This window comes from Populus alba, chromosome 16 (genome assembly GCF_005239225.2).
Source record: "Populus alba chromosome 16, ASM523922v2, whole genome shotgun sequence".
NCBI classification, from domain to species: domain Eukaryota; kingdom Viridiplantae; phylum Streptophyta; class Magnoliopsida; order Malpighiales; family Salicaceae; genus Populus; species Populus alba.
Window position 1 is genome coordinate 5,297,520 of NC_133299.1, and position 72,089 is coordinate 5,369,608.

At 31.6% G+C, this 72,089-nt stretch overlaps 5 protein-coding genes across 5 annotated transcripts; all 5 read right to left on the reverse strand.

Annotated features, from left to right (window-relative positions):
* Positions 1-5,250: 5,250 nt before the first annotated feature.
* Positions 5,251-7,233, reverse strand: LOC118051597 (heat stress transcription factor B-3). The gene is made up of 2 exons (XM_035062274.2): positions 6,758-7,233; positions 5,251-6,012 (listed from the first exon to the last, which is right to left on the reverse strand). The coding sequence occupies exons 1-2, from the start codon at positions 6,986-6,988 to the stop codon at positions 5,557-5,559; spliced, it is 687 nt and encodes a 228-aa protein (XP_034918165.1). The 5' UTR covers positions 6,989-7,233; the 3' UTR covers positions 5,251-5,556.
* Positions 7,234-15,760: 8,527 nt separating this feature from the next.
* Positions 15,761-20,191, reverse strand: LOC118051588 (ABC transporter G family member 15). Its single transcript, XM_035062262.2, has 8 exons — positions 19,772-20,191; positions 18,989-19,068; positions 18,219-18,680; positions 18,008-18,130; positions 17,776-17,910; positions 17,022-17,576; positions 16,817-16,924; positions 15,761-16,283 (listed from the first exon to the last, which is right to left on the reverse strand). The coding sequence occupies exons 1-8, from the start codon at positions 20,013-20,015 to the stop codon at positions 15,927-15,929; spliced, it is 2,064 nt and encodes a 687-aa protein (XP_034918153.1). The 5' UTR covers positions 20,016-20,191; the 3' UTR covers positions 15,761-15,926.
* A 24,573-nt stretch (positions 20,192-44,764) lies between these two features.
* On the reverse strand, positions 44,765-47,923 carry LOC118051580 (ABC transporter G family member 15). The gene is made up of 7 exons (XM_035062252.2): positions 47,259-47,923; positions 47,054-47,176; positions 46,830-46,955; positions 45,905-46,189; positions 45,541-45,813; positions 45,338-45,445; positions 44,765-45,258 (listed from the first exon to the last, which is right to left on the reverse strand). Exons 1-7 carry the CDS (start codon positions 47,586-47,588, stop codon positions 44,902-44,904), a joined length of 1,602 nt encoding a protein of 533 aa, XP_034918143.1. The 5' UTR covers positions 47,589-47,923; the 3' UTR covers positions 44,765-44,901.
* A 7,377-nt stretch (positions 47,924-55,300) lies between these two features.
* On the reverse strand, positions 55,301-56,492 carry LOC118051460 (protein MIZU-KUSSEI 1). The gene has a single exon (XM_035062119.2). The coding sequence runs from the start codon at positions 56,197-56,199 to the stop codon at positions 55,405-55,407; it is 795 nt and encodes a 264-aa protein (XP_034918010.1). The 5' UTR covers positions 56,200-56,492; the 3' UTR covers positions 55,301-55,404.
* An 11,629-nt stretch (positions 56,493-68,121) lies between these two features.
* Positions 68,122-70,866, reverse strand: LOC118051452 (xylan glycosyltransferase MUCI21). Its single transcript, XM_035062108.2, has 3 exons — positions 70,233-70,866; positions 70,052-70,129; positions 68,122-69,606 (listed from the first exon to the last, which is right to left on the reverse strand). Exons 1-3 carry the CDS (start codon positions 70,441-70,443, stop codon positions 68,312-68,314), a joined length of 1,584 nt encoding a protein of 527 aa, XP_034917999.1. The 5' UTR covers positions 70,444-70,866; the 3' UTR covers positions 68,122-68,311.
* Positions 70,867-72,089: the final 1,223 nt, after the last annotated feature.

Sequence of the window (72,089 nt, forward strand, 5' to 3'; positions counted from 1 at the left end):
TTTTTCTTTTCCCGTTTTTTCTTTAACCCGGTCCGGTTCCAACTCCGAGTCGACTCGCTGGGCCGGATTTCAAAACTATGATTCAAAATAAAGATAGTTTAGGTTAGACTCTAGATCATTAAATCAAAATAAAGATAGTTTAGGTTAGACTCTAGATCTTTCACTCTAGTGGGGGAGACAAACGCACTTGAATAAACAAAGATCCAGGAACTAATTGTTGCAGTTCTCTGACTGATCTAATTTTAAACTCTGTTCGCTTCTCTCAGGTTAAGCCTCCCGATGCCAAGCGCTGTAGATATGGAAAACCTGTGCCAAACCATTCAAAGCAGGCCTTTCGACATTCCTTCACATCCAAGAAGTTTACTTGATGACCTTGAAGTTGGCATTGGGAGAAATAACTCCGTTACATCTGACAATGTATCGATAACGGAGATCAGCTTGCACGAGAAATGATAATTTGGATTGGACGCTGGCTTGGAAATGAAGAAACAGGGAAGACACTTGTGTCTTCAACACCCATTTCTGATGGGGTCTATGGTGAACAGTTATCGGAGCAGTGAGTCCGAGATGGTAATAATCTTTGGTGAACAGTTATCGGAGCAGTGGTCTGGGTCAAAATTGCCAGCTTGGGCTTGGCAAAAGGTTGAAAAACTTCCAGCCCCTTGAGCGTAGCCCAAGTGGCTGGAACTCCAGCCGCTTGGTCCGAGTCCAGTCGCGCCTAAGTTGGCAATTATGATATAAACTAGTAACCGGGTCCGCCCGATTTTTTTTTTTTGTTTTTTTCAGTGGTTTTTTGCTCTTTTTCTACACAATGGCACACGAAATAATACATACCTGTTAAAATATTATCACGTTATCTTCACTCATTGGTTGATAGCATGACCAACTTAAGCGTTGGTTTTCACAACCACTGAACACAAGGAAGGACTCTTTAATCAAATCATTTAACTTCCAGTTTCAGCTGGATGGCGAGCAGCGCCACTCTACGGTAACAGCTAGGCTGCGTCCTCACAAGGAAGTCGTTATTCTTAAACGGAGAAGACAGGTAAAAAACAGATGAAGGTTTTTTTAACAGTCATCTATTGTATTATTCTACACAAGCATGAAAAACTAGCTCAGAGGGGATTTTGTTTTGCAGGTGCACCGGAGGAGCAATCCAGTCCATTATCAGCTGTGGAGGCTCAAAATCCATGAGGGTTTTTCTATGACTTCATCATATGTTTTGTAATATTATTTTATTTAACCTACAACATCATTTTACTGATACTAAATTTCTGATGCAGTTTTATCTTAAAGTTGGAGACACTCAATAGGTGGCTTCATCAAACTGACAAGCAAAACTATATAAAGCAAAACACAGATGGGGAAATTTTTTTTCTTTTTCTTCTATGTTAATTATATGAGGTGTATATTACGCGTTCTGAGGACATGGAGAGGCAAAGGACTCATATTAATTAACAAAACACTAAAGTAGCCAAACCTACATAACACTATTAATTATAATAATTTCAATTAGTTATGGGAATTCTGTTTTATAGTTTTTTTAGTGTTTGGTTATATACTATTTTTATAGATTTATTTTTTTTCTCGATTTTATCTTTTAATATTAAATATGTTGGAAGTACATTTTCTTAATTTTTTTTTATATGTATTTATCTTGATCTCATAATTTAAATCATAAATTTAACAAGGTAACATAGATTAACTTGAGTTTTTTTTTCTAAAGTTGTTTGTTCTAATTGATTTTTTTTTTTATTTCATCATTAACATTAGGTTAGTTGGAAATTTGAATTCATAATTTTTCTCAATTTATTTTCTATGAGATTATCAAGATATCATGACCCTAGTTACGGGTTTGGTAGGTTAATATAAGTTGATTTTATTTAATTTTTTAGATCATTTTTTAATTGAATATTTTTTTTTAATTGGGCTTCGTAATTTGTTTTATTAGCTTTCATGGAGTTATCCCTGATTTCATAACTAAGGTTATATGTTTGATAAGTTAACCGGAGTTGACTTTATTCTTTTTTTTAATTAAATATTTTTTTTTTCAATTTCACCCTTCAACAACTTAATTTTCTTTTATTATTTAGTTTTTTTCTTTTCAATTTCTTCTTTTAATCTTAGATTGTTTGGAAATTGAGTTTCATAAATTTTTTTTAATTTTTTTTTGAGGAGTTATCCCGGTCTTAAAGATTATTTTTTTTTCTCGATTTCAACCTTAAATATTGAATCTATTGAAAATAGAGCTTCGTAATTCATAATTGATTTTTAAAGTTATCTCGGTCTCATGACCTAGGTAATGTGTTCAATATGTTAGCCATGTTGACTTATGTTGTTTTTTTTGTCCATTTTTAATTGATTTTATTATTTTACCCTTTAACATTGAGATAATTAGTTGGAAACTAAGTTTCATATTTTTTTTATTTGTTTTATGTGTGGTTATCACAATCTCATTACTTGAATTTTGGGTTTGGTGGGTTGATATTGGTTGACTCAAGTAGTTTTGTTTTGTCCTTTTTAACTTTCATTTTTTTCTTTTTAATTTTATCTTTCAACATTAGGATTGATTAGAAACTGACTTTTATAATTTATTTTTTATTTGATTTTTATAGAGTTATCACGGTCTCAAGATAAAATTCATAGATTTGATAGATTAACCTTAATTGATTCAATATATCGTAGTCTCAATATTTAAAAAAAATATATAATCAAATATTTTACCGCATCAATATTTTTAAAAAATATCAGTCAATATACATCATATTTTGAGTTTATGATTAAATATATTTTTTATTAGAAAATACATTATCATGAATGCTTGAACAATTTTTTTATATTAAAAAGAATTTGATTTGACTAGCAGCAAAATATTAGCTAAAGATATGTTCTTCATCGAAAGTGAGAGCACCTTGAATTCACTGTGTGAAAGCAAGAAGCCACTGAATTGGAACTTGGAAATTATTTTGACATTGTTTTCTGCTTGGTTCATGATCTAGAATCAGTGGAGAAAGTTCATGGAGGGGAAAGGGACAAATACCACAAGTAATATATTCTTTTACAGACCCCACATACAAGTAAAGAGAGCGATGTATACCACTTTGTTGAGCAGAACTTCCATAGCTAATTCATAAAATGTACAAGTTTTATATAGGCGACTAGTTAATTCTGTGTTTTTTTTGGCCAGTTGAAATCTCTTAGCCAACTTTAATGTTAATTTGGTGTATTACAATTACTACAGCAATATTTAATATTTCCGATTAGTTTTGGTGACTTATTTGAATGTCGGGTTAGGTCTTTCTTGACAAATTCCATCAGTAATGGAACTGTAATTAGGTAGAATGCAATTGAATTGGCCAACCGCCTAGCTAGGGCTTTCCTAGAAAATATTTTTATCTCTTACTAATGTCCATTTCGTTTTATTTTGTAATTAATTCATTGTCAATGTGCAGCATTTTTCAGGACCAGAAATTAAAATGCTGTAACATTCATGGTTCAAAGTTTGAAGTTGTTGCCGACAAACCATGCCGACAATATCAATTTTTCAAACCATTGCGAGATTTTCTTCCGAAAATTAATTAGCTAATAAGTTTTGTCAAGTTAGTGCTTTGTCCTGTGTCCCTTGTCCCTTGTGGAATCTCCAGTATTGATAGATGTGTTTATTTGAGAGTTTACTACAATTACGTTGTTTTCAGTGAGCGTCAGTTGAAACATTAAATCCGTTTGAATTAGAAAATCTAATAGAAAAAGATTTCTTTCTTTTCAAAACTTTAAATTAAAAAAAAAAAATTGAATGAAAAAGCTAAATTGATTGGTTTAATTTGTTAAAATTGAAGAAGTTTAATTTGAATTAATGGGTCTTAATTATATATATTGGGTTATTTTTAACAAGTTTTCATTTCATGAGTTTTTAATCAATAATAGGTTTTTTTATTTATTTATTTGATTCGGGTTAGTTTCTCTAATTTTTTAAATTTTAATCCGGGATCAAAACTGAAATTTTTTTAATAAATTTGAGAACGCATTCAATTTAGTTAATTTTAAATCAAGTTTTATGAATATTTTAAATAATTTGGTTACTTGATTAGAAATTCTTTTAGTTGATTTTTCAATTACAATACAACGATAAAAGGGAAGGACACTTGTTGAACATTTTTTTTCCCCTCCTGTTTAATATAAGACTTGTATTTTATTAATTTGGTGATGAGAAAAATTTTATCGGCCGTGAACGTTTCTGACCTTCCTTTTCATTTTTTTTTTTGGGAGGTTGTAGTTTTTCAATCTCCCAATAAGACATGTCAAATCAGATGGTAAGACCCACGCAAGTTGCAGCTTTCCTAATTGATTTAATTGGGACGCAATGACATCAATGGAAAATGATTTGTAATCAAACTTTGATCTCTAAGTTTCAGATCATGATAAGCAGCATACAGTCTCAGTTCAGACTGACCTCCGACCATAAAGCTTGCATCTAATTCCAGTTTGCTTATAATGTCGTGAAACTAATCATAATGAGTTGTATAAAATATGAATTTACAGTGAAAAGGAAACATTGCCGGTCTAAATGTCTCGTTCTTATGATGACCAGACCTGGATCCAATTAATAATTTCCTTTCAAGTCAAACATGGATGAAGAATGTGATGAGCTAGCCTCCATTAACAGCTTGTAAGCATATAGCTTCATTCATAGAAAAACATACCACTTCAATTGTATGGCTTTCGGTGAATAGATGAAACTAGATAGGATAAAGTAAAAATGCATGTGCGCTCGCTGAAGAATAGGAGTGTAATCCAATCATATTTTTCAAAAATCTTGAATTATTTTTATGTATTTTTAAATTATTTTGATGTGTTGATATAAAAAAATACAATCCTTACTATTATCCCCAACACCTCTTAAATAAAATAGAGAAAAATGATTTATATGAAGTTGATCGTAACTGGTATGACATTGAAGTTTAATTTAGTGTTTTGGAGCATGATCCAATTATGTTTTTAAAAAAATTTGAATATTTTTGTGTAGTTTTATATTGTTTTGATATATTAATATATAAAAAATATTATTTTGATATATTTTTAAATGAAAAATATTTTTTGAAAAACAATCTTTACTACTATATCCCAAACATCTTTTAAATAAAATAGAGAAGAATGGTTTATACGTTGTTGATGTTAACTGGTTTGGCATTGAAGTTTAATTTAATTGAGTTGAAGATAATTAAGTCGTGTAAGCAAGATAAATGCAGCTAATTAAGAACACCAAATAACAACTGCTTTACCATAGCAAACCATATACTGTATATATTTTACATTTTCAACCAGAAGAGAAACATAAGTATAACTTGAGCCAGTCACGTAGCTAACATAAGGGGGGCTTGAGCCCATTCTAACACCCTTTGAAGTACATGACAATGCACAGATCTTGTTCCTTACTGCTGCCGCAGCAGCAAAATATGTAACTTAAAGCTTTGTCGTATCTAAGCTATCTACTTCGTTTTTTGTGAAGTAGCTGATGACTTTTAGCTATCCTTGATTATTCTACAATACGCACGCGTTTTATATGCACGATTGAGATGGTAAAATGCTTGCACTTTCACTAATCTCTGCTCTCTTTCTCTTCCTCTCCCTGTCTCCCTCGACTTCCAATCTCACACCAAACAACTTCGGCCTCTCATCTTCCTCTTCTTTCTCCAAATGCGCATATTTAGACACTAAATCAAGAAGCTCCTTGCACTTCCTCTTCATGCTAGTGAGCTCAGTGCTCAAGACCCCATTTTCTTTCTTTAGTCGTTTGTTTTCATCAACTAGAGTAGTGTATTCGGATGATGATGAAGTGGATGATGATCTTTGATCTTCTTCAAACTCTTGTGTTGTGACTTGAATTGGTGCAATAGGTTGTTGCTTGCTAGACCATGTTTTTCTTCTACGAATTTGGCATAGTAGCTCTCTTTCACCCTTCCGAAACATGTCATTGCAAAACTCCCACCGGCTTGTTGCAACTTTTCGGAAACCCTATTCATAAAAAATAAAAAAAAATAAAAAACACGAAAGAAACATAGGGAATCTGTTCCTCGACATAAGGAAGGAAAAACAAAACGTGCATAAACAAAATGACAAGCCTTGAAAATCATCTTATTAATTAGGAGATGATGAGTTCCTTTGCTTTAGATCTTTAGAGATTTCTTTTAAGAAAAAAACAAAGAAGAAATTCGAATACGAAAATTAGATGGGAGAAGGTGTTAGTTAATATCATTAAAGTTTAAATAAATTAATAGAAAATTTTCTAGCTCAATCATACTCATGATGGTGCTGTATAACTTTTACTCTATATATATTTTAATCTACCTTTCCTTAACCTCCATCTCTCTATGTCCTACATTTATTCCTTGTTAACCAGTTTGAATATTTGGGCAGCCTAATATGTGTGTGTGTGTGTGTGTGTATAATATATTAAAATATAAATAAGTAAGAACAAGCCATGAAACTTCTGACTAACTCACCGTACTTGGAATTACCAAGCTCTAAAGTCCAAATTTACGAAATTAATTACTTAATTAAAGACCAAGTCACTACAGAGCAGGTTAGGTCAGACAGGACCATTTACCTAGAAAAATATTAAGGAAAAAAAAAAAAAACAAGATGATTCATTAAGAACTAACTAAACCAAAAACAAAAAACAAATTAAAATATATAAAATACCATGCAGATCAATAACAAAAAAAGTTACAAAATCCAATGATTAATCATGTATACATACATAAGTATTGAGTTGCCGGACAAAGCTAGAGAAATTGCTATGCTTGAAGAGCGTTGGTAAGAGATCACGAGCAAACTCTGCCGGTTGCCACACCACAAACCCGGTCCCTTCGTCGTTCCATGATATCACCTCATCGGTAGCCGGATCCTCCAACAACATGTAGGTTTTCAATAAAAATGGTGGTGGGGTTGATTTTCTAACATATTCTAATAAACCCTTGTCATTTGCCATGAAATCTTTCAAAGAAAAAGAAGATAAGAGAAGGAAAAAAAGAAGAGAGAGAGAGAGAGAGAGAGGTTGTTGAAAGATACAAGATTTTTAAGGAGAAGAGGTGGAGAAGAGAAGAAGGGCAGTCAAGAACTCCCAACCCCAACAATAGAAACCCAACACGACTCCACAGTTCATGAGAAATGCAAGGGCTTTTCCCTTCTCTTTTCTCTCTCTTTTCAAGAAGAAGGAAATGGTTGAAACGTATTTTTCAAGGCTAAACTCTTGTTATATATAGGAGGAATAAATCATTAATTATAAGATGGTTTTATACTTTTATAGGGTGACTTTTAGTTCCATGATGTGATCAATATATCATGCACGTCGGTCCAAATTTCACTGTTAAGGATCCATCTTGTGGACCTTAGGATCATATCACTGATTTCTTAGTGGTTACAGTAATCGTTTGACTGGTCAATGAAAGACTGCAACAACAACAACAAAAAAATTCTATTAACGCGGCATATATATATTTTCCAGAAAAACTGAATCTTGTTCACACTTGAGATGGTAAAAAAACTATTTCCTATCTATGTTATGCGCGTCATTTTGTGCAATGACCATGCTAATTATTATTATTGAATGTTTAAAAATAATCAATTTAATTGTTTCCAATTTGTATAAGCCAATAATAATGAATCTTGCTAAATGTTTTTGATTAATTGTGGGTGAGATGGGTTGTGAAGGTTGTGATTGTTTAGTAACTTGGTAAAATAAGACATCAAAGTTCTTCGATCTAGGCGCAAGAATTTTGTATGAATACTTGATTACAACCCTTGTGAAGGGTTGAGATTAGGGGCAAGAGGGTTGTGCTCAATGTTATCATAAAAAAAAAAAAAAGAGTTAATTTTTAAAATTTTATTAGTAAATATATATTTAACATGTTAAATCAGATTAAAATTCAAAAAATATTTTAATTGTGCTATATTATTAATTAATACTTGATTAAAATTATTAATATATAATTAGTTAATATATTATATTTATGATTTAAGTTTAATTATATTTGACTTTATATTGTATATTTTGTGTTGTGTTGTGTTAAGGGTTAAGATTAATTAGGGCAAGAGGGTTGTGCCTAAATTACAAATTATAATCTCCTCGAAGATATATAATAATAATAATAATAATATTTTAGTTCCTTTAGGTGAGATGAGACTTTCCACATTCTTTATTCTCCTAGTTGGATTTCTGTCATTTGTGGGTTTCGTTATCCTAATCAATAAAGCATGATCTATATGGTTCCCCTTGTGGAATTTTCTCAGGGAAAGAAGTGACCTTTTTCTGACTTTTTGGGTTACTATTTCTTATCTAAAATTTGCTACATGGGAGATGTCAACGTTGCACCCAAGCGCTGCCCTCAAGATGCTTGTTTGCCATTTAATTAGGTTAAATTTTACGAGTTCATCAAGTTATATTGCTAAATGATTGTTTTTTAAATATATTGATTTCATTGGATATATAAATATATATTATATTTGGGTTTTTTTTATTGAAAAAAATATAATTATATTTCTTGAGTTTATTCTTTTTATTTACAAGAAGGTTGTTTTAAATAGTAAATATATATATTTGTTCTTCATAGCATCCTGTTACTTCAATTTAAAAAAAGATATAATATTAATTTGAATATATACAACTTATCTAATTAACATGATTTACAGGAAATCAACTTCGTGTAATGAGAAAAAAAAAAAAAAAAAAACTTATAATGCCCTTCTCTCTTATAGCTTGATTAACAAAATCAATAACAATGTATTTCCTTCATTTTATTCTGAATTTAAATTATTAAGAGGAGATTCGAATATGGAATTCATTCCCTTGCATTACCCAAGATTGGCGCCTGCATAAACGCGCCAGGGTGCGAGAATGGAAAAAAGCGTATTGATAAAGAAAAGTGGAAATTCAAGGCATTTGGACATATAAGAAGGTTCTTATTTTGATTGGGAGGGCTGAGCTTTCTTGATTTGATCAAAAGAATATATATATATATATATATATATATATATATATATATATATATATATATATATATATAATTTTATTTCTTAATTCTGTCCTTCAAGGCTTCAAAAAAGAAAAAAAAAATGGCGACTAAAACTGTGTGCTAGTTTGGTCACGCAATACCCTCACCAACCACAGCTATTCCTTTCCCATTTGCTCACCTCTGTGAACTGTGCCCTTGCATATCTGGCATCGAGCGGGGGCTGAACTAGGAGGGACTGTCAGGGGCTCATGCAAGTAATTTTTTTTCAGTCCCCTCTTTTAATAAATTTAATTTTTATCTTAAAAATAAATAATAATAATAATTTGAATCTTCCAAACTAAAATTTCTAGCTCCATCGCGGCTCTAGAGTCCAGACAATGTTCAGGATGGATTGCTGCGTTGACCCTTTGGGATCAATATTTACAAATTTTCTTTACTGTACCTTAAGAAAACAGGGGGCATGTGTTTCTAGATGTTTTTATTTTTCTTTTTAGAGAATTATGGTTCTGGAGACATTTGTCATTTGATGATCGGTAATTTATACGCGGAAGAATTGTTTTTTTAATCATAGAATATACGAGAATTATTGATTATGGTTCAAAAAATAAAAATAGGATAGAATTGTTGATTTTGGCCTGTTGGATTTTATGCATTATTCATTGATTTATATATGTTACAACGGCAATAATTTCTTTTTCTTAAATTATTATGGCTCAACCTCTGAAAAAAGAAAATCTGTTCTTTTTTTTTTTAATAATAAAGGTTTTATCTCTCGTATTTAGGATAATAATGTCAGTTAGCTTTATAACATGAATTAATTAATACAACAATGAAGCATGCAACTTTTCACGAGAGATTAATTATTTTTAGTTTGGTTTAATTTTTATTTATAAAAATAATTAAATTAAAATTTTGTAAAATAGATATAAAAAACTAACCAAATTATTTTAGTTCAATTTAATTTGATTCAATTCGGTTTGATTTGGTTATTTTATATTGAAAATTAAAAATTATATTTTTTTAGGTTTTTTTTTTTGGACTTTCTAATAGTTCTTTTTTGTCTGGTTTGATTTTTCAGTTCAGTTCAGTTTAATTTATTTCTAACTAAATCGGATTTGGTTCGGTTTTTTAATTTCAGACATATAAAATCAAAACTGAATTGAACTAAATTTTTTTAAAATATTTTAATTAGTTTTTTTTTTTTATGGTTTGATTTTTTTTAATTATTTTTTTTAAATTTTTTTGGTTTAATTAATTTGTTGGTTTTTTTCTGATCCTTACTTTTCACCACAAATACTTGCACTTCTCACCTGCTGGACCTTGGCATGAACACTTCCAAGCAAGTCGGCCAATAAAAGTTAACCTTGCACCAACATTCCGCACACCACATTTGAAAATAAGTGGTGATTATAGGCAATATTATCAATGCCATAATGATAATTTCTCATCATGGATGAGTGCCATGTTTTAGTTTCCGACTAGATGGGAACCACCCAATGGCTCAAACTGAAATTTTTTTAATGTTAAAAAATAATATTGAGACAATGCTAATATGTTTTGAAAAATTAAAAAAAAAATTCAATTTGGAATGACCGGTTTAAATCACCATGACCTAAAAAAAACAAATGCCAAGAAAGAAAAAATTACAAAACTCAATTATAATACAGCGCAAAGCAAAAGGTGTTAGCATTTCAAATATGTGATCCGGATCAAGAAGTCGGGATAATCTCCTAGAAAATAAATAAATAAATAAAATGATGATGCTCAATTTCTAACAATCCAAATGTAGAAGGATAAATTCGAAAACAAAAAAATCAATCAACAAAAAAACCTTAAAAAACATTAAAAAAAAAACCCAACAAAGTTGTGTAAGTCAGCCAAAGCTCATGAGTCGGGTAAGTCAACCAAACCCTGTGAGCCGAATCATGAAAAAGAAATAACCTAATGAAAGATAGAATGAGAAAAATTATAAATCTCAATTGTCAAACAAACTAAACATTAAAGGAAAAATAAAAAAAAAATATTCAATCTTAAAAAAATGACTCGAAAAAAGTTCTAAATCAATCTAAGCTAACCAACTTGACTCACAATTTAAGTTAGGAGAATAAAATAACCCATAAAAAAAAAAAGCAAAGAAAATTACAAAGCTTAATTTTCAAATTATCCTATGTTGAAAGATGAAATTGAAAAAGAAAACTAGTGTAGTAAAAGGATTCTAAAAACAAACCAATATCAACCCAAGTTAACCTCTCAAATTGGTAACCCGAGTCATAAGACCAAGATTATTCTATTGAGAAAAACCATCGAGTTAAATTCTCAATCAACCCAATATTAAAAGAATGAAATTAAAAAATAAAATAAAAAAGAACCCAATGCAAAAATAACAATAAAAAAAATTAAGACTCATATTTTAAATAAAAACAAAATGACTGGACAACTTGAAATTTTGGATAAGCTAGCACAAATCCTAATAAGAGGAGAGAGAGAGAGAGAGAGAGAGAAAAAAAAAAAAAAAAAAGAGGAAAAAAACAATGTTTTTAGATCCTCATTGCCGCCCCTACACCTACACGTGCCACCTCTCTCGAACCACCTCATCGATCGTGCCGCTTCCAACACCATTGAGGAAGCCATCTTTTGATTGATGGAGGAAGCCATATATGCTGCTAGAATGTATTGGGCTTCATTCATACGCTAGCTGAAATCTTCCCTGTTTTTCATAAAAGTGACAACATTTTTTTGCTTATAACATTAGTTGAAAGCCTTTTTATAAGCAAACCCTCATAGTTTAAACAAGGTACAATTAATCTAGTTATCATTAAAAAAAAAAAAACTATAAACTAAACAAGGATTACTAATTATAACTCCTAAACAGAGTCTAACAAATTAAAAGAATTATACTTAATATCTCTTAACATAGACCAAACTTAAGCTCTAGAGTACTAAAAATGCAAATAACAAAGAGAGAAAAGGACCCAAGAAATTTCTAAATCTATTTTCATCCATCCAAGTCACCTTTTTACAAGACTAGAGATCAAAAAATTAATTATTTATAATTCATAAATGTTTATTAATTATAAAGAATGTTTATATCATGAAAGATTTCATGAATGTTCATGGTTCATAAATTAATCATAAACATATTCATTTTTTTTCACATAATTAATGTATTACTTTATTTACTAAGACAATTTAGATATTAAAACAAATTACTAATTAAACATGAACTCAATAGAAAAATATTTTTTATTAACTAAAATTATGTTCAAATTCATAAGCCCACAAGTCCACTATCCCATGAACAAAGTTATTTTGAATTTAAAACTTTTGCTATCTAAAAGTTTATTAAGAATAATTTTTCATTTATCTTTAATTCATTTATATAAAAATATAATAATATTTCATATTAAAATATTCATGTTGAATTAGAAAGCCCCGACGCAATTTCAACCTCAAATATGAGTTGCTTACTGTTAATTTGGACTTTAAAAAAAGTCCATTGCATGCTTTTATAAAATCAATTCTAACAAATTGTTCATGTGTTTTAAAACTGGGATTTCTGTGAATGATAGGGTAGAACTAACATATTCTTAACAATAAATTCCAAAGAAATAGAGGTACATATTCATTACCATCAACAATTTTATTGTTCATCGAAAACATTGCCCCGTGCGAAGCAGGGTTTAAAAACTGGTAATTAATATCTAATGTATAAATTAATGCTAGTTTATATAATTATTTTCTAGTTAGAATTACCGTTGCTATTCCAAAATAACCTATCTTGAAAAATATTTTAAAGTCCATTGGCTTTGGGGCAGGAGCTGCTGCGGTGGCCATCCCAACAATTTCTAGAACTTCTTAATTTAAAAAAAATTCTTGACTAAAAAAGTTGACTATCCCAGCAATTTCAAACATTAGATTAGATATTTGGTTACGAATTAATTTTAAATAATTATATTAAGTCAAAAACTTGTTATACCAAATATTGTCAACAGATTTTTTTTTTTTTAAAGTTATCCCCTCACAACAAGTTATCGAAGGAGATGGGAAATGATAGAAAAAGATTAAAAAAACCATATACGTGTAATACCTGGCATCTTCCTTAATTCCCCACTAATTAAACTACTACGAAGATGATGATATACTACCATACGAGTAGATTAATTTAAAACTAACATCCAAAGAAATGAGATTCTTCAAATTTTAAACAAATGATTTAATAAATCCTTTCTCTTACCATGGAATTGAAACTTCATATATTAAAATTAATTTTCTCTTGTAATTAATTAAGTCTTCAAACATAAAATAATGCATTTTTGAGAAACTGTTTTCTCGCTACCTATTCAAAATTAAACCTTAAATAATAACATGGAACCATGCTTAAAGAAATCTAAATGAAAGATTTTGATGATGCCAGCGAAGAAAATAAGTTGAGAGATTTTTTGAGTGAGAAAGAGAGGAAGCTCGGTTGAGCTTAATGAAGAGGGTTCAGTTGGGTCTGCTTGGAGGAGGGCTTGGCTAGGGTTTCTTATAGGAGGGTTCGGTTGGCCCCATCATTTCTCTCCCCTCTCTAAGCCTCGGTTGGGCCTTATAATGTTTTTTTTGTTTCAGTCATTTTGGTAATAGTGGGTATACTGTTCTCTTGGAAGCGATTAGATGCATACATTAGTAGCATAGAATGGGAACTCATCAACTTAACCTGTGGATTGATTTGAAAAAAAATCATTTTTCAATTGGGACATCCAATAAAACTTTCTTGATTTAAAAATTTTGATTAGATCTTTTATTAATTTTTTTTTTAATTTCTTGACCCATTCCATTTGCTCTAGTTAATTTTCAATCCATGTATGACTTTTTAGTCTTGTAAAGTTTCTAACCAAAAATCATAGTTGATAAACATATCCAAAAAATCTAGACCTTTGAAAAACAAAACCTAGTTAACCCAATAAAACATGAGCAAACTTCAGTTGGGTCAAAAAAAAAAAAGTTTTTTAAAAATAATTATCCTAAAAGGGGTATTTTTGTATTTTTATTTTTCTAAATACTAAATTGACAAATATACCATTGGAATAAAAAAAATAAAACATTTATTTAGGGGTCTTTTGGTCTTTTCACTTTCAGTTCTTTTGTAATTAATAATAGGTCCATCAAAGCCATTTTTATCTTTTAATAAGGATTAAATATTAATAATAAAAGGTCAATGCCCACATCTTTTTGGTAGCACGTGCGACACCCCATGATTGTTTTGCTCCTTTTTTTTTTTTTAATGGAATGGATTTCCTATTGGTGGTATAAAATGCCCTTTCTCCATGTTGTTGGAAACACAATAACTTTCTCTTTTTTTCGGTGAGACGTGTGTCTGTTGAGATAAAGTGATTTGTCGCTAGTTGTCCCATTTCTTTCTTCTCTATCATTCCTTGAAAATTATAGATTGGTCATTTTTGTTTTTAATATTTCAACTTCAATCCTTATTCTTTTGATTTTTATTTTGTTCTTGGCTCTTTTGTAAAAGTTTAACTATTTCCAATTTAGTCTCTTGATTCCAATTTATCATGCATTTTTTTTTTCAATTTGATCCTTATTTTTTTGATTTCTTTTTTTATTTGTCTTATTTGTAAAAGTTTTATTGGTTTTTAATTTCATTCTTTAATCCAAGTTTATGATGAATTATTGTTTCTGATTTGGTTCTCATTCTTTTGAATTTTTTTTTTTCTGTTTGTTAATGTTATTTTTCTTTTTAATTTAACTCTCAAATAGAAAAAAAATTTTAGATCCCTTCTAATTTATATTTTGATTTTGATTTTCACCTTGATTATTTTAATTGCTATTTTTTTAAAAAAAAATTTGTGTGATTGATTTTTTCTAATTTATTCTTCAAAGTTTGATTTGTTGAGGATTGAGTTTCGTGGTTTTTCCATGTATACTTCTTCCAGTCTAATGACTCAGGTCACAAACCTGAAAAGATAACATGATTCAACATTTTTGTTTTTATCTATTTTTTTTATTTCATCGTTCAAGATTTCTTTTCTTTTCTTTTTTTAAAAAAGAAATTAACTTCATTGTTTTCTTGAATTTATTTTCTATTAAATTATCACAATCTTATAACCTAGGCTACGAGTTTTTCAAGTTAACTTGGAATGACTTGTCCTATATTACTCATGTTACATGTCTATCATGTTACTCTAGATTGACTCAGGCTCCCCCGCCCCCATTTTATCCAACTTCTTTGTACTTTTAATGGTTTTTTTTTTTTTTCTAGACAATCATGATTTTTATTAAATATGCATGTTAACCTTGGTTATTATGCAAGTTACATGAATATCACGATAACTCAGGTTTACTTGGACTAACTCAGGTTTACTTGTACTAGTTTCATCTCTTTTAACAAGAAAAAAAACACAAACTCATGGCATAGCATGAGCCCACGTCCAGTAATTATCTTAGTTCGAGCATTTTTAATTTGTCGATTTAGGTCCTTATGGCTTAGGAAAACCATGCATACATTTTTAGCTTGTTAGGTAAAAAGATATGCTTCCTTTTTTGACTTTGTGGATTCTAGCTAATATCTAAAAAAATTTATTAAAATTTTCTTAATACATTTAAACCAATACGGAGGATGCATCTTGAAAACATTTGAAAAGGGGATTTAATCTCAGTTAAGATACAAGATAGCTCGAGGATACAACTTAACGTAAAACAAAAAATACATAAGCTTTAAGCCATTTGAAGAAGTTAATGAATCTAATCGAACATGATTAAAGATGAAAATTCAACTATGAAAATTATATGTTTAGAACACTAAAAATCGCGTTAACTCTTCAAGTTTGAGTACTTTACTAGATAATTCAGTTGAACTAGCTTCAGCAAGTCCCACTAGTAAACACAACTAAAATAAAATCTTGAAGACATGTATACAAGCTAAGACAAAGGAGATGCAAGACCCTCCTGAGCAGATAATGGATGGGGAGGTTGGTTTCTCCTTGAGGAGCCATATTTTTCCTTCCTGAACGAAGGTCTCAAGGCAAGGGCTTTCAAAGTTCTTTTCGCGCAAAACCTTCTCAGCAGCAACACTAATCTCTGTTTGTATTTTAGGATTGATAAAAATAATAGTTTGTGACAAAGTAACAACAGCAAGAGAGCAGACAAATCCCACCACTTCGAATAGCTCACACGAACACCAAAAAAATCATGGAGGATTTGCTTGCCTTGGATTTTAGGCTCTCCTTGAACGAAAGGTTCGAACTCAAGCCCAAGCATGTCATTTTTGTATTGACCCTGTTTCCAATTGGCATTATAAATGTATTACATGTCAATAGTTTGGCAATACAAATCAATGCACACAGCAGAACGTGCGAGATTATCTGAAACTTCTATGTAAGTCTATGGGTTAGAAGGTTGCAAAGGGAAGAATTGACATGCAAAATTGCTTTTTAAGTGTTAGAAAATAATATAAATTATATTCTTGGATCTCATATAACAACTTAAGCTATTGGATTGAGATGGTTTTTTGATATAATATCAGAACCTTAATGACCAAGCGTTCACGAGTTCAAATCTCACCATCCCCATTTATTTGATAAAAAAATTAAGCACAAGATAACGTTGGCCCGTGCAAATTTCAAGCCCAAAGAGCTTTCACTTGAGATGGTGTATTAGAGAATAATATAAATCGTATTCTAGGACCTCACCTAACAGATTAAGCTATTGGATTGAGATGGTTCTTTGATATTAAGTGAGGCAATACCGATGTGAGCAGTGTTGAAGTTCATAGCTAGATAGACTTGGAAACTGAACTGGAAAGAATTTACCTGAACAGCCCATGCAGTGAAACTGATATAGGCCATTGGGTAGCGCCAGAAGAACTTGGGAAGATCAGGCAGTGGCCTATAGAGTCCAGATGCTATCGTCAAGAGCATCTACGTTGGCAGATAAATCATATAATCTATCAGCTTCCTTTAGAGCTACCATAAAAATAATGAGAATTGAGAAACGGTGGCTAAGAATTTTGCTTACAACTGCAAAAGCTGAAACTCCTATACCCATCAGAAAGTTCGGGACAAGCAGCGCAACGATCATTGCCACACTTTCCATAGTGGCAAAGCAGAGGAAGAAATTCATACAGAGATAGCAATAGTGGGAAAATCCCAGGTGGAATCTCACCATGTAAAATACTATTGTACCAGAAGAAAGAGACATGATCACTAAGAAAATGAACGATGCGAAGAAGTTAGAAAGCATAAACACAGCCTCTCCATAGTGCCCGTTGAGTAATTCATGGTAGGATACCTTCCATTCTTCTAAAAAAGAGGGTAATCCTCCAACAGACAAGCAAATCAAGAAGTCATAAACGTATGTGTAGCATTTTGCTCTTGTGACGAATGCGGAGTTTGACAGGCCAATATCGAAGTACATGATTCCAGCACCTAGTGATATTAGAATATAGAATAAGGTCCGTACCCAAAAATACCCCAAGTCTCTAATCATGTTCACGAAGGAACGAGTAGTCAGTGTGTAGAGCTGCTTCCACCAATTGTTTCTGCTCTCAATCAATCCACTCATAAGCTCTTCCTACAATCAGCTAATTTCTGATTAGTCAAAGGGGTTACATTTCTTGATTCTATGGAAGAGTGGTGTTCTTTTGAAGGTTTATTTAGCGACAAGTCGCAAGACTCGGAACAGCTCGTGCTGAAGAGGTTTATTGCAGCCAAAGATTATAAGATAAGATAATCAAGAATGAAGTCAGGTATCTTGAGTGTAAATTACTTACATTAATGAGTGCAATTTGTCGGATTTTTTTTCTTGTGTTTATGGAATACTCAGAACTCCTGTATTTTTCAATAAGCTTTGCTTTGATGTCTTCTGTAGTAAAACTTGTTTCAAAATTTGCTGGCACTGAGACTGCCTGCATTATTACACAAGGATCAATTAACAAAAAGGTAGGCTGGAAAGGAAACAGAACAAGCTGTTTACAGAAGAAGAAAGCATGCATGACTACGAACAGAATCTCTCAGCGATCGCAGCAGAGTTGAGGCCATCTTGTCAAAGTCTGAATTTATACATCGAAGGAAGTGATCTGAAGGATTTCTTCTTGTCGGACAAGGAAATCCTGCTTCAGCAAAGAACTGCATGATGACAAGATTATAAAATTAGCACTCAATCACTCATTTTAACAGTTTCTGCCGTTTCTATCCATCATCAAATCCTACTTACCTTAACAGCTAGCTTTGCTTCTCCAAAATAGATGGTCTCTCCACTTGAGAGGAGGCACAGGTCATCAAACAAATCAAAGATATAACTACTTGGTTGGTGAATAGAGCAGACAACTATTCTTCCATCAAGAGCAATATTCTTTAGAGCTTGAATGACAAATAATGCTGAAGCACTATCTAGTCCACTGGTGGGTTCATCAAGAAACAAGACATAAGGCTGTGTTAATATTTCAAGACCAATGCTTAGTCGCCTCTTTTCCCCACCGCTTAAGCCTCTCAAATGCCAGTTCCCAACCTTATTGTCAGCACAATCCTGAAGCCCCATCTTCATGATTGTGTTTTCTATTACAGAATTGATTTCATCTTTGGTCGTTGTACTAGGTAGCCTCAAATGAGCAGAGTACGTGAGAGTTTCCTTGACAGTGAGAGTTCCAAAGAGGAAATCTTCTTGAGTAGTATAAGACTGCAAGTTTAGAACGATCGTAAACGAAGAAAAAATATAAAGCATAAGAAAAAATATGGGGGGGAAAGTATTGAAAAAGAGGACAAATTTAAACTACTAAAACAAACAAGGGCTTTTATGAATTTTCTTTGAAAAAAGCAAGGCTGCCAATTGGCCTCTTCTCTAATGAAAATTTGCCTTTGTGCTCAATGGTTATGCTAATTCTCTAATGAAAACAGTGCTTTTAACCCTGTAAAGATTGTTTGTTTTGCCAACAAAGATCATAAATATAGAAAATTCATATTGATGATTGACATAATAACGCTTACAATACTTCCGTTGCCGATCTTCCTCTGCTTCCCATTCAACAAAACATTGCCTGACATTATTACATTTGACGACAGCCTCCCTGTGTTGAGGTCAAGAAAATCAAAGGTCATTTCCTCTCAGTTATTCAACTATTAAAATAACAACAACCTAAAAAAAGGAAAAATATGCATATAATTAAATTTAAAACTTCTCATATAAAAAAAAAAAATATAGTTAATATAATCTTAGGATAATTTGCAATTAGTTTATAGTTATATTATTTTTCATGCAGTTTTTTTTCTTTGAAATCTGAAATATTAGTACTTTAGAACTCGTTTTATACACTTGGCTTGAGAGGGCAATAAAGAAAGAAAAGAAAAATGGCTAAAGTTGCTATAACCTACCCCCCTGCCAACAGAGTCAGGCAAAAAAATTATAATTGAGAGGTCGAAAAAAAAAAAAAAAACTTTCATATCTCCTAGAGCTGTTTTTCTCTTCAGCTGTGCAAGCCACCCAAAAACAGGGTAAGAAGATAAATTAGAATTAAACAGAAGAAGCAAGAGGTAGCGGCGAGGGGATGTAGCTCAGATGGTAGAGCGCTCTACCTTTTACTTTTTTGCTTGATTATGAAAGCGTAAAGCTCGTAATTTGTTAGTATATCTTCTCGAAAAGATACATAATTAGAAAACATGCTATAGATCACTAATTAATCTTTCTATTATAACTTAAGGAGGATTTTACAAAGCAAATATTAAAACTTAATGAGAAGCATGCATGCATGGAGGGAGGAGTGGGGGAGGCACCAGCTAGTGCATCAAGCAAGGTGGATTTTCCTGAGCCAGAAGGACCCATAATAGCCATGATCCGATCTGGTAGAGCATAACCACTTAGCCGATTTAGCAACTTCCTAGTTTCACCTTTTCCTAAGTTCTTAGCCACCACTGCCGTCACATCTTCCCATACCAGATATATTTCTTTGTTTTCTCTCATCACAGTACTCCTGGACTCCGACTGCTCTTCATTCTCAATACTCTCTTCTACCTTCATCTCTATCAATAGACATTAATGTTGTTCATAGCCAGTTTGAGGCTGTGCATTTTTACATGTGCAAAGCACTGGCCCTTATATTCAAAAGTCCCTAAAAAGCGAATATATAAATTAATCAATATCCAGCCGTCTGTTACAGTAATAAATCTAATTTTCTGAAAGACAAAAAACTGCTAGCAGATGAAGACCAACGTGGAGTAAGAGACATAGGAGTAAAGAGAGTCCAGTACAATTGTCAGGGTCCCTTTGAATTAATTTGTAGTACTATATACCCTACTGAAGAAAAGAAGACTCGGAAAGAATGACAGAGAAAGATTGTATTATATTATATTCTTCTGTATTACATTCCATCACATATATATATACACAAAGTGCATTGATTACAAGAATATTTCTAATTACATCCCTGATATTTCTCCTAAGAATAATGCTGAAATCAACTCATAAAAGGAATAAAAATCATGACAGAAAAGGGAAGAAGGATCATATCAGATCATATAGATATATATGCCAATACTCCCCCTCAAGCTGGATCAAGAAGATTGATTGATCCCAGCTTGGAAAGCAGTAATTGAAAGCGGGCAGAGGGCAAGGCTTTGGTGAATAAGTCTGCAAGTTGATCCTCGCTCCTAGTATATTGAGTAACAATCATCTGCGACTGAACTTGTTCCCTAACATAATGACAATCAACTTCGATATGTTTGGTTCGTTCATGAAATACTGGATTGGAAGCAATATGCATTGCGGCTTGATTATCGCAGCAAAGGGACATAGGTTGAGGGTGAAAAACACCTAAATCAGTTAACAATGCTTTCAACCATATAAGTTCAGATGCAGTGGAAGCCATGGCGCGACATTCAGCTTCAGCGCTTGAACGGGCAACGAGTGATTGTTTCTTACTTTTCCATTAAACTAGATTTCCTCCAACAAAGATACAATACCCCGTAGTAGATTTGCGATCAAGAGTATTTCCTGCCCAATCTGCATCAGTGTAACCAAGTATCTGTGTGTGACCATGATTTTGCATAAGAATTCCACGTCCAATAGTGCCCTTGAGATATCACAAAATTCGTTTTACGATCATCATATGAGCTGCAGTAGGTGAGTGCATGAATTGACTGACAATACTAACCGAAAGACTCAGATCAGGTCAGGTGATGGTAAGATAGATAAGTTTCCCACCAATTTCTGATAAAGCTGAGGTTGATCAAAAAGGTCCCCATCCAAAGTCAGCTGAAGTTTGCTATCCAGAGGTGTCTTTGCAGGTTTGCAGTCAAGCATGTCAGCTTCACGCAACAAGTCCAACACATATTTGCGTTGATTCAAAAACAATCCTTTATGAGAAGTAGCCATCTCTATGCCAAGAAAATATTTAAGAACGCCAAGGTCCTTAATAGAAAATCGCTGATGAAGAATGCTCTTAAGACTGGCAATAGCTGCATCAGGAGTAGCAATACTTTTGTCAATAAATTCGATTCTTAATCTTCCACCAAGCGCTAATGACACAGCTCTTGACCAAGGGAGATAATTGAACTCATTCAATTGAACAGAACACAGACGTTGATTTGAATTTATATCAGGAATATTCAAATCAGAATAAGGGCGTCGGTTGAATGACGAAGGAGCAATAGAACCTCCCATATTCTCCAATCCGCGAGAAGCCATCTAAACAATTACTATATGAGACTGGCTGAATGAACCAGCTTTGATACCATGAAGAAAAGAAGACTCGAAAAGATTAACAGAGAAAGATTGTATTATATTATATTCTTCTGTATTACATTCCATCACACATATATACACAAAGTGCATTGATTACAAGAATATTTCTAATTACATCCCTGATATTTCTCCTAAGAATAATGCTGAAATCAACTCATAAAAGGAATAAGAATCATGACAGAAAAGGGAAGAAGGATCATATCAGATCATATAGATATATCTGCCAATACCTACTTTGAATGAAAATAGTCTTGAATATGCACCTAAGAGTAGATTTAAAGATTGTTTTAAATTTTGGAGAGTAATTTAATTGATTAGATTTTAGATTTATGTTTTTAAAATTACTAAATTGAGTGTCACAAATTTCAAGAATTATTAAAGGTTTATATAGTTATTAACTTCAGAGCTTCTAAGATTAGTCATGGAACATGTAAGCTGGCCCCAGACATTCACGTTACTCTAAAAAAAATCTTATTTTAAGAAAATCTCAAAACTAATGGTTGTTAACATGTATCTTAGGAATCCATTTATAATTTTTTTTTTCTTTAAGAACACTTAACATTCACGATACCCAACATTATTTTATTAAAACGAAGGAAAAAAAACTGGTAACAATTGCAAATACTAGGAGTTGAGTTTTGGGTGTTGCACTAGCCCAACGCATTCCCTTGTCTTGTAAAGGAATTGGCAAAAATCGATACATGACTTCCACAGACCGGTTAAAAAGAATTGATGATTGAAAAGAAAAAAAAAAAAAACACACACACACACACGATACACAGTGTTTTTGCTGATATGCTAAAACACATAAAAAATACCACACACCTTAGATTTTGTTAATAGTCTCCTGTCTATTTGAAAATATAGTTGGAGTTGATTTTTAAATTATTTTTTATTTAAAAATATATCAAAATAATATATTTTTTATTTTTTAAAAATTAATGCTTTAAAATGATCTAAGAATATTAAAATAATATTAATTTAAAATAAAATAAAAATATAAAATACTTTTAACTTTTTAAAATGTAAAAGCAAACTGTGACCACTATCCCAACTAGAACTCAATAAATGTACCCCTAACAAGTAATAAATACGATGGGAACTCTATGTAATTAATGAGTGGGGACTGCGTTATATATTAGCTGAAAGAGCGGGGCCAAACTCAAGCATTCACTTGTCAAAAATATCACAAGACGGGCCAGCTGGCAGAATGGGAACCGACAACCTCAACTCTCATATATCTTAAACAAAAGAAAGATTTCAAAACAAACGGTTCTCGACCCAGTTTATTTTTACAATTTAAAAATGTTTTTAAACATTTTTTGATCTTTTTTTTTCTTTATTTATTTTTTATATTTTTAGATTTTTTTAATGATAAAAATAAATTTTAAACATGTAAAAAAATATTATTTCAATAAATTTTCAAGTAAAAACAATTTAAAAAATAATCATTAATACATTACCAAATATTATTAGTGTTTGCTTTATTTTTACCGGTAATAAAAATAGATACTGTTAGTAATAAAAATAGAGTGTTTATCGATAAATACAAAAAGATAAATTTTGTTAATAAAATTCATTATAATATATTGATAAAATCTTTTAATTGATGTTTTTTTTTTTAGTTTAACGTGGGTGTCCGGGTCAGCTTGCGTGCACCTCGACTAATCCCACGGGCCCTGAAGTTAACGACCATGTAAGCCTCCAGTGGACATCATATGAGCAACTTAGGGCTCGAACCTGAGACCACAGAGAAGAGCAAACCTCTTGGTCCCAGGCTCTTTTTAATTGATGTTTTTGTTTGTATTAGTTAATTTAAAGATAATATAAATCTATTATAATATCATAAAAATATTTTGATAATAATAAATTTAAACTTACGCAGATGTTCTGATATCGCAAAAGAGCTTCGGCAATGATATCAAAGTCCAAATTTATACAACGCAGGAAGTGATCAGAAGGATTTCTTTTTGTTGGACAAGGGAATCCGGCTTCAGCGAAAAACTGTTTTAATAGATGGTATAAAAGCAGTGCTTTTTAAAAAAGTTCCGGTCAGGGTTTTAACATAAAACTTGTATTCATGTACCTTCACTGCCATTTTCGCTTCTCCGAAATAGACAGTTTCTCCTCCTGAGAGAAGCAGCAAATCATCTAAAAGATTGAAAACATCGCTACTTGGCTGATGAAGGGAACAAATGACAATCTTTCCATCATAAGCAATGCTGCTAAGAGCTCTCATCACAAAGAAAGCTGAAGCACTATCCAGGCCAGTAGTAGGCTCATCAAGGAGCATAATATGTGGACGTGTTAAAATTTCAACACCAATGCTAAGTCTCTTCTTTTCACCAGTGCTTATGCCCCTTAAATGCCAATTTCCAATCTTAGAATCAGCGCAATCTTGTAGACCCATCTCCATTATCGTGTTTTCAACAACACTATCTAACTCCTCTTTAGTCGTTTTCCGAGGAAGCCTCAAGTGAGCCGAGTAAGTAATTGTCTCTTTGACTGTGAGGGTTCCCAAGAAAAAATCTTCTTGAGTAACATAAGACTGAAATTTGGAGAAACATATACCAGGTGAGATGATAAAGAGTATTTAGCAGTCCTTTCAATATTTGCTGTAAACAGGAAGAAACAAAGCAAGACCTGAAGAAGTGACCCAAGTTAGAGGTACTTCTAACTCGTATTTTTCGACAGTATAAACTTACAATATCTCTGCAGTCTATGCTGCTTCTCCTGGCATTGAGAAGGACTTTTCCACTCATTTTAACATTTGAAGAAAGTCTTCCTGTTTATGGGATCAAGAAAGAAAATCAGAACAGAATCATAACTCGTGTATAGTTCGAACATGCAGAACCATTAACTACAAGTTGCAATATGTTCATTAACCATCGACAAATTGTTTTTCAAAAATACGGTCTTGAAGGTTGATGAGGAGAGACTTATACCAGCCAATGAGTCAAGTAGCGTGGATTTGCCGGACCCAGAAGGTCCCATGATAGCCAGGATATGGCCTGGTTCAGCATAACCACTAAGATCACTTAGCAATTTCCTCGTTGAACCACTTGTGATCATGGTAGGTAGCTCCACCGTGAGATTTTCCCATACCGAGCACATTGTTTTGTCTTCTTCAGTTACTCGACTTCAATTTTAAACTTCCAACGTTTGCATCCACGCAATTCTCGGTGAATTTCTATCCTCCAAGAATTGGCATCGGTTTCATGCTGTTAAGAAATCAATTCTATCAAGCGTCGCCCCCATTAATTGCAATTAAAATTGTTGTGTACTATTCATTGAACAGTACTTGGTTCCTTAGGACAAAACCAAAAGTTAACATTAAATAATAAAAAAAAAAATTGGGTCAGTGTTTTACTGTGTATAAATTCACATATAACTATGGATTCACGGTGAAATGATTATTTTATTTCTAGAAAAAAATTATTTAACTAATAATCTTTTACATTCATTGAAGACAAGTTAATCTTTTTATATTTTAGGTGTATATTAAAATTACTTAAATATCCTTAAAAGTAAAAAAATTGGATTCTAAAGGCTTCTTGGTCTTTTACCACTATGTTTGCACATTGAAATGACTATACAATCCTTAAAAGCTACGGATTAAAATGTATTTTTGTTTTTTTCATCTTGGTTTTTTTAATTATCATCAATTTCAATAAACCACAATTCAATATTTTAACAAATATAAATGCATAAATAAAAGTGAATTGGGAGTTAGTTTAAATGTCCTTAGTAGGGAGAAAGTTCATTATAAAGAATTTGCTTTGTAGTAGGGATTAGCTCCTAAATTTCTGTTTCCTTGATAAATTAATGATATTCATTCATTCTTCAAAATAAATAAATAAAAATAAAAATCCGAAGACAAATTTAGATACGCCAAAGTTAATGAAACCAGTTACTGAGATTTCTTGAATTCTTCTTCTTGTATTAATTGAAATCTCAGAACACTTGTACTTCTCAATCAATAAGTGTTTCTCTGATCTCCGCAGTTTTCATCCTTACCGAATAACTTGACGATTCTGGGATTGCCTGTAAGGAACCATAAAAGAAGGAAAACATAAAGCTATATATCCTGCGGAGGATCAATAGAAACAGCATTGAATAATCAATAAATTCCGACTTTAAACCTTTAAACTTACGCAGATGTTCTGATACACTATACCATTAAACAATTTTATTGACAGATTTATTCCATTAGTGTAAGGCTCATAAACCATCGGTAAATTTTTTACCTATAGAATCCGTCCGTCGGAAGATTGATCGTCAGTAATTTCCTCTTTTGTCGTTAGTTCTGTCGGAAATAAAATAAAAAAAACAAACAAACATCGACGGTATTACAGACAGCGTAGCGTGCCAAAAAAAATCCCGCGAGAAGTTTACGGACAAAATAATTTCATCTATATTTTCTACAATAATCACCGACAGAATATCCGTCGGTGATTGTGGCATGGGTTGTAAATATTTCAGAACTCTCTATCAAATACCATGGGATATATTCCGCCGGTAATAGTAATGGTGAGACGACCAAAAGCTTGATGTCTTCTCCCAAGTGCAGGAGCGTCGAAGCAATAAATAACCGATAATAGTAATAAATTATAAACAACAACAACAATCAGAATTAAATGTAAGACCGGAGGTTAACTATATAAATTATAAACAACAACAACAATAATTAGTAGTAGTAATAATAATAATAATATTAGTAGTAGTAGTAGTAATACTAATACTAATACTAATAATAACAATAATAGTAATAATAGTAATACTAGTAGTAGTAGTAGTAGTAGTAATATTAATAATAGTAATAGTAATAATAAAGAGAGCTTTGAGATGTGAGAGTGATGCAAGGATTAAACAATAACAAAAATAAATGTCAAGGTTAGAGGATTCACTAATGGTGCTTCAAACAAGTATAATATAAACTCTTATTACTCAACTGGAAACCATACACAAAGAAGGTTCCAATCAGATTATAATTGTTAACATGATTACATTAATTATCTTACTCGAGTAATGCCAATACTTGTAAATATTATCAGGTATTCATAGTGATAACTTATGTTAACAACAAATCAAGTTCCTTTCATAGGACATGTGTAGGTTATACCATACGGTTGGGCTATGAAAGTGCCAAGCATTTGTTGTACCAAGGGTTGTTCAACACAAATCTAGATTAACCATTTAACAAGCAAGGTATTAAGAGTAAGCAAAATAATAAATATAAAACATGTTAATATCAAGCATTAAAGTCCATGTTGAGTTTATACTATACTTATTCTTACACCATTAGTGTAACCTTTTCACCTTGACATAATAAATTTAGCTAAACATAATGAAAGAAAGAAACATAAATAAACAATATAAGAACATAATTATACAAATAAAGGAAAGGAAATGAAAGCATAAACAAGAGATTAATATAACATCAAATAAAACTTAAACATTACAAAATACAAAGAAAGAGAGCAAGAGCATGATTTTGATCTGAACACCAAGATGCCTAAATGCATGGCAAATGCTTTATTTTATAGGCCAAAATTTGAAACTATTGATTTGACGAATAATTGTTGAGTGGGTGGCCACATCTTGACTTTGTGAAAATCCTTATCTTCTTGTCTGAATTAAATGTCATTGCTAACATCAGAATTGGAACCACCTATACCATGAATGTTCTAGGAAATTCTCTTAGCTTTCTAGGAAAAAACAATTGAGGTCATTTGGACTTCTAGAACTCGAGATATGGGCTGAACACTGAACAATGTCCGGGTTGTAGGATAGATTCAGACTTCTCCGTTGTTGCTATAATTTGGACTTAAAAAAGATATTTTTAAATCCTGGCCTCCATATGAAAGTTGTAGGCCTATGTCTTGTGAAATCTGTGTAAAAATTTAAGATCATTTAGACATCTAGAACTAGAGATATGACCCAAATACTGAACAGTGTTCCAGTTTAGATTGCACCAACATCTATTTTCTAAGCTTCTCCCTCTCTTTATCTTTACAATTTCAGTAGTTGAATTCAGCAATCAATCCTTTGATTTATTTGAGAGGCCTGCATTTAAGATGAACATTTATCATATATTAAGGTATCTTATAGTATCAGACTTGTTATTATAAAACATGCTTTAGTTAAGGAGTTATTGATACTTCAAGTGCAAAATGATGATATAAAACCTTGATAAACATGCACTTTTAAGTACTAATCACACCCCCTAACCAGCTTATTACTAGTCCCTAGTAATCAAAGCGTTAAAATAGAAAAACAATTTGCAAGTTCCACAAAGCAAGGTATTCATCATTCAACTTCCATTAATCTATCTAGATAAACAAACTCTCATTAAATTTATATTCCTGCTTCATATTTCTTAAACAAGATATTAATAAACCTTCTTTTTATGTGCTCAATGTATGAAAACATAGATGACGGGCTTTTGTTGGAAGAAAACAATATTATGTTCGAATGTTTAAGGTTAACTTTCTTGGGTTGAGATTATTATTATTTTTTCTTATTTATTTATATACACATACAACTTAAAACACAATGTATCTTTAATCCATGTAATGAGTTTTAGGCTAATGACTCCCAGACTAGTTGGTCTTAGGGCATTAGGTGTTGAGACACCCCTATGAGCTTAGCAACTCGGGTTGCAGATACTGATACATAGATAATGCAATGTTTCATTCCCTTAAGCTTTTCTCCTTAACCCATGTAACAAGCTTTGGGCCAATAGCTCCCAAGTCAGTTGATTTTAGGGTATTAGGTGTTAAAACACCCCTTCGAGCTTAATTACTTAGGTTAGGGAGGCTACGAAACCAAACTTATCTATGTTTTTATTATCATCAATATTATCAATTTTTTTTTTTGCATATTCTATACTATCTCTTTCCCTTAGTTGTTACCTTCAACAAAAGAACATAATTAATGTAATAATTCAATGTGCAACCCACGATCATATGTTAAAGTGTGTGTGTGAAAATGAAGGTTTAAGAATACTCGTTAAATGAGTATATGAGCAGAATCAAGTGATTACAATGCGAGAGTTTGTAAATCTGAATATTTCAAGAAGTATTATGATAGACCTTGGTAATGATACTTACTAAGATGCGTCTCAAGAGTCAATAAAATTTCCTCCTTACTTTGTCATCCTAATAAGGATACTTACTAAGATGCGTCTCAAGAGTTAATAAAACTGACTCCTTACTCTGCCGTCCTAATAACAATTTTGTCAAATAATTTTAAAAATAGCAAAAACAGCTAATAAGTTAGGTTTTTTTTTTTTTAATGTTAACTACTACCCTCCCCCCAACCAAAATGAGACATTGTCCTCAATTTTCTAAGGTAGAAAGATAGAGTATAGAAGACATCACCTGAAACAACGAATAATGACAAACCTGAAACACATTTAAACAAATATAATAAGTAACAAAATAAAATAATATGCTATTAATAAAACCAAAAGACACAAGGTTTCACAAATAAAAGCTCAAATCTAATCTAAGTTTTTTACGGCTTTCCTTAGTTGACCAATTTAAGCGACTCATGCAAGGATCAATGACAGGGATGAAAGATTGTAGTTGGTCAATAAATTGTTCAGCAGTAGCAGCTGAGATTATGATTTGTCATGCCGAAAATGTTAGAAATTCATGTTCCACAACTTGTCAAGAAAAGACAATAAATTGTCATAAAAACCATTAACATTTAACGAACCTATAGGTTTATGGTGAATGTGTAGTTGGGCCCAAGAGGAAATATGAAAGATCTCTTCCAATGTGCTCAAACCACCTGGTAAGGCAATGAAGGCATCAACATGGTTAAACATGGCATTCAGTTAATCAGACATTGTGGGGACCTGTAGTTCCTCTCCAATTATTTTTCTAATGATGTCCCCATTTGCTAAAGCTTTGAGGACAACCCCCAAAACTTGACTGCCTCCTAAAAATTCAGCTTTTGACACACCCCCCCCATTAACCCAAGGTTGCCTCCCCCATGCACTAAATGAATCTTTCTCTCAGCTAGTACCTGACCAAGATGATTTGTTGATTCTAAAAACTATTTTTCTTTCCAGGACTGGATCCACCGAAAACACAAATATTTCTTATGTGATGATTTGAGGAACCTGCCATTTCTACAAAATTTTATATTTGATGAATGTATGGGTTGAGTAGAAATGAAGGGAAGGAAGAGAAGAATTTATAGATGAGAAATTAAAAATGCAATCATACCATCTATATGTAGGCCAACTGTTGTCTCACACTCTTTCTCTTTATTTATTTATTTTAAAAAAACATGTATGTACAGGTAGTTGTGATTGTGGCTCACATTTTCCCTTGGTTTTACGTCCAAGAATGGCTTAAACGCCCTCTATGGGTCGGGGATAGGCTTCCCGTCTAATTTTCTTAAAAATTGGCAAACAGAGTTTTTTTAAGTCAGATTTCCAAGACTAAGTCGAGCATGTTCTTTATGGAATTGTGGCCATAAATCATGAATTGCACGATGCACATCTCCATTAGAATGTGTCTCAGGGGTCAATAGAAGATTTTCTAAAGACCCCTTACTCAGGCCATCCTTAATGAATTGTATTTTATCTTCACGGTTTAAAGATATCATTCCTAAAGAACGACATGTCGCATTACAAGTCCATCTGGCACATCTGTGACAGACTTTCAGTCGTTTTGCACGACGTTTCTTCATAAAAGTGCTTTTACCTGTTCCAGGCATATGTGAAATGAAAGAATTGGAGGACTTACCTGATAATCGGACCTTTGTTTCAATTAGCCAGCGAATATCTTTAGGAATTCCATGATTTATTAACAACTTCAATCTTGCACACCTAGCACGATAAATTTTTGTAATCGCATTTGGAGTCAAAGCGGGAAAATACCTTTTTAATTTTTCAAGAGTGGTGTCCATTTTCAAAAGAGAATTGAAGAAGAGATTCAAAGAAGGGAGAAAGAGCAAAGAATTGTACAAAGATATACAAATATCAGTTATTATGGGAAACTAAAAGAACCGACTTAAGTCACGGAGTACCGTTATCCAGCATTTGAGCAGGGTGAGAGAGAGACTAGCAAAACAAAAGTTACAACAAAACAAAACACAAAACAATGTCAGAAAAGAATCAATCTTTATATATAGGATCACTCAATTCAATAGAGTTATTTTCAACTGAAAAATTGTCAAAATAAACTTTCAAACGATGCTTATTTACCTTGAAAACATTGTCATTCTTTGGATTCTTGATATCACAGGCCCCATATGGATACACATGTTTCATAATAAAAGGACCACTCCATTTTGATCTTAGTTTTCCAGGAAATAAATGGAGTCGAGAATTATAAAGCAAGATTTTTTGACTAACATTGAATGTTTTTCTCAATATTTTCTTATCATGAAAGTAATTGATTCTTGCTTTATGAATTCTTGAATTGTCATATGCATGATTTCTTATTTCCTCAAGCTCATTTATTTGATATTTTCGTAGCTGACTAGCATCATCAAGGTTTGAATTGAAAGCTTTAATAGCCCAATAAGCTTTATGTTAAATTTCCACAGGCAAGTGATAAGGTTTTCCATAGACTAGTCTATAAGGTGACATACCTAATGATGTTTTATAAGCAGTTCAATAAACCTAAAGTGCATCATTAAGTCTTAAAGACCAGTCTTTCCTATTAGGGTTCACTATTTTCTCTAAGATTTGTTTGATCTCCCTATTAGCAAGCTCTACTTGTCCACTTATCTGAGGGTGATAAGGGGTGGCAACTTTATGTGTGATTCCATATTTCTTCATTAAAGAATCAAATGGCTTGTTGTATAAATGTGTTTCACCATCACTTATCATGGCTCGAGGGATTCCAAATCGACTCAAAATATTGTCTTTCAAAAACTTTATCACTGTTTTGTGATCATTATTTCGACTTGGAATTGCCTCTATCCATTTTGAAACATAATCTACTGCGACTAATATGTACACGAAACCAAATGATGAAGGAAATGGACTCATGAAATCTATACCCCAGCAGTCAAAGATCTCAATGACAAGAATAGGATTTAAAGGCATCATATGAAGTTTTGAAATAGATCTCAACTTTTGACAATTTTCACAAGTCTTGCAGAATGCATGTGAGTCCTTGAACATAGTGGGCTAGTAAAATCCACTTTGTAAGATTTTTACAGTTGTTTTTTTTTACGAGAAATGACTCCTACATGCCTTAGAATGATAAAATTTAATGACACTACTTACCTCATTGTCAGGAATGCATATTTGAAATATTTGATTAGGACAATATTTAAATAAATATGGGTCATCCCAAAAAAAGTTCTTCACTTTGTTTAAGAACTTTCTTTTGTCTTGGGTACTCCAATGAGTTGGTAATTTGTCCTGAAACAAGAAAATTAACAATATTAGCAAATCAAGGCATCGTAGAAATGAAAAGTAAAGATTCATCAGGAAAGTAATCATTAATTGGTGTGATGTCAGATTTCGAATCTATTGTCAATCTTGACAAATGATCTGCGACAACATTTTCGGTGCGTTTCTTGTCTTTAATTGTAATATCAAATTCTTGAAGTAACAAAATCCACCGCACTAATCTAGCCTTAGAATCTTTCTTAGAAAGAAGATATTTCAATGTTGCATGATCACTAAAAACAACAACAGGTGAGCCAACAAGATAAGACCTAAATTTATCACATGTAAATACTACTGCAAGTAATTCTTTTGAGCACTATTTAAAGTTTTACTTGCATAGTAAATCACATAAGGTTTCTTATCTTTTCTTTGTCCCAAGACAGCACCCACGACATAATCACTAGCAACACACATTATTTCAAAAGGTAATGACCAATCAGGAGGTTAAATGATAAGAGCAAAAGTAAGCAAGTTTTTAAGTTTAACAAAGGCTTCTTCACAATGTTCAGTCCATTCAAAAATATTATCCTTTGTTAGAAGGATACTCAAGGGCTTAGATATTACACTAAAATCTTTGATGAACCTTCTGTAAAAACCAGCATGTCCTAAGAATGATCTAACATCTTTAACAAATTTTGGTGTTGGTAAGTTAGCAATTAACTCGATTTTAGATTTATCAACCTCAATTCCTTTCGATGAAATAATGTGACCAAGTACAATGTCGTTTGTTACTATAAAGTGACATTTTTTCTAATTCAGTACAAGATTCTTCTCTTCACACCTGCTCAAAACCTTTTCTAAGTTAGTTAAACAATCATCAAATGAATCACCAAAAACAGAAAAATCATCCATAAAAATCTCAAGAAAACATTCAACCATATCATTGAATATGCTAAACATGCATTTGTGAAACGTGGCTGGTGCATTACATAATTCAAAAGGCATCCTTTGATATGCAAATGTACTAAATGGACATGTGAAAGTAGTCTTCTCTTGATCTTCCAATGCAATTTTAATTTGATTGTAACCTGAATAACCATTTAAGAAACAATAAAATTCATGACCTGCAACTCTTTCTAGGATTTGATCTATGAAAGGTAAAGGGAAATGATCTTTTCTAGTCAATAAATTAAGTTTCCTATAGTCAATGCACATGTGCCACCCAGTAATAGTCCTAGTTGGAATTAACTCATTTGTCTCATTTGTTATCACAGTGACTCCAGACTTTTTGGGTACAACTTGAGTAGGACTTACCCATTTACTATCAGAAATAAGATAAATGATTTCATTATCTAGAAGCTTAATAACTTCATTTTTCACTACTTCTTTCATATTAGGATTAAGCCTTCATTGCATTTCTCTAGAGGGTTTAGTATTTTCCTTCAAATAAATCCTGTGTGTGCAAATCAAAGGGCTAATTCCTTTTATGTCAGCTATGGTCCATCCTAATGCATTTTTGTGCATTTTCAAAGTCTGTAATAACTTACCTTCTTGATGTGCATTAAGTTTGGAAGAGATTATTATCGGAAAAGTTTCATTTTCTCCCAAAAATAAGTATTTGAGATTAAATGGTAACGACTTCACATCAGGTTTTGGTGGTTGAACACTTGAAGGTATGGACTCAATTGATCGCAGTGGCAATTCTTCAATTTGTGGTCTCCAATTATATGCCTTTGATTCTTCCTGAAAGTAGACCATTTGCAAATCATCAGATTCATTAATCTCAGTTTCACTAGAAGTGGTTTGAAATTGATCATGAACTAATTTTTCAATATAGTCAACTTCTTGTAAATCATTATCATCTCCAGGTTGCTTGTAAATGTTGAAAATATTCATCTCCAATGTCATGTTTTCAAATGATAGCTTCATCAGTCCATTCTTATAATTAATTAATGCATTAGAAGTGACAAGAAATGGACGTCCTAAAATGACAGGAATTGAATTACATGCTTCAACAAGTTGTGTGTCCAAGACAATAAAATCTACAGGGTAAATGAATTTATCAACTTGTACTAACACATCCTTAAGTATTCTTCTAGGCACTTTTACAGATCTATCAGCAAGTAAAAGAGTTACAGAAGTTGGTTTTAACTCACCTAGATTGAGACTTTGAAAGACTGAATATGGAAGTAAATTCACACTAGCTCCAAGATCAAGTAAGGCTGTTTCAATTTTATGTTCTCTAATAAAGCAAGAAATTGTAGGACAACCAGGGTCTTTATATTTCAAAGCATTATTGTTCTAAAGAATGACACTTACTTGTTCGGCTAAAAAGGCTTTCTTTTTCACATTCAGTTTTCTCTTCACAGTGCACAGATCTTTCAAAAATTTAGCATAGAAAGGAACCTGTTTAATATCATCCAACAAAGGTGTATTGATCCTTACCTGTTTGAAAGTTTCAAAGATTTCAGAGTTTTGATTGACTTTCCTTTGTTTAGTCATGGCATGAGGAAATAGGAGTGCTGACGGGGAATCAGCCTTTTCTTTGCAATGTTCAGGTTCAATATCTTCCTTACCCTCAAAGATAGACTCTTCATCTTTCTCACAAGGTTCAAAGTGGGTTTTTCAATAACCTTACCACTACGAAGAGTGATGATTGATTTGACTTGATCCATGTGTTGGCTTCTAGAACTACATACATTTGCATTACATTGCCCTTTTGGATTTTGTTGTGGTTGAGATGGAAACTTACCTTTCTCTTGGAAACTGAGAGTAAATGTTAATTTTACAAGAGTATCTTTAAAATCTGTCATGCCTTAAGCAAGTTGAGTGTTGATTGCCTCTTGCTTTTCAATGAATGCATGCAATGTTTCCTCAAGATTTCTTCTAGGAGGTGGAGCATAAGGAGGTGCATATCCATGAGAATTTTAGAAATTTTGGTGTGCTTGAAATGGTGGTTGTGAAGTTTGTGTATTATTGCTATCACTCTTCCAACTGAAATTTGGGTGATTTCTCCAACCAGGGTTATACGTTTGTGAGTATGGGTTATGATTGGGCCTTTAAAAACTATTTAAAGCATGGGCTTGTTCATGGAGGCATTCCTTAAAAGAAGGCAAAGTTAGACAATCATTTATTGAGTGTTCCTTGGTTTCACAGATTTGAAACCCAATGTCTTTAACAGATTTTAATTGACCACTCTTTTTCAATTCAAGTGCTTCGACTTTTCTAGCTAAAGATGCAAACTTGGCTTGGAGGTCATGATCTTCCCTAAGGTTGTTCATACCTCCACTAGATGTATGAGGTTGAGTTTTACTTGGTGCCTCATAAGTACCTATGGTGTTCCAATTTTGAGCATTTTCGACTAGCAAGTCTAGGTACTCCATTGCTTCATTAGGGTCTTTATCTTCAAAAGTTCCATTGCACATCAATTCAACTATTTGCCTATCTCTAGGTGTTAAACCTTCATAAAAATGTGAAACCAATCTCCATGTTTCAAAACCATGATGAGGGCAAGTATTAAACAAGTCTCAATACCTATCCCAACATTGGTTAAATGTTTCTCTTGGCTTTTGAGTGAAAGTGATGATCTGTTTTTTGAAAGAGTTTGTTTTGTGAGATGAAAAAAACTTCTTAAAAAATTGTTCTTGAATTTCATCCCAAGCACAAATAGATCCTGGTCTCAAATTTTGTAGCCATGTTTTAGCTTTATTTTTTAATGAAAAAGGAAAAAGCTTTAATCTAATGGTGTTCATGCTACAATTTGAGTCATTATAGGTATTATAGACCTCCTCAAATTCTCTTAAATGCAAGTATGGATTTTCTAGGTCTAAGCCATGAAAAGATGGTAAAAGTTGAATAATGCTTGGCTTAAAATTAAAATGGGATGCATTAGGAGGGAAAACTATGCATGAGGGTGCACTTGTTCTTATGGGATTCATGTGGTCTCTAAGTGTTCTCATACGGTTATTCTCATTATAAAGCGATTAATTATCTTCTTCGACCATATTTTCTGAAAATGATGAGGATACCCTACAAAGTCTACCACTTAATATACGTGACCAAACTCTCATGCACATGTAAGAAGAGAATAAAAGGAAGAAGAGATATGACCCAATTACCGAACAGTGTTCCAGTTTGGACTGCACCAACATCTCTTTTCTAAGTTTCACCCTCTCTTTATCTTCATAATTTCAGTAGTTGAATTCATCAATCAATCTTTTGATTTATGTGATAGGCCTGCATTTAAGATGAACATTTACCATATATTAAGGTATCTTATAGTATCAGACTTGTTATTATAAAACATGCTTTAGTTAAGGAGTTATTGATACTTCAAGTGCAGAATGATGATATAAAACCTTGATAAACATGCACTTTTAAGTACTAATCAAATGGTAAACATCGACGGAATATATCCTCTGGTGATTGTGGCATGGGTGGTAATTATTTTTGTAACTCTCGATAAAATACCGACGACCTGGTTCCGTTTGGAAAGCCCTCGATATTTATTTAAAATATTTTAAAAATTATTTATTAATAGTAAAAAAAAATAACCAAATAAAATTATATTAAACATTAAAAATATAAAAATAATGTTAAATAATATTCATCCAAATATTCATTACAAATTTAATGTGTTTAAAAAACAAAATTCAGCTAGAATAACGGCGGCGATGAAAGAGGAGGAGGAGGAGGAGGAGTCTAGTTGTTTCTGGGACCGTACGACAAAAAAGAGGCTGCACCAGTGGTGACTGCGTCCATATAGATCCTAGAAGGTGTCCCTAGCAACTCCTAAAGTCTTTGGGTTTGTAATTTTTGAATTGTATTTGATTTTTTTATTTTATTTTGTCACATGTAAAAATAATGTGTTAGAAAAAAATATATAGTAAAAATGATGTGTTAGAAAAAACAATAGTAAAAATGGATGTGTGTGTGTTTGTATTTTTTTTTTTAATGTTATTGAATTATAAAATCAAAAAGACAAAAAAATTTTAATTTTTTAATTTGCATATGATCAAGCATTTTAGGGAAAAATAAAATCATATTGTATTTTTCGTGAAAATGTAAGAACATGTTTTTACATATTTCTTGGGATTTAATAATTGCTTTATTAAAGACTTAAGAATTTGACTAATATGTGGTTTGTTGGCTTTAATTGCAATTAACTGTGATGTTTGTGTTTTTTACAAAGAAAATCTAAAAAAATATTTTTTGTGTGTTGCATACAGCCACTACTCTAGTATGTTTTGAATTTTTTTTTTTATAAAAAAAAAATTTGAATTTTTAAAAATGTGTTTTCACATGGATTTCTTAAACACAACAAAAAATTTATTTTCTCGCATTTCTGGATCTTACAACATGTTTGTGAAACTCCCAAGGGTATTGGCCAATATTCCAAAAAATACAAAAATCTTATTTTGGTGGGGGAATTCATCTATTATTCACCGTTAATGTTTGGATAAAGAAATCCCAAAGAGATGAATATCCAAAATATTATTGAAAATAACTTGTTATTGTTTACTATTAATATTTGGATAAAGAAACCCGAAGTGATAAATATCCAAAATAATTTTCTAAGAATAATAAGTCATCGCACATCCTTGAAAGAAACCTTGATTATAATTGAGGGCATTTCAATTTATGACTACGGTTTACGAGCCGTGAAAGTATGGAACACTAAGGTAAAAATAGGCTTTTAAAGCGTCTTGAATTTTCTTAGATTTCTAAATTTTTATCCCTCCTTGCGATTTACAAGTCGTAAAAAATCTTGAAATATTAAGGGAAAATTAGCTTTCAAAGCACATGGAATCGCTTTGGATTTCTATCTTAATAAATTTAGTTTGAATCAAACCTAGAAAAACTAATGGGATTAGAAAACACCAACACCATAGCAATTATAAGGCAAACCAAGTACCAAGTAGCTTATCTTAGGTAGGGCGTACTAGGGGTGCTAATACCTTCCATTTATGCAACTAGTCCCTTGCCTTAGAATCTCTGAAAGACCAATTAGGGTTCCTAGTGATCAAAATACTAGGTGGCGACTCCAAAGAACCAATCAAGCAAAACAAACAAAAAATTATCATTGGACACCGCCAGGGGGACGTGCGACAATGACAACATGTATTGATTAACTATGTTACGTAAATAAACATAAAAAAAATATTGATTTGCCTTGACATTATCCAACAAACTAAAAAACACTTATGTTAAATATTAATTATCAATATCAACTATCAACATCCATACAAATTTATACATATATATATTTACGAAAATCACAACTTCGCAATAGAATTGACAAAAATTAAAACGGATCCGTTAAACAAGCTATTATTTATTTAATCATAACACATCTAATTCGGTGTAATTCAAATAAAGTTTCAACAATTTACAAACAAATACAATTTGACAAAATCTAAAACAAACTATAACAACTACAAAAGTATATATTCATACTACAAGTTTTTTTGACAAATATCAATCAAATAAGTACATATGTTAACAAAATACACATACTTAATAAATAAATAAAAAATAATAAAATTCACATTTAAATGTTAAAACTAAAAATGATATATTTACTTACAAAAGTATAATCTATGAGAATGGATGTTGTGTTCATGTACAAAAGTATAAGAAACTTGAGTGCTTGTGTTGACAAGAGGGGGAGAGTTGGGATGTGTGGTTGGCTGCAATTTGGGAGGGGAGAGGTGGGATGGGGACGAAGAAGGGGAAGAAGAATGAGAAATAGAGGGAGAGTGTCGGCAAAGTGGGTATATATTGGCTTTTATTACCGATGAAATCACTAACGAACACGTTTTGTCGGTGACTATGCCACGTCACTGTACAGAGATCTTGGTTTGAATCCCTCGGTCATTCCGTTGATAAAATCATCTGAAAAAAATCAACATCATAACATCGTTGCAACTTTTTTTTTTAAAAAAAAAAAAACTATATAATACGTCGATGATATGGTTGGTATATATCGACGAACATATTCTGTCGGTATATACTGATCATATTGCCGACGGGTATTGTCTATTGGTATATATCGACAAAAATAACAACAAAATTATTTTCATCAATAAAAATTACTGATAAAAAAATTATATTGATAATTCTGTTGGTTTTCATTGATTTCCTGGTAGTGATATCGCAAAAGAGCTTCGGCAATGATATCAAAGTCCAAATTTATACAACGCATGAAGTTATCAGAAGGATTTCTTTTTGTTGGACAAGGAATCCGGCTTCTGCCAAAAACTGTTTTAGTAGATATTATTAAAGCAGTGTTTTTTAAAAAAGTTCCTATCAGGGTTTTAACATAATGCTTGTATTCATGTACCTTCACTGCCATTTTCGCTGCTCTGAAATAGACAGTTTCTCCTACTGAGAGAAGCAGCAAATCATCTAAAAGATTGAAAACATCACTACTTGGCTGATGAAGGGAACAAATGACAATCTTTCCATCATAAGCAATGTTGCTAAGAGCTCTTATCACAATGAAAGCTGAAGCACTATCCAGGCCAGTTGTAGGCTCATCAAGGAGCATAATACGTGGCCTGGTTTAAACTGGCCGGTTTTGGTTCGGTTCAGTTTAATTTTTTAGGATAAAAACCGGTTCAAATCAGTTTGACTCGGTTTTTTTGGTTTGACTTGTTTTGGCTCGATTTTTTGGTTTGGCTAGTTTTTTTCGATTTGGGTTCGATTCGGTTTTTTCGGTTTTAAACTTGTAAAACAGAAACTAAACCGAACCGGTCTGTTTTCTTAAAATTTTAATCGATTTAATTGGTTTTTTTCACGGTTCAATTTTTTCAATTATTTTTTTATTTTCTCAATTTAATTAATTTTTTAATTTTTTTCTCACCCTAAGTAGAAGGATCACTATCTCAACCAGGACTCAATAAATGTGGAAGGCGACATGCCACTAACAAGTAATAAATAAATGTGGAATTCAGGTAGAGCATATGAATGTATCTATCTAATTTGTACCTTTGCCAATTTATACACGCATATCTTAAACAAAAGTTTTTTAATTAGTGGACTGCGTTATATATAGCTGAAAGAGTGGGGCCAAACTCAAGCATTCACTTGTCAGAAATTTCACAAGACGGGCCGAACCGACAACCTCAACTCTCATATATCTTAAACAAAAGAAAGATTTCAAAACAATCGGTTCTCGACCCAGTTTACTTTTACAATTTAAAAATGTTTTTAAAAGTATTTTATTTTTTTTCTTTAAATTATTATATATATATATATATATATATATATTTAGATTATTTTGATATTTTAATGTCAAAAATAAAATTAAAAAAATATATATTATTTTAATAAATTTTCAAGTAAAAAACAAATTAAAAAATAATTATTACTATATTATCAAACATTATTAGTGTTTCCTTTATTTTTATCTGTGATAAAAATAAATACTGCTAGTAATAAAAATAAAAAAAATAAAATATTTATCAATAAATACAAAGAGATAATATTCTGTTAATAAAATTTACCATAATAAAATTTTTTTAATCGTTGTTTGTTTCTGTTTGTATTAGCGAAGGCATTGTAAAAAAAATCCTTGAGAATGAGCTCATGACATCAGGCCAAATATAACTGTTCCTACTTGTCAACCAATGAATGCGTCTCGAGAAGTTTTGGGTTCAAGTGATACTAAAATAATGTTTTTCAAGGTCGTATAAAGGTATTTAGAAATATAGTAATAATTATTTTTTATAGTATTTTTATTTAAAAATATATTAAAATAATATTTTATTATTTTTTTAAAATTATTTAATATTAAAATATCAAAACGGTTTAAAAATATATTTAAAAAATTAATTATTTAAAAAAATCAAATCTATATAGAACACACTTTGGATCCCGTTACTAATAGATACTGGCTTATTTTATTAGTTTAGACATTTAGTGTGGGGGATGAGATTAATTGAATTAGGCTTGGACAGGTAAAAGAAATGTTTAACGATTTGTCTACTTATGTTTTATTTATTTGAAATAATGTTCATTTTCATTTAATTTTAGTTTCTTTGCCAGTATCAATTGTATAATCTTATACCTTTTCTTTATCCATTTTAGGAAATTTTTTAAAATTATTTGCTTTATTTTTAAATTACTTTCTTTGAAAAAAAAAATCTTGATCAGTGGACTTAAGGTCTTTTTTACAATCACAACATAGATAATATAAGGTCTGGGTTAATAAAAAATATAATCGGTCTACTTGAGCAATTTTCAAGTTGCATAACCACTGTGAAAATATGGTTGCAATTATTTTTTTTATAGTATTGTTTATTTTAAAAATATATTAAAATAATATATATTTTTTATTTTTTAAAAATTATTTTTGAAATCAACACATTAAAATGATCTAAAAATATCAAAAAAAATATTAATTTAAAGTAAAAAATATATAAAAAATTTTAAATTTTTTAAAAATATTTTTAAAATACAAAAACAAATAGTTATTCAAAGCATACATGAAGGTTTGTATACAGCTTGTTTTTTTTATGCATGAAGGTTACTCATTGATATAAAAAGAGACTCCACAACATAAATTCAAAGCTCACATACAAGAACACAAACAGACAAATCATAAATCTGAATATGTAAATAAGATTGAGCCACAAATTAATTAGCTAAAACACTTGGATTGAGAACTGCATCGGCTATTTATTATTTTATACTTGACTTATTTATTATTATTTTTTTATCTTTATTCTTTTGTAATTTATTTTTTTAGTTTTTTAGGTTTTTTCTTTACATTTGAAATACTTATAGCAAAAAGATTTTGACGTCTAACCCATGAATTTTAATTTAATTATCACAATAACACAATAAATCTTGATCCAATCCTCAACATTTCTCTTAGAGATTTAATGGATTTAAAGAATTTAGGGACCTGTCCCTAATTTTTTTTTTTCCCGGACATTTGGGGGCCCAAAAAATGGATTTGGTTATTGTTCATTTTTTTCTATTAAATAAACAATATTAACTTCATCATTTAGTTCCGATCAATTATGGTTTGATTTTATATAATATATTTTCTTTCTTTTATTAATAATATTTTTCATTTGATTTATGCTTTTTAAATAACAAATAAAGACATTTTGGATTCAAAAAAGAGATTTTAAAAAAAAAATTTAATTTCTTAAATGATCTCTATAATCTTACATTATCTCGATAACCATTTATCTTCCTTTGAAAGAAGTTGATTATGAACCTAAAGGTTGAAGGTTTCATAAGTATCTTTTTATAAAGATAAAAGATGAGTGTGATTTTATATTTATGATATTTTAAATTATATCATACTTAAAATAATATATGTTAAATAAATATAAAATATTAAAGATATGTGTCGAGTCTTTTTTTTTCTTCAGAAAAAAGTGTTAAGCTTGAACATATCGAGGCTGCATTTGTTTGCAATTGCTTTTGTATTTGCGGTGCAACGAACGCAGCAAAGTGTTTAGTAATAAACCAAATTGAGTTTTATACTACGGAGTCTATTATGAAGCGTTTGGGAACGTGGTGCAAATGCATTCCTATAAAATTCAATTTTTTTTTGTTTTGCTAAAATTTATACGGTTTGTATATTTTGGATCGTTTTGATTTGCTGATGTCAAAAATAATTTTAAAAATTAAAAAACATCATTGGCATGCATTTCAAAATGAAAAATTATTTGAAAAGCAACCGCTACCACACTGTCAAACACGCTCTAAAAAATTGAATTTGAAACGCAATTTTTGTGAAGTAGTTTTTACAATATCTTTTAACTGAGTTTCGTAAAACCCTGTTTGTTTTTTGTTTTCAAAAGCGCTTTTGAAAAAAAATTGAATTTTTTTTTTTGCTTCAAATGATATATTTTTTATGTTTTCAGATCATTTTGATGCGCTGATATCAAAAATATTTTTTTAAAAAATATATTTCGATATATTTTCAAGTAAAAAGCACTTTGAAAAACAATTGAAAGCATACTTTCAAATACAACTACCAAACATTTTATACATATTTTTTACTACACATAAACCTCAATCATAAATTTTACCAAACACGTATCTAAATCCAACTAACCACACCTAATCATATTTTTTTTAATTTATTTTTTAAAACTACAACCACAAAAACTATTTAGAAAAATAAACATACTCTAAGCTTAATAGCATGCATGAGCCCATTAGAATACCAAGATGCATGTCTCGTACATAAAAATTAATTGCATCTAAGTGTTACATCTCGATATAATTGATTTTGGGTGTATGACTAGCGCTACAAGAAATTAAATGCTCGTATGCCTAGCACTCCAATTAATTGAGTACGGGCATACCACTTGGATTTATAGTTTCTAAAGTATTTAAAACAAAATTAAATTTTTTTTATATTTTCAAATTATTTTGATATATTAATATAATTTTTTTTAATAATAATAAAAAATTATTATTTTAATTTATTTTTAAATAAAAAATACTTTTAAAAAAAATTAATCCAACACCTTCAAGCAACACAAACCACCCCAGTAAATTGTATTCAGCATAACATGGAAGCTGGCAAGCCCAGCAAGCAAATTAATTAGCGTTGCCTGGCGCCCAGCGGGTAGATATCAGAATAGGGCGCCAGCACCCCAATTAATGAGGGGGGGGGGTATTTTGTAGGGTCTAATATCTCCCCTTAGGCTTTCTCCTGTGACAAGAATGAAACATATATTCTATAAATGTAGGGTCAAATATCCATGCTTATTACTGGCCACAAACATAAAAGAAAGATTTATTTAAAGGCATGTCCTTTCATTTTACTTACCTAATGAGTTTTTATTTCTGCGTTACAATTTATTTTTTAAAATATTTTTTTATTTAAAAATATATTATTGATTTCTTAACATATTTTTAAATGATTTTGATATAATGATATCAAAAATAAAAAATAAATATCATTTAAATATATTTTCAATTAAAAATTACTTTTAAAAAACACTCTTCATCAACTGTACATGAGCTCATTGACTATTGCACAAGAATTTGATGCCTTAAAATATCGGGATCTTGATCCCTTGTATTCTTAAAATATAGGAAAGTGCTTTAGTTTATGAATTGATAGTAAGTGCAGGATTTTATTTCATTTTTATTCTTTTTGAAAAATAAAATAGAAGAGTTTTGAATTTAAAATCTTTTCAAGGAAAGGGTTTTACGAGTACCCGTTGAATTGCAGGTTTATTGGCTTGTAACTATGATGTGGTGTCTAGTAATATCAAGTTTTTAAGCATTTAGTAGATGATCTAATGGTAAAAATTTAGGATCAAAAAATTTATTTTCCTTTTAATTTCAAGTTTAAGCCCTGTAATTGCTAATATAATTATTATTAGAGGCTTACATGATCATTAACTTCAAAACCCATAAGATTAGTCGAGGTACATGCAAGCTGGCCTGCATAGTCACGTTAATAAAAAAAATTTTATTTTTCTATTTAAACCTATATAATTATGCTGGGAGGATTTTGAATTTAACGTTGAACTGCAGATTTTGAATTTAAACCTTTTTGCTATGAATTTGATTTTAAAAAAAAATCAAGCTTTGAAAGGTATTCTTGCATCATGCTACAATTATGTTGGGAGGATTTTGACGAGTAAAAACTGTGAGGAATGTTTAGCATGAAAATGATCCTAAATTCATTCTGCATTTTTATTGTCGTCAAATAATAGCAGGATACATTGAAGCGTGCAAACTCTTGAGCGTACATTGAAAGAAATTAACAGAAAGCTGTCTTAATCTTACTGAAACAACTGGACTTCTTCTTGTAAACTAAGGTATTGGAGACCTGAGACCTTCTTGAGAAGACAATGGACGCTGAGGATGGTGTCTCTTCGAGGAAGAAAGCCTTTCGCCCGCTTTCGCAACTCTCCTTGCAAGGTGTTGGACAGTTTTATTGGCATGTAGTCTGGGAAATTTTGAAGCTATTCTGTCCTTGTACTTTAGTACAATGTACAAGACTAGTCGATGGGTTAGTAATAGGAATAACAGCGCAGTCAAATCCCACCATTTGGAATGACTCAGGGGAACTCCGAAAACTGTTTGTAGGACTGTTTCTCCCTTCATCTTCGAGTTTCCTGGCAGCAAAGGATCAAACTCGAGCCCAATCATTTCGTTCTTGTACTCACCCTATGTTTTCAGTAAGGTTTTTGAATCAGCCTGAAGGTTTGCAGTTCAGGGATAAATTATTACAACTCTGAGAATGTACCTGGATTGCCCATGTCGCGAAACTGATGTAGGAGACCGGGTAACGCCAGAAGAATTTTGGAAGGTCTGGTACAGGTCTGAAGATCTCAGATGCCATCATCAAAAAGACCTACAGAAAAGCATGTGTTTTTATTACTCCATTATCTAACAAATTAAACTTTTGGAATCAATCACTTTAATGCTGAAAGTGTGAGCTTCACTTACAATTACACCGGTTCCAATACCAATGCCCATCAAGACATTAGGCACCAGAGATGCAACAATCATCATACAAGTTTCTATGACAGAGAGACAGCAAAAGAGATTGATGCAGAAGAAGGCATAGTGAGGAAATCCTGGATGAAATTTCACCATGTAATAGATTATTGTTCCTGAAAGAAGAGATATGGCAAGCAAGAATGGGAATGATGAGAAGAAGTTGGACAGCACAAGCACAGCCTCTCCGTAATCTCCACCCAACCTTTCTCGACGAAACACCTGAAATGTAGTGCGAGGACAAACAATGACGAAGAAAGCTTAGTTGAAGGCACTCCTGTTTTGAAATATTAGAATAAACAGCTTAGTTTACCTTCATTTCTTCAATGAAAAATGGTAAGCCTCCACAGGACAAACAAATCATGAAGCCATAAACAAAACAAACACACTTTACTCTTTCCAAAATCGTTTCACGATCCTTTCCACTGTTGAAAAAGAGGACACCAAAGCTTATTGATATTAAGACATAGAGAACCATCCTCAGCCAATAATAGCCTATGTCTCTGTGCATATTAACAAAAGATCGGCGTGTCAGCGTTGAAAGTTGGTTCCAAGAGCTAGCATTGATTCTCTTGTTCGGTTCAATGGCAGGTTCTTCCTGTATTGCAGTGAACATTCAATAAATCAATGGCTTGATCCAAAATGATTTGGCCGCTATGCTCAAAAAATAAAATCTGAACGCCAAACGGCCTTTCAGTGTTAAAAGTGGATGGGAAGAGATAAGAGATAGAAGTGTCGGGGTTGATTTGCATAAAATTCTATGGAACTCTCTCACTATTTCTAAACACAGCTTCACAGCTTAGAATGGGTAGAGTTATCGACCATATTTCTAAACCCGGCAGACGAGTGCAGGGATCACATGTTCTTTTGACTGCTAGTTTACAAAGTACAGTTCGGGGTGAGATTCTACAAAACTGTATATCCTAAGTATATTAATCTGGCGTGCTTGCCTCTATCTTTTATGGAAAGAGAGATACAACAGGTGGCACTCTAAACAATCATCATGGACAGATAATATATCTATTTTGTTTGATGTTTGCTACAATTGGGAGTTAGTTTAAATGTCTGTAGTCGGGAGACAGTTCATTATAAAGAATTTGCTTTGTAGTAGGGATTCGCTCCTAAATTTACGTTTCCTTGATAAATTAATGATATTCATTCATTCTTCAAAATAAAAAAAATAAAAATAAAAATCGGAAGGCAAATTTAGATACGCCAAAGTTAATGAAACCAGTTACTGAGATTTCTTGAATTCTTCTTCTTGTATTAATTGAAAACTCAGAACACTTGTACTTCTCAATAAGTGTTTCTCTGATCTCCGCAGTTTTCATCTTTACCGAAGGACTTGACGATTCTGGGATTGCCTGTAAGGAGCCATAAAAGAAGAAAAACATAAAGCTATCCTGTACAGGATCAATAGAAACAGCTTTGAATAATCAACAAATTCTGACTTTAAACTTACGCAGATGTTCTGATATCGCAAAAGAGCTTCGGCAATGATATCAAAGTCCAAATTTATACAACGCAGGAAGTGATCAGAAGGATTTCTTTTTGTTGGACAAGGGAATCCGGCTTCAGCGAAAAACTGTTTTAATAGATAGTATAAAAGCAGTGCTTTTTAAAAAAGTTCCGGTCAGGGTTTTAACATAAAACTTGTATTCATGTACCTTCACTGCCATTTTCGCTTCTCCGAAATAGACAGTTTCTCCTCCTGAGAGAAGCAGCAAATCATCTAAAAGATTGAAAACATCGCTACTTGGCTGATGAAGGGAACAAATGACAATCTTTCCATCATAAGCAATGCTGCTAAGAGCTCTCATCACAAAGAAAGCTGAAGCACTATCCAGGCCAGTAGTAGGCTCATCAAGGAGCATAATATGTGGACGTGTTAAAATTTCAACACCAATGCTAAGTCTCTTCTTTTCACCAGTGCTTATGCCCCTTAAATGCCAATTTCCAATCTTAGAATCAGCGCAATCTTGAAGACCCATCTCCATTATCGTGTTTTCAACAACACTATCTAACTCCTCTTTAGTCGTTTTCCGAGGAAGCCTCAAGTGAGCCGAGTAAGTAATTGTCTCTTTGACTGTGAGGGTTCCCAAGAAAAAATCTTCTTGAGTAACATAAGACTGAAATTTGGAGAAACATATACCAGGTGAGATGATAAAGAGTATTTAGCAGTCCTTTCAATATTTGCTGTAAACAGAAAGAAACAAAGCAAGACCTGAAGAAGTGACCCAAGTTAGAGGTACTTCTAACTCGTATTTTTCGACAGTATAAACTTACAATATCTCTGCAGTCTATGCTGCTTCTCCTGGCATTGAGAAGGACTTTTCCACTCATTTTAACATTTGAAGAAAGTCTTCCTGTTTATGGGATCAAGAAAGAAAATCAGAACAGAATCATAACTCGTGTATAGTTTGAACATGCAGAACCATTAACTACAAGTTGCAATATGTTCATTAACCATCCACAAATTGTTTTTCAAAAATACGGTCTTGAAGGTTGATGAGGAGAGACTTATACCAGCCAATGAGTCAAGTAGCGTGGATTTGCCGGACCCAGAAGGTCCCATGACAGCCAGGATATGGCCTGGTTCAGCATAACCACTAAGATCACTTAGCAATTTCCTCGTTGAACCACTTGTGATCATGCTAGGTAGCTCCACCGTGAGATTTTCCCATACCGAGCACATTGTTTTGTCTTCTTCAGTTTCTTGACTGCAATTTTAAACTTCCAACGTTCGCTTTCACCCAAATCTCATTAACTTTCTATCCTCGATTTTCTGAAATAGACAATATCACCAAAAAATATCGCTTTTATGTTGGTGAGAAACCAAAAAAAGCAAGTGGCCCCGCCATCTGGGATCATACTAAATTCAAGTAGGTAAACTTTACTGTTTTTTTTTTTAAAAAAAAAAATTAACGGTCAGTGTAATTTTTTTTTTGTTGCATCAGATCCATTAGCACAGCATTTTTTTTCCTTGATGCTTGTCCATGAGTGTAGGTTTACTCAAAATAGGGTAAAGTAATGTATATATCAACTTACCTCTAAGAGGCATTTTATAATATTAAAATATAGTAGTCAACTAGCATAATTGACCCAATAATAAATATTTTGATTCTATGATTAAAGGGCAATTACAATCAATTTTCATATAATTACAGTTAATTAAAATCTCACAACTTGTGCTAACAATCCCTCTTTAAAATAGAGCATATATATTACTTACGTTCAACTTAAGAAGTTAGTCATTAAAGGCTTCATCAGCAATGATCACAAGATTATCTAACTATTATGTATTATTTACAAATGAAAGTTCAAATGTTCTCTTCAAATTTCTCGTATATGAAATTGCAATCAATCTCTACATGTTTTGTTTGGCCATGTTATATTAGATTTTTTATGAGCTTGATAATTGACTGATTATCATAATATAATTTTATATCACGTTTAGAAGAAAAACCAATCTCCCACATAAGTTATTTAGACATTAAAGTTCTTAAATCCCTTTTATCATTACTCTATATTTAGTCTCTACACTAGATAATAAAACAACTATATTTTGTTTTTACTCTTCCAAATAACTACATTACCTTCAACAAGTGCCAACTTTAATTCTTTGATTTATTTGGAAATCTTAGTGTCACCTTAACCTTTATTTTTTAGGTTGAAAAAATTTATCGCATCGCAAAGCGTTGTGTTGACCATTTAAATAGGTTTATTCAAGTTATTGTTTTTGTTTATTTTTTACCTTTTGCCTTTAATTTTTTTATTCATTATAATTGTATTTTCTTTTTTTTTCACCATGAGTTCCACAATTTTATCATTATTTCATACTCGTATTGTGGATTTCATAGAGTAACTATGATTGATCTGAGTCAAAAGAATTTTGGAAGGTTGGTACACGTGTGAAGATTTCAGATGCCATCATCATAAAGACATTAAATGAAATTAAATTTTAATTAATTTATTCTGCTAGAGGTCTGGTATAGGTATGGGTTTTCATTACTCCATTATCTAACAAATTAAAATTATGGAATCAATCACTTTAATGCTGAAAGCGTGAACTTCAATTACAATTACACAGGTTCGAATACCCATGGCAATCAAGACATCAGGCCCCAGAGATGCAACAATCATCATAAAAGTTTCTATGACAAGAGAGGCAGCAAAAGATATTGATGCAGAAAAAGGCATGGCGAGGAAATCCTGGATGAAATTTCACCATGTAATAGATTATTATTTCTCAAACAAGAGATTGTTAGGTTCCCAATATCATCATACACACATCATACACACAGTTACAAATTGTAAAACAAAATTATTCATAAGTTTTTAGTATCCTGTTACTTAGGAATATATTATCTAAAAAAATCTGATCTTCTTCAAATTTAAATAATTTTTTTAAAGGTAGAGTTACCGTAAATCATAAGATATCCAATTATTCGGTCTTTAAATATAATTCTCACAAACTACCTGTTAAAAATCGCATAAATTTTTATTTAAGAAAGAGATAAATTGTTATGTTTAGAGTGCTAAATTTAATATTGTGTTTACATAGCTTATACAAACAACCACTCTTCTTTCTTTTTACTTATAAAATAATAGGTTTAGCTTTATTTTTATAGAGAATTCTAAAAACTCTATAAATAAATAAAAAATCTATTTTTTTCTTAAATAATATTCATATATTATTAAAGGATAATTTTAGAAATTCAATTAATTAAGTCCTTATTTGATTTTTCATGGTCTAGAAATATAATTTCTATATTAATAATATTTTAATTTTTAATTTTAAAAATATATCTTAATCAAGTCATACTTAATTAAATCCTCTTAATTTAATTTTTCACTAATAGTTCTTAATGTATATAACCCATTACATTTATAATATACCAACACAAATATAAAATATAATTCTAATTAAATAAAATTAAATAATTTAATTTATTATCAATTCATTAATTATTATGTTTAACAATACTATATATCTCGTCTTTATTCATTTTTCTAGAAAGCCTCAAGTGAGCAGAGTAAGTAATTGTTTCTCTGACTGTGAGGGTTCCCAAGAAAAATCTTCTTGAGTAACGTAATATTGAAATTTGGAGAAACATATACCAGGAAAGATATGATAAACAATATTTAGCAGTCCTTTCAGTATTTGCATTAAAAAGAAAGAAACAAAGCAAGACCTGAAGAAGTGACCCAAGTTACTTCTAACTTGTATTTTTCGACATTATAAACTTACAATATCTCTGCAGTCTATACTGCTTCTCTTGGGATTGATAAGGACTTTTTCGCTCATTTTAACATTTGAAGAAAGTCTTCCTGTTCATGGGATCAAGAAAGAAAATCAGAACAAAAAATAATTCATAACTGATCATGTATAGTTTGAACATGCAGAACCATTAACTACAAGTTGCAATATGTTCATTACCCATCCACAAAATATTTTTCAAAGACTTTGTTCTTGGAAACAAACCTTTTACCAAAATATTTCTAAAAACTTTAATTTGCCTTTTGATTTTAGAAATAAATTGATATTTGCTTAAAATAGCATTTAGATTTCCTTATGTAAGGTAACAAATGAATCATTCAAGCAATTTCTATTTTGAGATAACCAAATAATTTTGAACCATGACATGAAAAATAAAAAAACTCACATCTCATGTCTTTTGCATTATATTTTAGTTGTAAGCATAATCTTATAATCACATGTATTTTGATTTGCTAGTCATTAATCTATGAAAAACGAGTTTTATACAAAAGTTCCAAACCATTAAATTAAATAAGGACAAAATTTATCAGTTATAATTACTTGTACTTGAAATGAGAAAAAACTATTTTTGTTAACCTTCATGGTTTAAGAATATATCATTTGTGGTCTTCATTTGAGCTTGAAAAAGTTTTTCTTCATAAAAATCTTGATTAAGATCACACCTCATATTAGGAACAAATACAAATTTCGAAGATCAAGAGTTGATCCTGATTAGGATTACACTTCATATGCAGGGCCAAATGAAAAATCAAAAATATCAAAAATCAATCTTAACTAAGATCACATGCCATACTAAGGGACAAGCATAAATTTAAAGATCAAAATAAAAGAGAGGCTGTACAAAAATAAAAAAATATACCTTAGAAATCCAAATGTTATTATGCATCCAACAAAATATTATTTGTTTCCCTCTAGAACTTGTTCGCTCCCAAATTTGTCAGCCTTCATTTTAACGACCCATGGAAGAAAACGACAGGATGAAAAAGTAGCTGCCCAATAAAATAAATTCACTATAAAATTTAAAAATCATCGCGTCGGGGCCAGGTGTAGAAGCAGAGAGCTTTCAAATAATGAAGTTCTGAAAATGACAACTTATTCCTCACAGCTACTCCATGTGATGCAGAGCAACCATGGCAACTCGGATTTCAAGATGCAGCAAGCCCTACGATGCAAGGATTAATGGACTTAGACATATTTCATATCCATGCTCACACATTGATTATATTTCATGCTAGTTTTTTTTTTCTATATCATTATTTAACGGATGTGCCAATAAATTCTTAATAAATATCGAGATACTTGATTGTGTTATTATTAATAAATGAAAAACTCAATTGAGAAAATTAAATTTGAAATATCCAATTATAAAAATAAAAAATTCCCCTTATCCATTTTACTAACTTTACCGAATTGATCAGCCAAATCTCTCTCTGCTGCAGTTTTGAGCTTAAACCCTTCTTCTACCTCAGAAGAAAACTAATTCCATTATTTTTAGGTGTTTCTGTCGGCTGGTGGATTTTAAGGCTGGAGTTTGTAGTAATCCAACAGTAGTGGCCCATTGTGCTTCCTGCCAGGTCTGGATTTTGATATTAAGAGGCCCAAATTAAAAAAAAAAAAAAACAAAACAAAAGGTATGAAATTGTACATTTGCAATGTTCAATGTTGATGGACCAAATTTATTTGACCCGTAAAAGGAGAGATTTTCTTTGGATTCTGGTTAAAATTACTGTAGAAGGCACTATTTATTCCACATGTTTTTTTTTTTATTATTCTCATATTTTATTTTTTAATTTCATTCTTTTTCTTGTTGTTTGCATCAATATATGTATCATGCGTCACTTTTATTTCCTTTCTATCTCATAGTCAAGGTCCATGAAAGAGGTCCGTGTGCAAATTAGGGCATTAGGCATTGATTTTATATAAAGAAGAAAAAAAAATAAAAGAACAATAATAAAATTGAAAAACATAACTTGCATTTCATTTTTATTGTTTAGGAGGTGTGAAAACTATAGTTTAGTCTCTATTATTTGAAAATTTTATATTTTGATCTTAAACTTTAATTTATTTGTGTTTTGATTTTTATGTGTTAAAAAATGAAAGAGAAAATTATTAGTAAAATTCATAATGAATAAAACAATTATAATGATATTTAAAATATTATATAATTTCTCAATAGTTTCAAATAAGATTATATATTTTTATAATGGTAATATTACACATGCATCTAAAACTTTTAAAAAACACTAGCAGGGGTGTTCAAAAAATTAATATTACCTGTGCCATGCATGATTGCAATTTAATTTCCATGTTCTCTTTCCCTGATGATCCTCGGCACTAAAAAATCTGGTATAATATTTACATGATTTGATTTAACTAGTTAAAATTAAATAATATAGATATTATAGATAAGTAAATTAAAAAATTAATATTATGGATTGAAATTTTTAAAATTCAATCAACTGAACTCAACTCGTATACCTTAAACTATTTTTGTTTTTATATTTCATAATTTATGAATTAAGTATTTATTTTTATTTTATTTAAAAGTTTTTTTGCTTTAAAATTCTTGTTAATGGACTTCCTATTAGATTTTCTTAACATAATAAAAAGGACATGTCACTTAACTCAATGGAAAGAGAGAGGTAACTAAAATTTAATAATAGTGTAAGGTATAAAAAAGGTAAACTTAATATTGAGGGTGTCATGTCACTTATAAACCATGCTATAAATTCATCTTTAAATATGGACCCAGAAAAATTAAAGTGAATATTTGTAATATCTATAAAAACTTTAGCTCAACTGGATATATCCACCTACATAAATAAATAAAAAATTAAATAATTAAGATTTATATTATGTAAAATATTAAAAATTGTGTTAGATATAATTAATTGGTTGTTTAACCCCAACCCAACTATGAACACCTCTAATTATTTTTTGTTTCCGGTTTTATATGCTAATCATGAACTTATATATGATAATCGTTTTTTTAGAAGCTACTAAGATATTTGCAGGCGCTTGTATGTAATTAATATGACTAAATTCTTATTTATCTGGTTTTAAACAATTCAAGCTAGTGAATTCATAAAAAATAAAGGATATCTTTTTGAAAAAAAAATAAAAATAGAAACTAATTGAAAGGCTTTTATTTGTGGCACAAATTACAAAAATGGATCGGATGAATGTATGTGATATGAAATTTATTACACAAATTACAAAAATTAAAAATCGAGGACATAGTAGTGTTTTCTTTGAGTGATTTTATGGGGAAGCGCGCGACACATTAAGGAAAGACCTAAATTTATTTCTTCCTCGAACTTAACTAATAAATGTCCAAAATTAGTTTGAGAATATGAAATTTTACCTTGGAATAGAGGTTTTTTATTCCATACTTCAATCAAAGCATTTTACTTAATTTTCTGTAATTAAAAATTGAAATAATTAACCATAACTTGAAATCACAAATTTATATATGAAGTCAGTCTCTTAAGACATTTTAAATTGAATAAAGCTAGTTTTTATAGAATTGTTTTCAACTCGTATATATATTTAATGAAAAGGTCCCAGAAATTCTATAATTAAAATGTTATGAAGAACGATTTCTTAAGGAATCTTCCAATAAGATTAACATTAAAATCTTTAAATAAAAACTGGTTAATTTAAAATGCCATATATAGCCTTTCTATCCTAATGAATGAATATATTTCGTGCGCACTTACAATATCTAATTAAACTAAAGCTAAACCTAACCTTAAATTTCTTGAAGTTAATGTCGACACCTTAGCTAGCAGACAAATAAAAATGTATAAAATCTACTCTACAGATTCCCAAATTGACACTTGAGTTACTGTTTGCTAGAATGATCCCTGTAGTCGAATTATCGTGAAAGTCCATGGTTTGGGGCCAGGAGCATGCCGATCCTTAATTTCCTCTTTAGCTGTGCTGTGAACAAAGAGGCATGCACGCGTGCACCTTGACAGATATCATCACTTCTTGGTAGGGTTGTGGTTTAATTTGATTTTTATAATAGAAATAATTTTTTATTTTTAATTGATTTTTAATATTTTTTAATTATTTTGATATATTAATATAAAAAATATATTTTTAAAAATATTATTAGTTTAATATATTTTTAAATAAAAAAACACTTTACAGAATAATTACTTTCTTAATTTCAGACAGCTTTGTATACTTTACGGAAATCATTTTTTAAAATCAAAACCAAATCAATTTTGATATGTGTTTGTGAATTGATGTATGTAACTCAATTTATATGGTGGAAATTTCTAGAGTAATTTTCTTATATGATCCAAGATGATTTGAATATTTGTTCTTTTGATGTTTTTATTAGTGTATAACATTTCATGAACGAGGAAAATGTATAAAATCTAAAGTCTAAAAAAAAATACAAAGAAAGAAAATCAAATATAAACCAAGCATCGTACAAGTCATTAATTTATTAATTAAACAAGCATCTTCACCTTACATTACCTAATAACAATAAATCACGAAAACAAAGTCTTTGTTTCTTCTCATATTCTTAGTAAAAATATACTGAGTTCAGGCACTCCATTTCCTTCAGGATTCATCATATAATACGCCTCTGAGTCACGACTCCCTACAACTCGCTCAAACTTAGCCCTCATGTACATCAACTCACCCTCTACACCGTCGCTCTTACGCCCATCCTCAATCACCGGAATAACCCCGGCGCCAGCTGAAACACTCTTAACGGTTCCAAGCACGTACCGATCAGAATATGTGCAGCTCCGCGACACGGCGTACCCACACTTTCTTCCATTACAATACATAGTCCATGTTGGTTCATTAAACAGCTTCCCCTGCCGGCCTGTCTGAACCTGATCAGGAGCACGAACCTTATCACATTCCAGGGCGATCCTGACCAAACCTGACGACATTTCCTTAACTAACATTGCCGTAGACATCGGAAGCTCGAGTAATAAGACCGGTTCAGAAACCGGGTCATCCTGGACCGCGAAGTTGACATGACCATGGCGGTTTCCGAAGATGGTTCCAGTGACTTTCCGGCCAAGAGAAGGGGTTATGGACAGGTTCTGAGTTGGGATTGATAGCCATTTACAGGCTGTAGGCATGATTATATTTGGGAAAGATAGAATCTTGAAAATTGAACTAAAAAAACAAGTAAACCTTGAATTGATTTTGGTTTTATTCAGGCGTCGTAAAGGGATTTGAGAGTGATGATCTTCTTGTTCAGGGATTGAACTCATGTAGTTTGACGGGATTATTTTTCCTGTGCTTATGCTGCAGCTACTATTTCTTTGGAGGCTAATCTGCTGGTGTTTCATGGTTAATTAATTCAGTTTCAGAAAGGATTGAAGAAAAAAGAAAGAAAGAAAGAAGGAAAAACTAGTCAGGATTTGAATCCAAGGAGCTAGCTTGAACAAGAATTGAAGATATATAATATATATTTGATAGAAAAAGGGAGGTTATAGGAGAAATTGAATCAAAGAGAACAGGATGGATTGATTTTGCGTAGGTGAGGGGGAAGTTTGGGGTTTAGGGAGGGGAGAGGATGAGAAATGGGAGATTAAAGAGGCCGACAAGGTGATGATAGTGTTTGGAGGTGGCCAATATAAAGGAAGACTACGGAGTGTTGTGGAGTGATGATGATCATTTCTGGTTTGTATTGACATTTTCATGTGTTCCCTTGCAAAGCATCATTACGGCCCCTCATTCTCTACGTGCTTTACACTATAGTCATTCATGATCTCCACCCTTATCATGTTTGTGGGTCAGTCCCTTTTTTATTCAAATATATCTTCTTCACCATCAATTCAACAATCACACAATTGGCTCGATTAAATCAGCTCATTATAGTTATCAACACACGATGACACCCAAAGAAATTTTATAAAGGAGGATCGCTTTAATATATATATATATATATATATATATATATATATCTTATTAGTCCCTTTTTCGATTCGCAAAGGGTACTATATATTTAAACACAATGGAGACGTATAATGGTATGCTTCAACAAATACATGCTCGAAGTGGTGTCACAACGTATAGAGTCAAAATTTAGATGCACAGTCGTGATCAAGAGAAACTTAATTAATTACCAGGCTCTTAATGGACAATTACTACTTGTTGAAAGGTACTTGATACTTGCTGTTTTGTCTATTTGCCATCTGTCTCTCAAATTCGGCCGGGAAATTAGAACTTGTGATATGGTAATTGCGCTACCAGTACATCATTAAACAATTTTAGTGATGGATTTATTCTGTTGGTACAAGATACACAATTTATCGGTAATATTTTTATTAATAGCATTACTGACAATATTGATCATTAGATTCATTCCGACGAATATTGATCATCGGTAATTTTCCTTTTTTGCCACTAATTTTATTGGAAACAAAAAAATCAAACACCGATGATCTTACAGACAGGGCAAGCACGCCATAAAAAAATTCTCACGAGAACTTTACCGAAAGGCTTATTCTATTTGTATTTTCAACAGTAAATCATTGACGGATTGGCCGTCGGTGATTATGGCATGAATAATAAATATTTCAGAATTCTCTATAAAATAACGACGGATATAGCAGTCGGTAATATCGACAATAAACAACAATAGAATATATATATCCGTTGGTGATTATGGCATGGATGGTAAATTATTTATAACTCTTGGTAAAATACCGATATTTTATTCCGTTTATAAAGCTGTTGGTATTGATTTAAAATCCATAATTACTTGCAAGTTTGGAGTATGTTTTAAACCTGTTGATAGATGCATTATATTATCAAACAAACTTAATTTGTCATGTGAATCGATCTAGGTTTGAAGAAAACATTCAAATCATAATAATCAATATACCAAAAACATTTTTTTTCTTTATTAATTTCTTTTTTTTAACAACCAAATCACTGGAAAAAAAAAGTACATTTGGAGATTTGAAACCCTTCACACGTGGTGGGAGCTCAGACTTTTTGCTTGCAACTTTATTTTTTAGATTCTGTCAAGTACAACACTAAAAATCATATATGAACAAATAACCTTTAAAGACTTGCTATAATCTTCATTGACTTAGAAATTTGCAATATTTTTCATTGCTGAATAAACGATATCCGCCATTGAAAGGGCATATTAATTTTACCTAAAAAGTTTCCTCTCGCATATGGTGATGCTAATATTATAATCCATACTTGCGTAAATGTAAACGACCTGTATAGAACTTCGAGTATAAAAATATATAGAGAGAAAGAGAAGTGACAAAAGGGTGACGATCATGGTGATGAAGGTCAATGCAAAATTATGTGTGTGAGAGGCCACTGTGTCCCCATCCACTTGGAAACCTAATAAACTATGCTCAATTATTTCCTTCTTTCGCCCCATTTGGATCCAAAAACGCTTAAATGCGGCTTTATGTATGTAATTAACCATCATTAATTACTTATTTATTCAAATTTAATTAACAACATGATTAGTGATCTCTTTGATGGCCTAACCCATGCATCATAGAGGGCAAGCCTAGAGTCAATGGCAATTGTGTGCATGCCACATGGACAAAATGCATGAGCAACAGCAGCTGACATTTCTTTCCTTTTCATTAAGCATGCTTTAGTGTGTCTTTGTCTTTGTTATTGTTGGTTGTGGTTTTTTTAAAAATATATTATTTTAACTTCAATAAAATTAAAACTTGAAATACAATAACGTTCGAAGATAGTATAAAAAAAGCAGACAGAAAGTTTTTTTCTCTAAAATTAAAAAAAAAAATAACAGAAATTAATTACTATAGTACCAAATAGTCTCTTAACATTAATATCAACATCTACATCACCATATATATATGTGTGTGTGTGTAAAATAGAAGGGGTTGGGAATTCGAGGAGTGGTTTCCATAATAAAGAATCTCATTATCTTACTTTAATAAATTATGGTTTGGGTCTATTAATTAGGCACCAAAATATAATGTTAAAGATTATAAAGGTTTTTTTTTCTCCTCAATGATAGAAATGGGCCTCGAATTGACGTGCGCTTTATTCTCAAGCCATGGCCACAATTTAGTAGATGCTTAATTATTTATATATTAGACAACTGGGCACTTCTTCCTCTCTAATATATGATATAATGTCCTGGTCTTCCAGAAGCAGTTGAGTACTCTCGTTTAGAATAAGATTAAAATTAGTAGAGAATCGTACTCATTAAGAAATATATAAGAGTCTTAAGCATTACTGGGCCATGAGATCACTACATATATATAAACACACACACACACACACACATATATGTGTGTGTGTGTGTGTGTATTATTCTAAGAATAGATGAAGATGGACCTCAAAGATCTCTCTTTAAGAGGTCGTTTTTATTAGCCTTGTTATTGGATATTAGGGACTACATGATTTTGTAATAAAATAGGTACCACTTATATTTTGGGGGATGGCTGGAATTACTTATACTTAATTTTTTTTTTGTAAGAATAAATATTTCCAAGCAGAAGAAAAATAGAGATGGAAGCAAATGATTTTTTTAAGAACACTCCAATTTAGATCCAAGGATATTATTTGGTCTTAAGAGAAACTTGTCTTAAGAATATTCCAATTTAGATCCAAAGATTTTTTAGCCAATATATATAAAAAAGAAACTTGTCTGTGTCTTTCCACCTAGCGGGAAAGGACTTGAGCAAACAGTTGAAAACAACCTGTGCAGTAATGGATTAATGATAATATCAAAGACTAGAATGGTATTGTGATGTCAGTGAGAAAATTTCATCCAGAGGCAAGTTATCCTTTCATGGAGACAGAGAGACACAAGTGTAAGAAAGGAAAGCCCTACGTAGCCAATTCCATGGAACAAGCCAAGCCATTTCAATGTCCAATTATGTGAATCCCTGCTTTACAGTTTGAAACAAGAAGATTTTGTTAGTTAATGTATCCGCAGCTAATCATTTGGTTACATGTAATATTAATTTATATAAATACATGTATTTAATTTATTAATAAAAACTTATTTATTTTTAAAATTTATTAAATATTTAATTAATGAATCTAATATTTAATTAATAAATCTCAAGTAAATATAAAGTTCTTAAAGCAAAAGTACATTGCAAAAAAAATTATAAAGTTATTACAATTAATTATGAGGTTCTTATTATATCAAAACATTGTATCTAAAATGTTTTTGGTCAATACTCTATTATAACTCAATATTAATTAGAGTTGTTGAGACTAGTAAATACTATGTTTTTTTTTTTTTTATGAAAAAAAGCAATTGTTTTCAAAATCTAGGATATGAGGAATATCTAAAACTAATATGCAAGTTCTTGTTAGATAATATGCACACTAAACTGACTTGCATGAGAATCTCTATTGAAGAGATTCCTTGTATTTATGGAAAGACTTAAATGATAGTTGTGTAAGCAATCCTTAGACTTGATATCACTAAATTATCTTATATAGAAAATGTTATGCTTTGATCTTACTATACGTTGTTATAATGAAGGGTAATAAATGAGCAGATATTGGGTACAATATAAATTATATGAAAGTATTTGAATAATCAAAAGAGAATTCATCATTCTCGATGAATTAAAAAAATGTTTTATTTGTTCTCAGATAGTATTGATTGTAAATCGTTATGTAAAGTGAAATGAGTTTGATAATAGTTTCAAATCTTGTTCAAAAAATAATGACTATGGTGTTGAGAATTTCTTTAATTTATATAATCCTATTTTTTTTTAGAATTATGATATATATTTGGGTCAACTTATTAAAGAACCTAATGATCATATACATAAGAACCATTTATCAAAAACTAAAATGAGATGATTAATCAAATGTAACTTCATTGTAAATAAATCTTAGAAATTGAGGATTAAAATATAATTAATATAGGGGATTACAATTATAGACCTAGAAACAATCAAGTAAGGACTTGATTGAATAAATTTCTAAAATTATCCTAAAATAATATATTTTATATTATTTAAGCGACAAATTAATATTTTTTTTCTTTATAGAGTTTTTATGTTTTTCTATAAATAAAAAAGTTATGTCTTTTATTTTTAGTGAATAGAGTGCAATAAAGAAACTTTTAAAACATAAAAGAAAAGAACAAGCAGTAAAAATTATAATAATCATTATCTTCTAAAAGGATTTAAAAGATTTCTCACTGCTCCTAAAAAAATTTAAAATTTATTAATTTTGCTATGTATATGTGTTTTGAGAAACCCAACATATTTTACTGCTTCTTTAACATGAAAACAAGAGTCAATTCTTGACCCGGTTGGAATAATGATTAACAAGGTAATAAATATAATGTGATCATTACCAATTAAACTTGAACAAGTTGACATTGGATGAGATGATTTTGAATAGAGTTAGAACTAGATAGTGGCCCGCGCGTTGCTACGAGCTGATTTACTAACAAAATAAATCATTATAATAATGACAATTGAAAGTTAGATTTGTGAACACCATGCCACACCCACACAAACTGGGTCTGACATGTGACTTTACAACAACAACAACAACAATATTTTTTTCAAATTTATTAATAATTATATTAATAGTATTAATAATAATGAAAATACTAATATTTATAATATTAATAATATTATTAAACATGTCTAGTCCATGTTTATGTGGGCTTGACAATCATGTCATACCTTATTACTATTTTTTCAAATAATAATAATATTTTTTTAAGAAAAAATTAATAATAATAATAATAACACAACAAGAATAATAATTTTTAATTTTACCCATTAAATTAAATTTATGATTTTTTTCAATAATAATAATAATAATTTATTAATAATTATTAATGATAATATTAGACATGCCTGATCCAAGTTTAAATGGATCTAGCAACAATGTCAGACCTGCGCTGGTTGGATCTATTAAGCATGCCAGATCCATGTTACTTTTCAATTTAATCCTTCTACTTTTTTTTTTTTTTTTTTAGCTGTTTTTTCAAAGTTCTTATAGTTTTTTAAATTTACACTTTAAATCAAAATTTATGGTATTTCTTCAATAGTAATAATATATTTTTTAAAATTTAATTAATATTATTATTATTATTTTAAATTTACCGTTCAAATCAAATTTATGATTTTTCTTTAATAGTAATAATATTTTTTAAAAAATTTTATAATAATAATAATATCAGGTCAGGCCCAAGCGCCTTGGATCTGACCACCAGGCCAAACCCAAGATGCTAGGTCTGGCAAGAACAAGGGAAAAGGAATCAAATTAATAAGAGCTGACCAGACACGAAATCAAGATTAGAAATTAGCAGGCTGTAGGAGGGTAGAACAACGCAAACTCAATCCAATATCATAGTTTATGAGAAAACAGCAAGGTGCCAATAGCAAAACAGTACGTAGTCTGGTAGTTTTTCTGTAGGTTTCTAATTTCTAATCAGAACTCAAATCACTTTATAGTTCATCCAGCAGAAAATGGCAAACAACATATATTAAACACACAAGCTGCTCGCAATCTAATCTAGCATTGTAGAAAAAAGTATATCGGAAAATAGAGCGTCTTTTTGTTATGATAAGTGGACTAAAAGAATATTTGTGTAAAAGTAGAGAGTTGCTCAAAACCTTTGAAGAGTTGTGGCCTCCTCGAAAAGTAGCCTCCTCCTTGTTTGTAAGGAGAAAGAAGTGTCAAGACATGACTGGATTGTTAAAGTATGTGTCTGCAGCGAACCAATGGTAACAACACAAGGTGGGGCGATCTTCGCAACAATTGTAGGTTTCAATCAAGGACTTGTTCCAGAGCTTGAAGGAGCTGCTGGATCGATGGCTGAAACTGCTTCGCCTTGCAATTCTTATTGGCCAGGTAGAGCATCGACATCTTCAGCTAAGTTTTCATCAAAAACCTTGGTGATGATGTTGTTGCAACAGTTGACTATGGATCGAAAAGTCCCCAACCGAAGCTGGAAAATTTTGATCTTGTTGAACTGTTCAAGCATCATAGGTGGAACGGTGCCTTGGTCTGTGAATTATTTATCTCGCATTTAGAGGTGGGTTGCAGAAGAAATGTTTAGTAGTCTTTTCAACCATGACGATGGTGGCCTCATCATTGTCATTGATGATTATGCATGTTGAAAGAAGGATAGTTGTGTTATAAGATTAAAACAGTAATGCAAAGTAAATACACTCAAGAAAAGAAGATTGAGATAAATATATATTTTCATTAATTGTTTCTTTTTAAATTTAGTTTTTTTTTTTTTTTGTGCTGCTGAATAATGTTGAATTATAAGCTTTTTTTATAGACATAAAATCCTAAACAATTAAGAAATTAAATTAATACAAGAAATCTTAATATAAACAAAAAAATGTATTTTGTCAACTAAACTGGTAGATCTTTTTTCAACTAGCCAACCAATTTATTTAATTCAACTAGTGGACTGGTTCCTCTGCTTTTTAGAAAAATCAGAAATCAAATTTAATTTTTAACATTTTTTTTAAATTTAATTTCTTCATAACTCCTAACATGTCTTTAATTTTTTATAAAAACATCTTCTTCTTCTTCTTCTTTTTTAAGCTTTGTGAAGATGTCACCGACTTAGTATTGTATCTTCACATACTTGACTTTAATTTTTTTATTTGTAATGACACATGATGTAGTGGTTATATATTCAGCTTCACATGTTGATATAATTAATATTGATTGCTTTTTCGAACTCAATGTGAATGTTTTGTCTCCCATATAAAAAACAAAACCCATGATGCTCTTTCTATCCTCTATATCTCTAGCCCAATCACTATCATTATAACTCACAAGATCAAAGCTATTAGAATATTCAAAAAATAAGCCAAAATCAACATTAGCTTTGATATACCAAAGAATTCACTTCAAAGCTTTAAAGTGTGTCATAGTTGATTTTTCCATAAACCTACTCACATGTCTTACTCTAAAAAGAATATCCAGATTAGTGTATGTCAAATATCTCAAACTCCTAACTAATCTTTTGAATGTTGTAGAGTTTAAATTATCTCGTTCATCATTCGTTGACATCTTTACTCCACATTTAACTAGAGTATTTACTTTTACATAATTCTTCATCTTGAACTTTTTAAGAACCTCCCTTACAAACTTCTCTTAATTTATAAAGATTTCATCTTCTCCTTATTTGATCTCAATCCCTGAGTAGTATGTCATAAAACCAATTTTTGACATATCAAACTCCTTGATCATTGCTTGCTTGAAGTCTCTAAACATCTTAGGATTATTTTTTGTAAAAATCAAGGTATCCACATACTAACATATATACAATAATAGTATCATTACACTCTTTTATCTGTACATATATAACATATTTGTTACACCCGGACATCACAACAACCAATTAAAAATTTCTTGAAAAAAAAACAAATATCTGATATCTTGTTTTTTTAAGGGAAAAGGTCTAGTTTAAGGTGTCGCCACCTAATATTATAGTCATTAGAAACCCTAATTGATCAACAAAGATTCTATGATACAGAACTGGTTACAAAAAAAAAAAATACTATCACTCCTTAAACATCTTACTTGAAACAAACTGCATTGATGGTTTTGTCTTAAATTGTTAAGATATCTTTGTTCTATTTTTAAAATCATCCTATAATATTCTTGACCCTAACATCAATAAATATTCACTTATGAATATTACCAACTTTGATGTTGGTAAATATTATGCAATCTATAAAATGTAATATTCATAACTCTATAACTCTGGCTCCAGTAAATAAATCTATAAAATTTGAATTTAAATGGAGAAAAACTATTTTTTTTTGTTTTTTAGATGGGTCAGGACCCAAACCAATAACCTGGTTTGGCCGAGGTACTCGTGGATTAGCTCATGCGCACACCCAGCCACATGTGAATTATAATTGCTGAAACAGTAGGAGTGAATTAAAATTACATGTAAACAATACCTATGCACTTATAATTGTAAAAGGAGAGGGAAATGAAGATCTTACCTGGAGACGAAGCCGATGGTAACTGAGACGAAGACGTGAGGCTGTTGGTCGTCAACACTCCTTTCTTCACTTCAGCTTCTCTCTGTCCGTTGTATCTCAGCCTCCTGTGCCCCTGGTTTGCGTTTGTGTCCTCTGTTAGCGTTTCCAGGTCTTCCCCAGTTTCCTCTATTCTGTGATGTTATTGTTTATGTTCTCTGGTTCTGCCTGTCTGTTTATGCTCTCTGTGTGTCCTCCTGTGGCTTCCTTCCCCCTGTATGTGGGTCTGTTTATTCTCCCTTGTTCGTCCTGTTTTTCTGTCAAAAGCCCCTCGTCTGTGTGCCTTCTGGTTTTCTATCCCGTGTTTGTTCCTTCGTCCTCCTGTTCGCGTCCATCCTGTCTCTACTTAGAAGAGAAGGTTTTGGTGCTATGGCGGGTGCATGCTCACGGTGCACAGTGCTGATTGCTGGAGCTGGAGGAGGCGCGCAACGCTGGAAGGAGGAGCTGAAGCTGGTACTTCTGTCAGGTGGTGTTTGTCGCAGTGGCAACGAAAGGGTGGCTGGTGCAAGGCTGGTCATGGTGAGGGGAGAAGTTGGTTGCCTCTACTGTGTTTGCTGGGGGAGTAAATTGATTTGCATCCCCTCTCCAGAGGTCCCGTAGTCATCCTTCGTCAAAGATTGAGGGTGATGACGTCTAAGATTTGGTTGGCCATGGGGAAGAAATCTTGTTTTCTTTCCAGGTAGCGGCTGAGAAGAAAAAGGGGTGGTTCTTGTAATGGTGCTGCTGGGATGTGTTAGCCAGCAACGTCCACTGACCTGGTCTTCAGGGAGATTGGTTGCTGATGTAGTTAGAAGTTTTGGTTTTGAATTTGAATTAGTTTTATATTCTGTTTCAGTTTGTTAGTTCTCCTTCTATGAAGGAATTTATCATGGGTTTTTGTTATTTAAAGAGTTGTATAAATAGCTCCATTGGGTTAATAATAAGAGGTAGAATTCCAAATCTTTATAAGGGTTAAAACAAGCTTTTGAGTATGATACACTTGACTGAGTGATTATTTTTTATTTATCGGATTTCATGCTTTAAAAGTTGATACCTCTTTATTCATCTTGTATATGGGTATTGATATATTTTATCTTCTTATTTACATTAATGATATTTTGTTTACTCCAATTCAATATTGCTTCACCATTTAATCCAGTTACTTAGCTTATAATTCAAGCTCTAAGATTTAGGAGTTGCCTGTTATTTTTTAGGGATTAAGGTTCACCCTACTAGTATGAGTATCATGCTCCAACAAGATAAGTATATTATTGACATACTTCACCAAGCAAGTATGTTTTCTTACAAACTAGTTGATACTCTTATTTTTTGCCTCCATACTTGCTATGGTGTCCGATACATGTTTTCTGATCTTACATGGTTGTCAAATTATTGGTGCTCTTTAACATATCACATTTACGAGACCAAATATATAAATTTTTTGTTATGAACAAAGTATGTTAGTTTATGCATGTTCCTTTAGATGCGTATTAGGTTGCTGTTAAACGCATTATGCGTTATCTGAAAGGTATAATTTCTTTTGGGTTACATATCAATTGCAGTTCTTCATTTACTTTAGTTGGTTTACAGATGTTATCTGAGCTGGTAATGTTAATGATTGTAAGTCAACATATGGTTATATTGTCTATTTTAGTTATACACCAATTTCTTGAAAAATCAAGCAAAAAACTTAAAAATTGCTCAATCTTTGATTAAGGCTGAGCATAAAGTTTTAGGTAACAGGACTTTTGAGGTCCTATGGCTTTAATACTTATTGATAGATCTACAAATTACTCATACTTCTTTGCCTATGTTTTGGCGTGATAATTTAATTGCCATTTATTTGTGCGTCAATCATATTTTTCATGCTCGTACTTAACATGTAGAGGTTGACTATCATTTTGTACATGATAAGGTTATTTTTTGTATACGATAAGGTTGTCAAGAAAGACATTTAGATTCACTTCATTTCCTCTAAGGATCAACTTGTAGATGTTCTTACAGAGCCACTTTTCATCGCTCCTTTCAATCATTTTCGATTCAAACTTCGGGTTGAATCTCCACCCTCTGCTTAAGAGGGTGTATTATAAAAAGTGTTATTTTATAGGGTATACATTACAGTAATTCTATTTATCATGTGTATAGTTTATAATTGTGTATTGTAAACTCTACACTAATTATTGTACAATACTCCCTTATAAGATTGACTAACTAATTAGTTAAGCCACTATCATTCTTAACTCTCATAGTCAAACAGTTGAATAATAGATAGCAAACAACGTTCAATTGCTCAATCTTTGATTGAGGCTGAGTATAAGGTTTTAGGTAACGGGGCTTTTGAGGTCCTATAGCTTTAATACTTATTGATAGATCTACAAATTACTCATATTTCTTTGTCTATGTTTTGGTGTGATAATTTAATTACTACTTATTTATCCGTCAATTATATTTTTCATGCTCATACTAAACATGTAAAGGTTGATTATCATTTTGTATACAATAAGGTTATCATTTTGTACATGATAAGGTTGTCAAGAAAGACATTCAGATTCACTTCATTTTCTCTAAGGAACTTGTAGATGTTCTTACCAAGCCATTTTTTATTGCTCATTTTAATCATTTTCGATTCAAGCTTCGGGTTGAACCCCTATCCTCAGCTTAAGAGGGTGTATTATAGGAAGTGCTATTTTATAGGATATAATTACTGTAATTCTATTTATCATGTGTATAGCTTATCTGTGTATTGTAAACTCTACACTAACTATTGTATAATAAATAAATAAATATAGAAAAGATTTAGTAACTAATTAGTTAAGCCACTATCCTTCTCAACTCTCATAGTCAAACAGTTGAATAATAGATACTTGTTTCTGCAGTAACCCGAATATGGGTGTTGTTCCTTCTGAGCTAAGATTGATGAAATAATGGAGAACCTTATCATGTGATCACATGTTATCATTGAGTAAATACAAGTCACACTTGGAAATCTCAAGTTCTCTGGAAATTTAACCAAATCATTGTCAATTGCAATACGAATTAATCTTCACCATTTGAATTTTATTTATTTTTCAGCTTACTTTGCTCAGAAAGAACGTATTGTAGTGGTGATGATAAACCTACTGCACATGATCGAACGCCGCGCGCAGGCGTCAAAATTAAGCTTCATGTCTTTACCGGACTGGGAAAAGAGAAGAAAAAGGCATGAAGTAGCAGAAGCTGAGAAAACCAATCTAGAGACACTGAAACTGAACTAAAGAAGAAATATTAGCCCAGTTAAAATACTCCAAACATTTTGTGATTTACACATAAGCTTTATTGGTATTGTGTGCTTAATATATACGTACTGAGGAATTATGCAAGAAATCTATAGTCTATACAAACATATACACGCCTAGTTGCCCTTTTGTGCCTTCTGATGCACAAAGATGAATCACTTAATATTTCTTCATGCAGTCACTAAATATTACTGTGAATGGAGATGATATCTACTATTCACTTTTGCGAAAGAGTAACGGTAAGCACGAAGTAACCTCCTCTGAAATCTTCCAAGATTGAGCCTCACATTTTGGTTATCAAGATAGATCGACTTTGTGTATTGCCATCCCTTGTCAGACACGCTTCTGGGATCTCGAAGAACAGGATCATTCTTATCGTATTTGTCATACAATGAACTCTCTCTTGGAAGAATTTGGTAGCCAATATACTTTAAACCAAGCTTCCTTGCAGGCTTACCATAATAAGCATCGGCTGCCCATTCTGTTCCTAGAGGAATAACTTGGATAAAAACAGAGCCAGGCTTCATAAACAGAAAATGAGTCATGGCAGCACCATGGACACCAATCATAACTTCACTTGAATTAAGTGCGCGATATATCCTGGCCAGTTCTGTCGTTGGTTCAGGCCTCATCACTTCAACTCGAAATCCGATTTCTTCAGCCATCTTCACCAATAAATTCTCATTAGTTATAGCTCTAGACCCATTTCGAGATAAAATTACCAGTTTAGGTTTCTTCAAGGTGGCTTCATGCACTTGCTTTTGGTTTTTTTTGGATGATTGAGCTTTCAGTTCAAGTTTCTTCTGAGCTCCTCGTTCTTCTTCTTTAATCATACTTTTAATTCGAGGCCAGTACGCTCGGTCTAGAAAATTGCGAAAATCAACAACGCTTTTATTCTCCTGCATCAGTGAAGGATCCACTGTGAGCTCATCATGGATTCTAAGACCAGCAATAGCTTCAGGAAAGCAATGGGTTTTCTTGTCTCCGTTAAAATCAATGGCAGGATAATCCGAAAGAAGTGAAAGAATGTTTCCATACTTCATGATCCACCAATTATGATAATCGAGAATAACAAACACAACCTTCTTCTTGAAATGCTGTGATGTAATGTACAAAGGCAAAATCCCATCATTGAATTCATGATAAACATTACCGGTGTAGCCTCCAGTCGAAAAGAGCACTGCCGGTACATCATGCATGACATCGCAATGATGGTTAATTCTAAAATTCTCCGTCTTTGCAATAAGGCCTAATTCATCAATTGAGTCCATCACACTCGTTTCCCATTTTCGGGTGTATGGTTTGATCTTTTCATGATGGAGTTCCTCGTCTTTATCAACTAAACTCGAAACCTTGTTCATCACAGAATTGGTATTTCTTGAGGTGAAGAGGAAGATCGAAGAAGAGGCAGAATGTGTTCTTACATCCCCTTTCATAACACAGACATCAGAACGCATACTGCTTCGGTCACAACATATGGTTCCTGAATTTACCCCAAAAAAATGTGTCAAAAATTTGGGGAAATTAACATTAAAACATCAATTCATATTACTATACGAGCCTCACATTTGAGCAAACTTCACAAAATAAAAACAAAGTAAGAAAGAGACTTTAACCCAGTAACTTTGTGTCTACTTTTTTTTTATATAGAAACTAGATCATTCACTCACCTTGATTGAGTGACCACTTAAAACTCCAAAAGAAGAAAAAGAAAAAGTCAGTTCCATCATTAATTCTCCCTAACTTTCTTGGTTACGTAATTACGTAGCCCAAGGAAATTCTAAATTAATATCAGAAAGCAACAAACTTCAAGGCTGTTAATACCTAATACTGTTTGATTCAATCAAACTTTTAAAAAAAGAAATAGAAGAAGAAAGGCAAAAAGAATAGAACACCGCAAAAAAGAAAAGAAAAAAGAGAGTACTAACCATTAGAAATCGAAGAGCACAAATAAGCTTTTGCATTTACATTAGTAGCAAACCCATCACTTTCTACATCAAAAGAATCTGCAAAAACCAGACAAACATCAGCAAATGCAAAGAAGAGGAAAAGAAAAAAAAAAAGAAGCAGATAAAAAATAGCCAAAACCCATGAGAGAGAGGAGCTTACACGAAAGAGAGGAAGAGCAAAACAAAGGAGGAGATAAAATAAGACAGCAAGAAAGAAGAGAAAGAATGACAAGAGAGAAAAGCTTGGGCCTTGTCCTATTGAAATAAACCGAGCTTGCTGCACACATCAAAGATGACAACAGCACCTCCTCTTCTTCAACATGTTGACGATCACCTTTTTTTAACTGATGATATCTATAGGAGTGCACCATTGCCACCTATATATTCTCAAATGTAAGGCTTCTATCTTTTGGGGGTTTATAAAAAACCCAACGAAGACTAAAACAAGAGAAAGAAAGAATTTTTTTGAGTGAACAAAGTTTCTCAGCAAACCCCAGTACCTTATTTACTTATTTAGTTTTTTTCCAGAGGTTCTTCCTTTTCTGGGTTGTAAAAGTGCTGAACTAAAACCCAGTTTTGAACGGAGAAAAGAGAGCAGTTCAATTATTTGTAGAGAGAGAGTGAGAGAGAAAACACAAGTTGCAAGGTTTCTACGTTGTCGTAATGGTTATGCTGTGAAGGTGTTTCTGGGGGTGTTTACGTTGCTAAATTTGAAAGACAGAGAGAGAGGCTTTTGTCTAGTTATGCTAAAGGATGTTTCTAGGGACGTGTTATTTGCGTTTATATGAGAGAGAGAGAGAGAGAGAGGAGCCAATGAGGAACGAAGGCGTCTAAAAAGGAGGCTATAGTATTGAACTTTCGAAAAATTTGAAGAGCTGCATAAGGTATATATTTTGTTTTCGGCAGTCAAATTCCGTGTGGAGAACAAATCAAAGAGCCGTCCTTACTCTTTTCAGTAGTGATTCATCTACAAAATGTCATCATACAACATTTATGGTGTGATTGTGAACCCCAAATTTGATGAAGTTTTGTCATTCAAGTGTGTGGTTGGTTTATCCTTGTAAATATATATTTCATTGTTAATGCACCGAGTTTTTTAATTAAAAATATATTAAATTATTTTTACTTTTTTTATATTTTTATTGTAGTGCATAAAAACTATTGATAAACATGTAAAAATTATTAATTTAATATTTTAGCAAGTAACAATTAATTTGAAAGGCAAGTTGAAGCAAAAACAAAACATCAAAGACACAAAATATGTATTTTTATATAAGAGATTATTAGTTTAGAAATGTAAATATTAAAATCACAACAGCTAGCTATTAACCCAAAATAAACATAAATTTAATACATGTGGAACAAAAAATGAATTTAATTGATCCTTCAACAACAAATCAACCACTACTTGAAAATTAAGAAATACAAACAGAAATATCGACGGAATTTTTTCGTTTATAGATTGCGGTGAATTTTTCTATATGAATATGTCCTCGCAGTATTTATCAGTAAACACCAATGAAAATATTCTTTCAATATATACTGAAGGAATTACAATAAGATAAGAATGAATGAAAAAGAGCTAAAAAATATGACCATTTGCGGAAGCTCTTCATAGGCCGCTCTTTGTTGTTCAGACTCTGCTATGTGTTGTTCGTTCGCCAATCTTTGCTCTTCTTTGAGTTGTGTGTATGCCTCTGATAGGTGGTTGCATCTTTGCTGCAAGGCCACAAACTCCTTAGATTGGGAGCTCGATACAGATTGGGAGCTCCCAGCGGTTGAAGCAGTACCGGTCGACCGCAAGTTGGCCGCGGTAGTGTTGGAGAGCCCGTAAACCCGATTTTTATCGGGTCCACCTGACGATCCAGCCTCCATCCACAAATCCGGATCGAATTCCGGATGGGTCGATGGATCGTCCCCGTATCTCTCCCTCAACCGATTATTATAGGTCTCCTGAAAAAAAAAATCATCATATTCAATTCAATAAACATAATAATAACTTACAAAATAAAATGGT

Coding starts and splice junctions, on each gene's coding strand:
- LOC118051597 (XM_035062274.2), bottom strand. CDS start 6,988: ATGGCAAATGACAAGGGTTTATTAGAATATGTTAGAAAATCAACCCCA. Junction 6,013..6,757: donor TCCGGCAACTCAATACTTAT/GTATGTATACAT, acceptor TTTTATGAATAG/GGTTTCCGAAAAGTTGCAAC.
- LOC118051588 (XM_035062262.2), bottom strand. CDS start 20,015: ATGAAGGTAGAAGAGAGTATTGAGAATGAAGAGCAGTCGGAGTCCAGG. Junction 18,131..18,218: donor AAGCAAAGCTAGCTGTTAAG/GTAAGTAGGATT, acceptor GTCATCATGCAG/TTCTTTGCTGAAGCAGGATT. Junction 16,925..17,021: donor GAGTTTCAGCTTTTGCAGTT/GTAAGCAAAATT, acceptor CTGCCAACGTAG/ATGCTCTTGACGATAGCATC.
- LOC118051580 (XM_035062252.2), bottom strand. CDS start 47,588: ATGGAGATGGGTCTTCAAGATTGCGCTGATTCTAAGATTGGAAATTGG. Junction 46,956..47,053: donor TGCGATATCAGAACATCTGC/GTAAGTTTAAAG, acceptor GGCTCCTTACAG/GCAATCCCAGAATCGTCAAG. Junction 45,259..45,337: donor TCGCGACATGGGCAATCCAG/GTACATTCTCAG, acceptor CTGAAAACATAG/GGTGAGTACAAGAACGAAAT.
- LOC118051460 (XM_035062119.2), bottom strand. CDS start 56,199: ATGAAACACCAGCAGATTAGCCTCCAAAGAAATAGTAGCTGCAGCATA.
- LOC118051452 (XM_035062108.2), bottom strand. CDS start 70,443: ATGGTGCACTCCTATAGATATCATCAGTTAAAAAAAGGTGATCGTCAA. Junction 70,130..70,232: donor TTGCTCTTCCTCTCTTTCGT/GTAAGCTCCTCT, acceptor TGGTTTTTGCAG/ATTCTTTTGATGTAGAAAGT. Junction 69,607..70,051: donor GTGCTCTTCGATTTCTAATG/GTTAGTACTCTC, acceptor GGGTAAATTCAG/GAACCATATGTTGTGACCGA.